General features: G+C 48.6%; 4 protein-coding genes and 1 long non-coding RNA gene across 8 annotated transcripts; 3 read left to right on the top strand and 2 right to left on the bottom strand.

Moving 5' to 3' along the window:
• The first annotated feature begins 14,774 nt into the window (after positions 1-14,774).
• Positions 14,775-15,563, top strand: Ccl21 (C-C motif chemokine ligand 21). Its single transcript, XM_059255729.1, has 4 exons — positions 14,775-14,906; positions 14,996-15,116; positions 15,210-15,392; positions 15,474-15,563. The coding sequence occupies exons 1-4, from the start codon at positions 14,840-14,842 to the stop codon at positions 15,505-15,507; spliced, it is 405 nt and encodes a 134-aa protein (XP_059111712.1). The 5' UTR covers positions 14,775-14,839; the 3' UTR covers positions 15,508-15,563.
• Positions 15,564-22,264: 6,701 nt separating this feature from the next.
• On the bottom strand, positions 22,265-55,365 carry LOC131903542 (uncharacterized). Of its 3 annotated transcripts, XR_009377532.1 has the most exons (6): positions 55,153-55,365; positions 49,645-49,761; positions 28,965-29,054; positions 27,331-27,444; positions 26,107-26,246; positions 22,265-22,495 (listed from the first exon to the last, which is right to left on the bottom strand). It is a non-coding gene; the product is annotated as an uncharacterized LOC131903542 (long non-coding RNA). The 3 variants fall into 3 exon arrangements; XR_009377533.1 differs by lacking the exon at positions 26,107-26,246; XR_009377534.1 differs by lacking the exon at positions 27,331-27,444.
• Positions 34,268-36,256, top strand: Ccl19 (C-C motif chemokine ligand 19). Its single transcript, XM_059254168.1, has 4 exons — positions 34,268-34,526; positions 35,492-35,624; positions 35,836-35,929; positions 36,021-36,256. Exons 1-4 carry the CDS (start codon positions 34,466-34,468, stop codon positions 36,039-36,041), a joined length of 309 nt encoding a protein of 102 aa, XP_059110151.1. The 5' UTR covers positions 34,268-34,465; the 3' UTR covers positions 36,042-36,256.
• Positions 54,835-59,341, top strand: Ccl27 (C-C motif chemokine ligand 27). Its single transcript, XM_059254167.1, is given in 7 exon segments — positions 54,835-54,946; positions 55,239-55,306; positions 55,517-55,576; positions 57,744-57,823; positions 58,842-58,974; positions 59,166-59,258; positions 59,260-59,341. Coding segments are annotated over 6 exon segments (474 nt in total). The 5' UTR covers positions 54,835-54,946; positions 55,239-55,259; the 3' UTR covers positions 59,321-59,341.
• Positions 59,342-68,344, bottom strand: Il11ra (interleukin 11 receptor subunit alpha). Of its 2 annotated transcripts, none has more exons than XM_059254161.1 (13): positions 68,246-68,344; positions 64,940-65,039; positions 64,625-64,685; positions 63,610-63,779; positions 63,368-63,482; positions 63,200-63,232; positions 62,952-63,118; positions 61,781-61,944; positions 61,428-61,569; positions 60,964-61,089; positions 60,754-60,850; positions 60,421-60,503; positions 59,342-59,751 (listed from the first exon to the last, which is right to left on the bottom strand). In XM_059254161.1, exons 2-13 carry the CDS (start codon positions 65,037-65,039, stop codon positions 59,711-59,713), a joined length of 1,299 nt encoding a protein of 432 aa, XP_059110144.1. In that variant the 5' UTR covers positions 68,246-68,344; the 3' UTR covers positions 59,342-59,710. The 2 variants fall into 2 exon arrangements, with proteins under 2 accessions (XP_059110144.1, XP_059110145.1); XM_059254162.1 differs by lacking the exon at positions 68,246-68,344 and adding an exon at positions 66,243-66,323.
• Between the last annotated feature and the right edge of the window lie 1,301 nt (positions 68,345-69,645).

Here is a 69,645-nt window from a genome sequence, read left to right as displayed (position 1 = left end):
GCCATACACACAGACAAAACATGCATACACATAAAATAATAGATCTCAAAAAAATTTAAAAAGAAATCTCTTCTAATCCTCTAAGAAAAAAAAGGGGAGGATGGCCAGATTTTAACCAGATAAAGCAAGATATCACAAATAATGTGTCTTTTTTCTGAATGGTACCAAAACAAACACAGTAATGCCAGGAGTTTTGATGATGGTTTGTGTTTAAACTCTAGACGCCATGCACAGCACACATGAGACAGTACTTACTGATGTCCTTGCACGGTCCAACCTTCTTATAGACTTTCATATGACATTTGGATGAAGCTCAGAACATTGCCTGTTAACCCTGCAGATGTATGTATATAACTAGATAAGGGACATCAAATGTAGTATAATAACCTAAAATAATAGGTGTTTGTTTAACCAGAGCTGGAAAGTGATCATTTGAAACATTCTTTTGAGACTTAATAAATAAAACAAACATCATCTTTAGCTCAGCAACTGAGATGGAGACACATTAATTTTAAAGACATCTTTATTTTTTTATCTTACCAGTAAGTTTTAATTAACATAATGTCAAAGATTTACCTAAATCATGTGAACCAAAAGGCATTTAAGGCTGATTTTTTTAACTTAAAAAAAGTTTTTATTTGTATATGTGTTTGCCTGCATATATGTATATGTACCATATGAGTGCCTGGTTCCCACAGAGGCTATAAGAAGATCCCCTGGAACTGGAGTCATAGACAGTTGTAAGCTGGGTGCTGGGGACTGAACCCAGGTCCTCTGGAAGAACAGCCAGTGCTCTTAACCACTGAGCTGTCTCTCCAGCCCCCATTTAGGGCTTATTTAATTGTCTTAATTTACATGAACACTCACCGATCTATAATACAATTAGTGCAATGCAAATATACAAATACAGGCATATATGTAGACATAACATACAAAATACGTGTATATACAGTCATTCATAAAATAGCTGACAGAAAGCCACAGACTTGATTGCTTTCACTTAGATGCATCATTTTGTCCATGTTTCTTTCTATTTTTCTTCTCCCTCTCCCTCTCCCTCTCCCTTTCCCTCTCCCTCTCCCTCTCCCTCCCCCCCCCCCCCTCTCTCTCTCTCCTCTCTCTGAGACAAGGTTTCACTGTGCAGCTCTGACTGTCTGTCCTGGAACTCACTGTGTAGATTAGGTTGGCCTCAAAATCAGAGTCTCCTGGCTCTGTCTCCCAAGTGCTGGGATTAAAAGCATTAAACTACCACACCCAGCGGTTAAATCTGCACCTCTAAATGTATTAAGACTTAGTAGAAATCTACTCAGAGATAACTGAGCTTAATCTAAACATCATTAAGAAAGCCTTGGATAAAAACTCAGTGGAAAACAAAGGTCAGGGAAGTGTTGTATATCTTTGAGTGGGAATTGTCCCCTGCTCTAAGAGCTAGTAAGCAGGCAACGCCCTCTCAAATGGAAATATCCTTTACTGTGAATTTTTAAATGGCTAACTAAAATGTCTGGTAGACACACTTTAGAGACTTGTCCTGATAAATGTAAATGCTTGATGTAACTCATTTTCTTTTTAAAAATTTATTATTTGCATTTGGCCTGCGTGTATGTCTGTGTGAGGGTGTTGTAGCCCCCTCTAACTGGAGTTACAGACAAGTGTGAGCTGTCATGTGGTGCTGGGAATTGAACCCAGGTCCTCTGGAAGAGCAGCCAGTGTTCTTAACCCCTGAGCCATCTCTCCAGCCCCATAACTCATTTTCTATCAGATTCATCTCTTCAAGGAGGAGGCCAAGAGACCTTCCATGCTTACCCTACTCAAGAACGCTTCCTTGAGTGTCCTGCAGCCTTCCTTCCTGTTTTATCAGGTTAGAGCCAGGAGGAAATCCTACAGAATATGACAGCCTAGAAGGTCAGGTGTGGCAAATCAAAGAGACTTTCTCCAAAACAGAATTTCTCCAGCCCAAGTATCAGCTGTGGGCCTGTACCTCACAGAGGCCCATGCATCAACACTCTTCTGTCCCCTTATTTCAGAATGGGGTTGATGCGCCCTAGAATCCAAGAACTGGTCATCCTCAGTGCAAGAGGAAAAACAGGAAAGAAAACTCTCAGATGAAAGAAAACACTAAGGTTAAGACAGGCCGTGTAGATAAACATGCTAACAGGATGTATAGGTTACCAAATCCTGATTCTGGTGCCAGAAACAATCCAGGAAGGGCCTCATCTGATGCCAGAAAGATTCCAGAAAGGTCCTAGAGGAACACCAGTTCTCTACCAGAAGCCTCAGGTTTACAACTTAGATTTCCTGCAACCTGGGGTGACCTCACAACAAAGGTATCTCTCAGCCTCCTGAAAGCAAGTCCCTACCATCGGGCAGACCCAACAGTCCACGTCTTCTCAGTGAATACCAGAAACAACAAAAGGCAACCCGAACGTTCTTTCAGTTGGTAGCTTTCTAGTCACAAGAAGTCACCCTCCAACGGGAAAGGCAGTTATGTCCCACCCTGTTCCTCAAAGACAAGATTAGGTAAGGTGGCGTGTGGTACTCTCAGTAATTGAAACTGTGCTGCTAGGTAAGACCACCCAGGGAGTGAGTGAAAATGGAGACATATTACAAGGACTGGGCCTCAGAACGCTCTTCCTCTAAGAAATTGAAGGGTTGGGGATTCAGTGCCACAGCGGAGTACTTGCCTAAGCTGCGAGAGGCCTTGTGTGCGGTCCCTAGAAGTGGGGTGGAACTACAAATCTGAGCACAGGGAAGAAACTCATAAGCAGAAGAGACTGAACCCTAGTGGCCCATGACATAACGAAGCCAGACTGCGGCACACTGGAAGTGAAAAGGCCAAGGGTTTTCAAGAACAGGGTGATGAGGTGTGTGAGAAGTGCCAATCTGCCACTTAAGATGCAGACATCCGCTTTAGCTGCCAAGTGATTATTTATGACCTTGAGAACAGCCTTGGGTGAGTGCAGCATGCAGACCAGATGGAATGGTTTGGGGCGGGGGGTGGGGTGGGGTGTGGAAGCCAGGTATGAAGGTTTATGCCTAAAGAGTCCAGTAAAAGTCCTGGGAAAGAAAGATGGTAAAGTTCAGGAGAACATCCGCTACACAGTGCGTTCCAGGACAGCCTGGTGTAATAGCAAGAGCCTTCCTGAAAAGAGGAGAGGGCAGAAAGTAAAGGGATGGGAAGAGAGAGAAAAAAGAGAGAGAACAGGACTTCCCTCCCATGAACTCCCTAGAACTCCCTTTGCCCCCATAAATAGAAAATAGAATTAATGGGAGTCCTTAGTGGATCAAAAGAAGAAAAGTTTCTCCATCAATCAATTAGTGTATGGACAAAGACTCTGGGGGTGAAGGGGAATCTAGGAAGGGGCCATAGCTTCACAGGAAGGCCCATGGAAGTGTCTATCGGGTGCAAAATTCGGTTAGCATAAGAGCCCAGATGCACACAAGAAGGAGTCCAAGTTGCTGCTCATGCATCTGAAGCAGGTGCTGGTGGACTAGAGGAACTGCAGGGGAGTCCACAGAGAGAGCAGAATGCCCAGTGCCTGAGCAGAGCACCCAAGTGCTCAGCAGAGGATCAGGGAGAAGAGACCCAGGAAGCAGGGAGAGGAGGCTGTCCCTCTCCAGATTCTCATTCACCCCTCGGGGTTATCCACCGTACTCTAATTAATTAAGGGAGAGACTTTTTGCTTTTGGATCCACAAAATATTCTCATTAATGCTTACTGGCCAGCAAAGGGCCCTCAGAATGTACTTATGCATCCTTCCAACGTGACACAGCGAAGCCAAGAACTGTAATGAAGGCGGGAAATTCAGGAAATGATGTGTTATTAGGGGTAAGAGGAGGCCCTTGGTCTTAAGGAAATCTAGCGTCAGTAACCAACCCGTCTAACCAGTAAGAAGTAGAGGCAAGGCTTACTTAATCCAGCAGAACATGATTGTTTGGCATCGTGTCCACAGCAGAAAGTCCAGACGGCAAAAACATGGACATGTCCCTACTCTGAATGATGGATAATCTGTACCTAAAGGAAGGAAGTCCAGACCCTCACTGGTCCAGAGGGCAGAGAGACACCAGACCAGGCCTGCTGAGCCAACATTCTCCCAGGTGTTCTCCTGGAGCATCCCAAAGATGGAAAGGAGGCCTTGTGACAGACACATCCTGTCTGCCTGGTGGGAGCCGGGCAGAGAGCCACAGAGCTGGGAGACTGGGGGAGGGGGGTTGTAGCGATGAAGAGAACTGACCAGAAGGGTCGTGGTGGCCTAAGGTGGGAAGGCGGGTTACTGTGCACACATCCTGGTTTAGGGTGGAGCAGGTCCTTCCGATGGCACCCCACAGGTCCTGTCTGTCATAATCCATCGTGGGCTCATGCTGCTGACCAGCCTCCCACAACAAAGGGATGGAGAGATGAACCACAGCAGAGACTTTCGGGATCCTGAGTTCTCGGCAGAGTAGAGAACTAGGAGCCAGAGCGAGGGCCTAGGGGTCAAGCAGGATGCTGATGGAGGATGAAGCCGCCCATCCCTTTCCACCAGCTGAGCACAATCCCTCCTGTCACCTTCCCTTAGGCTTAAAAGAAGGAAAATCTGAAGAAGGAGAAGGCACACATTCAAAAATTTACAACCTTAGATTTAGGGGTCGATGCTAGGAGCGTATCGGTGCCTGGTTAGAAACGTGAAGGCCACTCTAGCACACCCTGTCATGGCGAATGGCACTGACCTTCTAGAGCATTCCCTTTTGGCTCTCAAGAAGAGCATTTCAAAATAGCCTGGAAGACATGAGCCCCTTCCGAGCTGAAGAGTTATTGACAGTTGATGACTTCCAGGAGGGTGAGAATCAGTTTTATTAAAGGGTATGGCCTAAGCTCCAGTGGACAGCTCCGGAACCCTTAGTTTATGGGCAGCACAGATTGGACCCAGTGGGCTATACAAAATAAATTTAAGAGAGGACTGAAGTCGGAAGGGGGGGAAGGGGTACAGACCTTGGCTGAGTTTTGGAGGAGTTAGGGAACCATGAGAAGTGACCACAATCAAAATACATTGTATGTGTGAATTTCTCCAAGAATTAATTTCAAAAAGAATTTTTTCCAAGATAGGGTTTCTCTGTGTAGTTCTGGCTATCCTGGAACTCACTCTGTAAGTCAGGCTGGCCTTCAGTTCAGAGACCCACCTGCTTCTGCCTTCCAAGTGCTGGGATTAAAGGCGTGTGCCACCACCGCCCAGCTAAATTTAAAATATAAAAATTTAATACAAGGTGTGCTGGCTAGTTTTATTTCAACCAGACACACACTGAAGTCACCCAAGAGGAAGGAACCTCAATTGAGAAAAATGCCTCCATAAGATAGGGCTGTAGGTGAGCCTCTACGGTATTTTCTTAATTAGTGATTGATGGGGGAGGGCCCAGACCATTGTGGGTGGTGCCATCCCTGGGCTAATGGCCCTGGGTTCTGTAAGAAAGCAGGCTGAGTAAGCCATGAGGAGCAAGCTAGTAAGCAGCACCCTGCCATGGCCTCTGCATCAGCTCCTGTCTCCAGGTTCCAGCCCTGCTTAAGTTCCTGTCCTGACTTCCTCCAGGGATGGGCTATGATGTGGAAGTGTAAATCAAATAAACCCTTTTCCTCCTCAGCTTGCTGTTGGTCATGCTGTTTAATCACAACAACAGTAACCCTAACCAAGACATAAAGTCTCACAATGGAGTTCTAGATGGCCTTGAACTCACAGAGGTTTGACTGTTTCTGCCTCCTGAGTGCTGGGACCAAGGGCATGTACTACTATAGTCAGCAAAAAATACATTTAAAAAAATTATCTTGGGAGAGCTGTATCTTATTGGGAGAGAACATATCTTTATGGTAAAGTGCTTGCCTAGCAAGCAAGGCCCTGGTTTCAATTCCCAATATGGTTTTGAACAACAAGAAACAAAAATAAAGCAGAATTCTCCGGAAAAAAATTTGGGCAACTGAAAATAAGTAGACATAGGAGAAGTTCCTCTCTGCAGCATCAGCACTTCTGTTGAGCAGTGAGTCACAGTGAGTCACAGTGTGTGTGTGTGTGTGTGTGTGTGTGTGTGTGTGTGTGTGTGCTTGTGTGTCTGTGTGTGAGTGTGTGTGAGACAGTGTATGTGTGCTTGTGTATTTGTGTGTCTGTGTAAGAGTGTATGTGTGTGTGTGTCTGTGTGTGTGAGAGTGTCTGTGTGTAAAAGTGTATGTGTGCTTGTGTATCTCTGTGTGTGGAGAGTGTGTGTCTGTGTGTCTATATGTGTCTGTGTGTGAGAGTGTGTGTGTGAGAGAGAAAGAGTATGTGTGTTTGTGTGTCTGTGTGTGTGAGTGTGTGCATCTGTGTGTGAGAGAGAGTGTGTGTGTGTACATGTCTGTGTGTGGAACGGTGTATATGTATGTATGTATGTATGTATGTATGTAACTATGTATATGTCTGTCTGATACTGTGTATGGAAGGTGTGTGTGTCTGTGTGTGTGCTTTTGTGTCTATATGTGTCTGTGTATGAGTGTGTGTGTATGAGAGAGTGTGTGTGTGTGACAGTGTATGTGTGAGACTATGTATATGTCTGTCTGATACTGTGTATGGGAGGTACATGTGTCTGTGTGTGGGTGTGTGTGTGTGTATGTTTGTCTGACCTTGTGAGACTGTGTGTCTATGTGGATATGTGTGGATGTGTGTGGATGTGTGTGGATGTGTGTAGACATGCTTCCTTTCTGTGCCTCTTTCCTGCAAGCTACCCAGGATGACAAAGAGCACAGATGAATACAGATAAACAAGATGGAGATGCTGCTGCTGCTGCTGCTGCTGCTGCTGCTGCTGCTGCTGCTGCACCGTGGGTGCTGTGGTTGGGTCCCTGATTCTATGCCAACCCACCTGGGTCTGATCTCCAGCTGGACTCTGGAGCCAGGCCTGCCATGCAAAGAATAAAAATTCTTCCTTTGTCCACTGCAAAGAGAGAAAAGAAGGGAAGACAACTTTGAGCTGGGTGTGGACATGAGGCAGACTCCGGCGACACAGAACATATCTACACCTGATAGGACTGGGCTTGCAGAGGACTGCCTCTTCTCATACCCAGAGACTGAGGTCAGGGCACTGAACACATGGTTGCAAAGAGAGCATGCGGGGAAGAAAGAGGCCTGGGAAAGAATCAGGTAAAGATCTTGTTTCCAGGAGAGTGGGTGCTGCCAATTGCTGCCTTCCTTGTCTTCCCCCTCTCCACATATCTTCTCTCAGCCCCTACTCAGGCAAGGAGCGTTGGGGATTTCCAGCATTTAGCACTCCCAAGGTCAGGCCTGCTTCAGAGGCCACAGGGCCAGGGACCTGGGCAGGCAGCCTTACCCCTGGGAATCCAGACAGCGGGAAGGGAAGCCATTATTTGCAGTAAATAGTGTTGGCAGCTGCGGTGTGTCAGGGAGCATTGGGGGGGGGGGGGGGGAGGCGGGAGCGGTCCAAAAGATTGGCTGAAGCAGATACCCAAGGGAACAGATACCCAGTCACACAGGTTCATATGACAGTCAACCACACCACTCAAAAACTCAATCAGATCGTGCAAAATCTTGTCTACAAAATGTACCTACACAGACTCCTAAACACCTCAAGTCAGACATGCTGGAGCAGACACAGGCAAGACAAGGGCTACATGCATAACCATCTACCCCGTCTCACACAGATCCACAGACGCAAAGGCTGTCCAAATCCATCCTTTAAGCCCCTCCACCCAGTAAGCTTCTAAGTCTCCTCTAACTGGCCTCCTTCCTCTCTCTCCTGGGACCAGGTCTCACTCCTGGCTGACCTGGAACTCACTCTGTAGACCAGATCAACCTCCAATTCACGGAGATCCACCTGCCTCTGCCTCCAGAGTGCTGAGATTAAAGGTGTGCCACCATGCAGGCCCTTCTCCCCGCTTTAAATTTGGTTTTTCACTTCCACCCTGCTGCCTGTCCTTAAAAGGATAGCCTTGGATTCATGTGTATATCCTGCTCTCAACAACTTGACTGTTAGATCTTCAAGAATCACCAAAGGAGGGTCTAGCCCAGTGGCAGAGTGCTCGCCTCACATGTATAAGGTCCTAGGTTCAATCTCACTGGGGGGGGGGGGGATTTGGAACGACAACACCCCCCCACACACACACTTGAAAGTGGTAAACAGCTCATGGCGACAAAGCTAGGTGAAGCACTAGAAACTGTTCACATTGAAAAGATTCTCTTTTAAGAATTACCGAAGTCCGGACATGAGTTCACAACCCTTTTTAGAAGCCAATCTACCACTCATATACTTATCACTGCAACGATGCCTCCGTTTGCTCAGGGCTCCATGCCTTCAGACTGCTGACCGCCCAGACCCTGACAGAGCATGCACAAGGCAGACATGGCCAACCAGGCTGCCCTCTGGGAACCATCCAAGTCCCAGGTGCCCAGGAAGGAGCCCCTGACACAAAGCGTGATACCTTCTATCTGTGTCAAACTTTAATGTTAGATACAACCCCAGCCTTACAACCTTACTCCTAAACCCAGCTCCAACCTCGTTCCCAGGAAGAGACAAGTGTTCCAGAGAAAGGTGATGCTGGTGAATGTCAACAAGAAGTCTGTACGGCTTGGTGAGCCTGACGTAGAAGGCTGTCCCTTCTGGGACTGGATGGCTACCTGCCCTACTTGGATGGCTACAGAGAGACTTATAACCTCACACAGAGAGCCCAGAAAACAGCCAAGACCCCCCCATATCAGAGCAGAACTTCACATGGCGCATAACTGTATATCTCTCCCTAGACTGTCTCAGAGGTTGAGAACCAACCTCCAACACACAATGTAACTCCTTAGCCAACCTTAACATCAAACCTAAATTCAGCGACCTGCTCCATTCCCTCTCCAAAAGACAAATCCAAGATATAGCAGCCTTTATCAGTAAGAATCACAACCCAACTCCAAACCCCACGTTAACATTACCAGGATCCTTCCCTGTGTCGACCCTTGCCCTAAACTGTAACCACAATGTCAATACCTTTCTGACCATCCAGTTAATTCTAGCCCTGCGCCAAACAGTTACACACTGAATAATGTCCACCTCTAGTCCGGGCATACAACTTTCACATATTCAGGGACTCAATGGCTCCTGCTGGCACAGCTACCATCTTTTTTTGTTCACAGGGCATCTTATTCCTAGATGGCCCAGTGCTCTGCTGGGAACCCAGGAGCACCAAAGTGCCCATGCCTTTTGACCCAGGCTGAATATGCAAGCTCATGGGTCCTGGCCCACCCCAAAGCCTCTTCCAGGATTAGCCCAACCCTTGAGCTGAAATTCCCGCCATACCCTCCCCTTGGCTCTTGTCTGCCAAGCTTGGAGGGAGCATCTGCTGCCCTAGAGCCCCCAAGAAGACAAGAACATGCAGGCCCAGAGCTGAAGGGAATGTGGCTATTCCAATATGGGGATTTCCAGACTCTTGCAACATGTAAGACGCCTACCCCAGAATAGCACAAGGTACCTGTCCCAGACAGGTAGTGGACCTGCTGAAATGGAGGCTGAGGGAGACAGAAGTACACACAGATCTTCTCCACTCCCCAGGGGCTCAGTCTGGTGATCAGGTTGGTTCTGCTCTCATCGTGAGGTTTGGCATCAACCACTGCACCTGCCCCACTCTTTACCCCTAGATGCCAGTGTAGGCATCCTCTGCTCCTGGGCCTCCACGGGCTGTCACAGTAGCCAGGCTTCCCGAGGGGTCAAAGCCTTCAAGACTAGAACACTTGTGGACACTCGTATCTCAGGTGGACAGCATCAGTCTTTGTGACCTTTCCCTAACTGTTTATGTGTGGTCTGGCTTAAGGACCCAAAGAGGTTCTAGGATGTAAACTCCAGACCTCTGTGCCTATGTTGGGGTTCAAGTGGGACTGTGGGCTGGGATGGGCTAGGCCGTCAGCTAAGTGCAGAGGACTGTTTGAGCATGGGTCCTTGGAGTCCTGGGGAAAGGTAACTATGCCCTCCTCATCTTGGCCTCTCTGATGGCCTTTCCTCTCCAGGCTGCCTCAGCGCCACCCTCTCAGGCTCCGGGGTCCTGTCACCAGTCCAGACCAGGTAGGGCAGGAACTTATCATCCCCTTTGTTTTCCAGGCAGAAGTTTCCTCCTCTGGCTTTTGTCCAGCAAGGTTCCCATCCCCACAAACCTCTATTTTCCCTCAAGTCCCCTCATTTAGACTCTAAGCCCAGGATCAAGCAGGACGACCTCCACCCCGGAGTAGAACAACTCTTTCAGGCTGTTCGGCCTCTGCAGGCTCAAGCTCGATGGGAGATGTCCCTGGTCTATGATAGGAAAAGCTTAGGAACATGGGCAGCGATGGGACCTGAGGGGAAACATGTACCACAAATAAGAGCATAAATAAAGGCAAGGGCGTAACAGGATCTCCGGTGAGAGAGAAGGGCTGAGAGGTTTTAGGAGTGGGAGCCACACAGTCCCATTTCTAGTCTTCATCATCCCCTTCTGTGTTGTGCTAGGCTGGAAGGTAACTTCCCTCAGGAGAGGTGGGGAGCATCATTTTTCCCAGATCACCTTTGTTTCCTCCCACAAGCTCTTGGCCCATCTGCAGTGTGGGATGGGAGCAGAACTGTCCCAGCTGGCTCCTTCGGTCTCACCCATCATATGCTTGGAATTACCTGGACAACCTGGTAAAAATACAGCTTATTTGGCTCTGTTCTGAGATTCTATTTAAGGTGGTCTGGCATAGTGACTGATTCTTTATTTTTAACAAGCCCTCCAGGTGATTCTGAAGTGCATCCAGTTTGGGAAAGAGTCTAATACAAGATGACTGTCACATCTTGCTCTAGGTCCATGCTATCTTCCCTTTTAGAAAGCTCAGGAACAGACAATATATCAGGGCTCTCTAGGGGAACCAAACGGATAGAATGAATCCATATTTAAAAGGCTATTTATTAGATTGTCTTATACAGTCCTGTCTGGGTGGTCCAACAATGGCTGTCTTCAGACTGAAGAGGCTAAGAGCCTGGTGGCTGCTGTCCACACGGCTGGATGGATACCTCAGCATCCCAGTCTAGTGCTGGTGGCTCAGAGGGGTCTAAGAGAGTCCAGGTTGGAAGGCAGACGAGTCTGGATTCTGATACCAGCAAAGACACAGCAGCTGCAGCAACAGAGGAGATGAACTCACAAACAGGCTAGATGAACTTGCCACAATACTCACAGCAAGCAGGCAAAATGTCAAACTTTTCTGTCTTTCTAACCTTATTATAGCTGGATGGTCACTGGAAGGAGCCAATCACCTCTATGGTGTGTGTGTCTACCCACTCAGTTAATGCAGTTAGGAAAATCCTGGGGCCAGAGAAATGGCTGGAAGAGTAAAAACACTTGTCTGGTGGTGCATGCCTTTAATCCCAGCACTCGGGAGGCAGAGACAAGTGGATCTCTGTGAGTTCGAGGACAGCCTGGTCTACAAAGCGAGTTCCAGGACAGCCAGGGCTACACAGTGAAACCCTATCTCAAAAAACAAACAGAGAAAGAAAGAAAGAAAGAAAGAAAGAAAGAAAGAAAGAAAGAAAGAAAGAAAGAAAGAAAGGAAGAAAGGAAGGAAGAAAGGAAAGAGAGAAAGAAAGAAAGAAAAGCAAGCCTGATGGCCTGAATTCAGTTCTAGAACCCGTGAGAAAGAGGTAGGTGCAGCTGCATACATTTATAGATCTACAGTCACACACACATTCTGAGTTAATAAAAAAAAAGAAAGAAAAATCTTCATAGATACGCTCACAGGCCAACCTTAATCTAGATATCCAGTGACCTGGAGACTTATCTCTTAATTCCAGATTCAGTCAAATTGAAAACTAAGATCAACCTTCAGAGAGGCTAGAGAGAGCTCAGCATGAGGGCTCCCTGCTGCCCTAGAGGACCAGAACTCAGTTCCTGGCACCCACTCTAGGTGGCTACAACTGCCCATGACTCCAGCTCTGGAACATATGACACCCACTTCTGGCCACCTTCATACCTACATGCACACACACGTGCATATACATAAAAAAATAAATAAAATAAATCTAAAAACAAAATACAACCCTAGTGTGGTGGTGTATACTTTTAATCCTAGAATTCAGGAGGCAGACTTCAGGTGGATCTCTATGAGTTTGAGGCCACCCTGGGCTACAGAGTGAGTCCCAGACGAGGCTGAGCTACACAGTGAGATACTAGCTCAAAAAGAAGAGGAGGAGGAGGGGGCAAGAAAGTTAGTGGAGAGAGAGAGGGGGGAGGAGAGAGAGAGAGAGAGAGAGAGAGAGAGAGAGAGAGAGAGAGAGAGAGAGAGAGAGAGAACCACAGCTACTCACTATTTTGTCACCTCCAGAGAGGAGATAGGTGAAAATTAAAATTTTTCTGGTGCCAAGATCTAGCTAGGTAAAAGATCCAAGACATCTTACCTCCTAGTTCCCCCTGCCGCCATCTTCCAGAAATGCCACCTTCTCACTAGCAAGGACACTCCATGTCCTGCATAAGGTCTCGGCCTACTGAAAAACCTGGTTCAAGGGCTGTTATTCTCCCAGCTCTCCTAGCCAGTCCTTCTTCTCTGTAAACTATTCTACTCCAACAGTATCCCCGTCTCAAACCCTCCCATCTTCTCCTTTCCCAAAAGTAGCTCTCAAATATTACCCTATACAACAAAGGCAACATGCCTTGCAAATTACTTTAGAAAAGTCACAAATGGATGACACAGTCCTTAGCAAGGGACGTCAGCCAGGCGTGGCGGCACACTCCTTTAGATCAGAGGCGGGTAGATCCCTGAGCTTGAGGGCAGCAGATGGCGTCAACCTCTGAGAATAGTAAGTAAGAACTGATGTCCAAAGATCCCACAGCAGTGATCTGAGTCTCCAGTAGTCACCAAAAATTACAAAAGATTCAAAGAAACGGGAAAGTATAGCTCACTCACAGGGAAAAAACAAAAAACACTGAAAAAGAAACCACCACTGAGAAAGCCCAGACATCAGGCACACTAAAGAGAAGTTTACATTATTGTTACTTAACTGCCTTCAGATGGCTGAAGGAAACTGGACAGAAAAGTAAAGGAAATCTGGAAACCCGTACAAACTTGGGAATAAGAAGTTCAGAAAAACCGTTGAGAACAGCCGGAAATAGCACTTCACACCCTTCATCCACCTTAGTTTAGGAGGCAGAAGAGGAAGATCTGGGTTCAAGGCTGGTCTGGACTACAGAACAAGATCAAGGCCGACCTGAGCCCTGCAGTATAAGATGCCAACTTGAGGACCGGAGGCGTAAGGATGGAACTCAGCGGTCTGTCTTAGCTGCCAACTTTTTTAAAAGATGGAAGAAGTGAGGCAAACTCAATCCAAATCTGTACAAAAAAATGAAATGATACATATAAAGGCAGAGATCAATGAAATAAAGAATAGAAAGAAAAATAAAAGGCAGGTGTGGTGGCCCTTTAATCCCAGCACTCAGAAGGCAGAGGTAGGCAGATCTGCGAGTTCAAAACCAGCCTGGTCTACAAATTTAGTTCCAGGACAGCCAAGGATATATAGAATGTCCTGTCTCAAAAATAGATAGATAGATAGATAGATAGATAGATAGATAGATAGATAGATAGATAAAAAGATAAGAGCACTGGCTGCTCTTCCAGAGGACCAGCCTCAATTATCTAAACACAATGGTGGCACACAACCCTCTGTAACTCCAGTTCCAGGAGATCTGACATCCTCTTCTGGCCTCCATGGGCACTGCACACACATGTGCGCAGATATATGTAGGCAAAAACACCCATACGCATGAAATAAAATAATTTAAAAAAGTCTAAAAGACCAAGTCATAAAAGTCAGAAAAGAAAGTAAGGACATCACCATAATTTGACATAAATAAAAATCCCAGAAGGAAATTAAAAAGACAATTACATCTGTAACAGCATCAAATAGAATGCTTATAAATAAGCTTAATCAAGTAGGTATAAGACTTGCACTTTGAAAATTATGAAATATTGTTAATTAAAGCAGGCCTGAATAAATAAAAAGATGTCCCTCATCATGGATTGAAAGATTTAATATTACTAAGACCACAGTACCAACAAAGACAGTCCACAGATTCTGGCAATCTGTATCAGAATCCCAAGGGAGGAATGGGAAGGAGAAACCGCGTAATCATAATCACAAAAAGCGAAAGAAATAATCAAAACAAGAACAAAACAAAACATAAGGGAGGCGCCGGAGAGATGGCTCAGGACTTAAGAACAGGTACTGATCTTGCCAAAGACTTGGGTTCAATTCCCTGCACCCTCACCCACCACTTCCACTCACAGACACACATACATACACAATTTAAACGTATAAATAAAAACAGAACAGACAGAAAACAGAGGAAGCTTTCTCTGGGTTAGATCTGGTAATGCTTTTTTAAATGTGGTATTATGACACCAGCATCCCAGATCATAGGGAAGAGGGGGGAGCTGGATTCCACAGAACTTTTCAGTTTTGTGCACTACCAACAGGATACCGGTACAACGAGAAGACACATTCGCACATCGTGTATCTACATTAAGGCCTATTATCAGGGATACATAAGGAACTCTTAATTATTAACTGGACAGTTAGTTGCTGGAAGGAGAAGATATGTGTGGAGCCTGCAGGGCTGTGAGGAAGGACCAGGAAGAGATGAGGAGACAGGCAGTTAGGGGCCGCCCTATGCTAGAGCTCACACTGATGCCTGCCGCCAGATCCGACTGGCAGGAAAAGGAGGGGGAGCGAGGGAAACCCAAGTGTCTGTCAGACTGCATAAATAGGCAGCAAGCCAGTCACAGCCCACACACAGACCCCAACTTGCGGCTGTCCATCTCACTCACAGCTCTGGTCTCATCCTCAACTCAACCACAACCATGGCTCAGACGCTGGCTCTGAGCCTCCTGAGCCTGGTCCTGGCTCTCTGCGTCCCCTGGACCCAAGGTACTAAGGAGGGAGAGGCTTTGTGTGGGAGAAGGGAGCTAAAGAGACACCTTCTGAGCCTCCTCCGGTTCTGTGCCCCTACCTTGCAGGCAGTGATGGTGGAGGTCAGGATTGCTGCCTCAAGTACAGCCAGAGGAAGATTCCCTACAGTATTGTCCGAGGCTACAGAAAGCAAGAACCAAGCTTAGGCTGCCCCATCTCAGCAATCCTGTGAGTGCACCCAAGGGGTGGGCACAGGCTGGTGGTTGAGTAGGGAGGTATGCTGGGCCAGACTAAGAAAGCTTACTACCCTCCAACTCTCAGGTTCTCCCCCCGGAAGCGCCATCAGCCTGAGCTATGTGCAAACCCTGAACAAAACTGGGTTCAGAAGCTGATGCGACGTCTGGACCAGCCTCTCGCCCCGGGGCAGCAAAGTTCGGGCTGCAGGAAGAACAGAGGAACCCATAAGTCTGGAAAGAAAGGAAAGGGCTCCAAAGGCTGCAAGGGGTGAGGCTGCTGAATGCATGGGAAGGGGAGCAAAGAGAAGCCTCCCCACCTGTCCCTCACACCCCTCTTCTGCCCTCCCAGGACTGAACCGACACAGAACCCGAGAGGGCCATAGCCGGGTGACCATCCTGAACTCCAGGAGATTCTCCGTGGACTTCATCATGGCTTCATCATGGCTTCATGCCCCAACCAATGGGCAAGGGGGGGGGGTAGAAAACAGAAAGGACTCAGAAGCCCTGGAGCAGCCACCTCATGCTGACTTTGTCACACCCCCATCCTGCTTCAACCGTCCCATCTGCATGGCCATCCCTTTCTGTTATGGCTGAGCCTGCCTTCCCTGGGCCAGACACGGAGAGTCAGAAGAAGAGAGTCTCCCAGGGAACGAGGAAGGAGACAGCCGGCCTGTCCCCTCAAGGAGGTCACTCGGGTCCCAAGACTTAACCTTGCTCTCCCTGGCACCCTACCCTTTTCCTGGCAAATATGATTTATGCATAACTGAATAAAAAGCTGTTCCAGCCTCAACCCGAATACCTGTTCCTGGGTGCTTGTGTTCACAGGGAGTCAGTGAAGTCATATGTTCTGGGTCCCAGCAGAGAGCTCGGAACCGTGAACCCTAGACTCCTACCTACCCCAATAGTTTCTTTGTCTCCAAGGTGCCCAGACCCTTGATAGGTAAAGGGAGGCTAATAGCCAGAGTGGGCCAAGGTCTCTGAGGAAACTGTCAGTGGGAAGATCCAGAGCATGAGTGGGAACACACACACACACACACACACACACACACACACACACACACACACATTCCATGGCTCTGCAGGCCTTTGAAGCCTCCCTCCCCTGATTCTGTTCAGCACACTTACTCCAGGAGTGAAAAGCCTGTTTCTTGGAATCCCACAACCCTGATCCCCTTCAAAGACCCGGAGGGCTCCCTTTTGACTGCTTAAGGCAGCTCCCATTTCAGCCTCTTCTTTTGTTTCATGGAGCTGGTGAGATTTCTTCCCATCCCAATCCGGGTCCCTTGCATCCCTTAGCTTGCTTCCAACTAGGAAAGTCCCTCCCTTCTTCTCCTCTCTCTCCTGTGGCTAGGACCTAGAGTCCTCAGGCTTCTCCAACCTCTTTTACTGTTGTTCTGTGTGTGTGTGTGTGTGTGTGTGTGTGTGTGTGTGTGTGTGTGCGTGCACATGTGTTGTGCATTTGCATTTTCGAGAGAACATGAAGAAGCCAGAGCAGAACATCAAGCATCTTCCTCTCTAGTGCTCAATCTGATTTTTTAAAGACATTCTCTCATTTGAACCTGGAGTTCACATTTTGACAAGCTGCTGGGACCCATCTGTCTTCACCTTGTAATCCCAGGCTTTTAAATGGGTGCTTGGAGTTTTGAACTCAGGTCCTTTAGATTTCACAGCAAGCGCTCTTACCCGGTGAGTCATTTCCTCAACTGTCTCCTCTAGTTTCTTGAAGTCAAGGAACAAGCCTCCTGGGACAGGTCTGGGGAAGCCCAGGATTCATACATAAATCCATCTTCCCTTCAAGAAGACTACAGCTAGGTTTCCCTCTCCCTCAGAGCACAGACCCTCTAATCCCCAGGCAAGGGCAAAGAAAACCACTGATGAGGTGTGAGAAAGCAGGGAACAGCTCCTGGAGGAAGGAGGAGAAAGGCAGAGACCCGGGCAGCGAGTGACAGCTGCAGCAACACCCTTTCCACAGAGCCTGAGTTGGCCACAACACTTACAAAATTGTCCAAGTGTCTGCATCTGCCCCTCGCTCCTCTTGGAGTTGGTGAAGACAAGGCATTCTACTAATCTTTGTGCAATCAGGGGTGATCTTAGCCTACAAACTCAGATGTGCACAGCATGGACATCTCATTGGAGAATGTCTATTAATATCATTCTTACTCCAAGCCCCTACACCGAAATGCTAACAAAAAACTTGACATCAGATTCTCGCTCACAGGGAATCCCATCTCTCAAAGGCTGTGTAGAGTTCCTAGAACACTGAGCCCCGGTGAGGCCTCTTGCCTGCACCCACCAACCCCCACAACCACACCATCTTGGGACACTGCCAAGGAAAACTGACTCTTGTGATCCCCTCAGGTTATACCTCTTCAGATCTATGCCAAATTTGAAACATGGAAATTCTGACAGTGGAGCCTCTGAACTTTGACCTGAATGCCTCACCACAACCCTGAAGCCATCTGCCTGTCACTTCCCTAGCTTCCAGGAATTGAAGCTCAGTGTCCACAGTGGCTGGACCTACAGGACAGTCTCCTCCACCGTCTAAAGAAGCCTGTCCAAGCCCTCCCAAGCTCTCCAGAGTTTAACCTTCCAGGTTTACATTAGAGTCAGATTTTTACAAGAGGCAAAAGGGACTTTAACATCTAGAAGCTTCTAATCTCAGGCTCCTCAAACTCATATCTGCTATAAAATGAGAGGAAAATCAGGCAGAAGCCAAGCCTAGGCAGGCCTGTTGGTACAGGACTGTAATCCCAGCTACTTGAGAGGCTGAAACAGGGTCATCACATTCTAACAGCCTACCTGGCTATAAAACAATTTCAAGGTTAGCCTAGGAAACACTGTCTCAACTTTTTTTAAAGAAATTCTTTTAAGTAAAAACTGTGGCTGGGAATATAGCTGAGTGGTAGGATGCTTGTTTAGAATGTGAGAGACCCTGTGTTCGATATCCATTACCAAAGAAAGAAGGAAAGAGAAGAGAAATGCAAAGATAAGATTTCACAGTTCACTAAATAATTTGGCATACCTATGTGACTGGTGTTTGCCTCGAGCCCTGCTCTCAATAAACATGCAATCAATTGTTTTTTCATCAGAGAATGAGGGGCCACTTTCCTTGTCTATTCTGTTCTTTAAAGTGTTGTCCTGTTCTTCCTTATTCCCATATAATATTTTTTAAATCATGTAAACATTTTTTTTCCTACAAGAAAGTACCAGAATCTTGCTCTGAACAATACCATTCCCCACAACTTTTAACTCTTAAGATATTTCTTCTGGGAGTCTGCTCCACATGTCCAAATCCTTGAAACTATTTCTTGATTCACGCTGAGTGTTGTCTTACTATAAAAAGTGGAGATTTAGCTCTCTTACCAATCCTCCTGTCCCTCCACCTTCTGCATGGAATTACCATGATCCCTGTATTTACATCATGATCTATTTATACTATTATGATTATGCAAATATTCATCCACTGAAGAACAAGGAGTGACGTGTACACACTTCTTCCTTCTCCTTTATCACTCAATTTTCCCTTTGTCTTTATTTCTTTTTATTGGAGACTGAACCCAGGACCTCGTGCATCTAGGTAAGTGCTCTATTGCAACCCTGTACCAGCCCCAGCTCTAGCCTTTTGGTTTTCTTTTATTCAAGATTTATTTTTTCAATCATGTATATGCGTTGGTGCACATGCATACAGAACCCAAGAAGTCCAAAAGAGGGCATCTGATCCCCTGAAGTTACAGGCCATTGTAAGCTTCTTCTAGCTCTCTTTGGCCTCTATGGATCACGTGCACATGCAGGGCATAACTCACACAGATGCACACAGAGACACACAGACACAGGGACACACAGACATAGGGACACACAGACACAGATACATACATTAAAAAATAAATCTTCTTTTAAAAGTACCATTTTTTAAAAAAACAAAACAAACAAACAAACAAACAAACTCCTGGTTGGAAAAGTAAACACTTCAGCAAAGACGAGCACAAACCATAAAAGGAAACTATAAATCTGAAGGTTTCTCATATCATCTTCCTGCACACATCAACAGTATTTAGTTCACTGAATACTGTGCCAACGGGCAGCAGAAAACAATTCATAGATTCTACAGTAAACATAAATGGAAAAACAGCCATTAAATTTTCTCCAAAATTTACAGAGCTGTGCTCTAAACATGAGACCACTGTAATCTCTGGGATCTTGTGCTTTCTTTTAGCTCTGAAGTACCAAAGTACCTTATTTGATGGCTTATTTATTTGGTGTGGGGGGAGTGGGGGGTGCGCACACGTGTGCACATGCACTTGGATGTGCATGCCACAGCATATCTGCAAAGGACGGAGGACACTTTGCAAGAATGTTCTTTCTTTCTGCCACATAGGTTGCACCTGTCAAACCCAAGTCATCAAGCCTGACAGCAGGAACCTTTATGTAATGATCCATCCTGCAGGCCCGTTTGTTGTTATTTTTAGACAGGGTTTTCCTATGCAGCCCAGGTCGGGCTTGAACTCACCATGAATCCCCAGTGGGCCTTGAGTTCAGTACCATCCACTGACACAGTGTTCTGAGTGAGAGTTTCAGGTATGAGTCATCATACTTAAGAAAACATCTAACACTTTTTGTACATTTTTTTATCTGTGTGTGTGTGTGTGTGTGTGTGTGTGTGTGTGCAGGTGCATGAGCCTTGGCACACACACTAAGACCAGAACAGGATGTCAAGTGTCCTTTTTTTTTTTTTTTTTTTTTTTTTTTTAAATCAGTCTCCACCTATTCCTTTGAGGTAAGGTTTCCCCTGAACCTGGGGCTCGTGTTTTCTTGGCCAGGATAGAAGCCAGCCCCAGCAATTTCCTGTCACCCTCTCTATTAGAGCTGGGGTTACAGGCATGCATGAGCTACCCAGCTTATCACATGGGCACTAAGATCTGAACTCCAGTCCTCAAGATTGAGTAGAGAGCACTCTCAACTGCTGAGTCATTGCTTTTTTAGCTGAGTCGTTACTACCTTCTAACAATAAATTATGCTCAGAGCCATTCAGGAAGTTACTAATATCAGATATTTATATTATTTCATCACTCTCTCTTCCATGAAAGGAACGCCCGTGCGCGCGCGTGCGTGCACGCGCACACACACACACACACACACACACTCACACACACTTATGGAGTTGCTACAGAATCCGACGATTCTTGCATTCCTTGGTCCGCTCCTTCCTTGTGAACCCTTTAACCTCCGGTCTTCACAAGGTCGATTATATACCTGAAAGGTATATCGGTGTGAGGGTGTCAGATACCCTGGAACTGGAGTTACAGACAGTTGTGAGCTGCCATGTGGGTTCTGGGAATTGAACCCGGGTCCTCTGGTAGAGCAGCCAGCGCCCTTAACGGCTGAGCCATCTCTCCAGCCCCAGAAGCCAGGTTTCTTAACCACCCTCAGTCGTGATACCTAGCTAGCCACAATTCCATACTTCTATAGTATATATGTTTTATTTGTTTATTTTGTGAGTGTGGCGTGTGCCTTCAGAAGCCAGAAGAAGGGGCGGGATCTCACGAAGCTGGAGTTACAGGTGGTTGTAGTCCCGCCCTTCACCATCATGGGGATTCGGAAAACCCAGCTCCGGTGTTTTGCTGGAGCAGCAAGAGCTTTTGATCGCTAAGCGTCCCTCCAGGGTACGAGATTGTTCGTTAAACATTTCACTGTCTTCAAGATTACTGTTTCTCCCTTGGTGGCAAACTAGAACACCCCAGAACAACTCTGTTGATACTGTCAATTTTTGCTTTAGATACATTGATTGTGATAATAGCGTAGTAACAGATTTCGACCCAGTATTAAGAGACTAAGTGGACACATCTCTGTGTAGGGCGGTCTGTTTCTGTTCTGGACATTGTCTGCTGAGGGTTAGGGGAGGGACACATCGCTGGCTCAGCCACCAGGGGACAGCATCATCGCTGCGGTCTGCTAACGTCAAAACAGCCCTGGATTGCACGCTTCACCCCTGCTTCGTCCAAATTTAAAACTATTTTTCAAATGTTTTTATTATTTGATGGTTATCGTGTTAAACCAGAGGCTTATTATTTATCTGTGTCCATTTAAGAATAGGACAAATTTCTTTCCCGTTCGTCGGGTTCAAGCCTTTCATTGGGCACAGAGGCGACATTTGGTCTCTCAAGAAACCTCTGGGGAATAAAGAAACCTTTTGCTTAGAGCGGGCTCTGCTGCTAAGTAATTTAGGAACTTAAGACGAGAAGGAAAGCGCTGGGGGTGATGTGAATTTCCTTCAGCCTCTAAGTCAAACATCAGTTATTTCGTGTCTTCAACGTTTGGTGCCACAGATTCGGGTACACTGGGGTGTTTGGGTGGGGATCCTGGAGGTGAACATCTTCTATTCAGAACTTGGGGGACAGGAGTCCACGCTGCCCTGGATCGCAGGAATGCAGTTCCCATCCCCTGTCCCACCCTCACCCTATCCCCGGAGTTCGTTGCCCCTTGGCGAGGAGCTAGGAGGGACGAAAGATACTCTGCTAACGCCTGCGCATCCTCAGAGCTAAACGCCAGGACCGAGTCTTGCTTTCCAGGCTCGGGGCGCCCCCTGCAGGCCTGGGAGTAGAGACACTCCGGGCACATCAGCAGACACATCTGGCCTGCACCACACGCTCACGTTAATTGTACACGACAGTGACACAACTCCAGGACACACACTCATTCAAACATCCAGCCTGGGTCTTCTCCCATTCACCCCCTTGCCTCCCTACTTCCACAAAAAACTTGATTGACTTCCCAGGCTCGAGGTTGAGGTGGAGAGTCCCTTATCCCAATGGCAAAGGTCCCTATATCCAGTCCTCCTCCCTCTGGTACAAGGATTTGGTCAGAATAAGGTGCCTGAAGACGACGCAGGTTCCTTGGTGGAGTTTGAAGCCCAGCTGAGCTAAGCCCACCTGAGGTGTCCTAATCTGGGACAACTTTCCCAGGCCTCAGGCTGAACTAGGAGCCTCACAAAGCAACTTGGCTTAGTAGAGACTGAACTGAGCCAGGCAGAAGCAGGGCAGGCTCCGTGCAGACAGTCAGAAACAATTTCACACCTTCCTGTGTGATCTGCAGGCCTCTATACCCACCCCCACCCCCGCTCTCAACGAAATCCAAACCAATGGCTGGGTGTGGATGACTGAACGCCGCTAATATTTATTAGAAGGGGATCAGTAGACCAGCTTGCACAGGATCATCTGGTTAGTTCAACAATGCTGTCTTCACACTGGAAAGACTGAGAGCCAGGCAACTGCTCAGTCGACGGGGTCCGATGCATCTGCAGTCCCGGTCTGGCCTGAAGGATTCCTGGAGAGCTGCTGGTCTTCGGGCCATCCAGGACTGAAGAAGCTGAGTTCTCTGGGGGCAACAAAATACGGCGGGGAGCAGCAACGAGATGGATGAACTTTGCGCATGCTTAGGCAAGGTGAATACAGCAAAGCTTTTTCCAGGGACTCCCTCTGATCCGCCCACCAACAGAAGCAGCTGCCCTGCAGACATTTGGCCTTCTCAGTTCAAGAACTCTAACCAAGACAATCCCTCACGGGTATGTAGAGACTCTTGTCTCAAAGTTGATTCCACATCCAGTCAAGATTAACCATCACAATGCCTATGTCCTTTCCCTCTCTGTCATAATAGTAGGCACTTTCCTAACACTCCCATTTTCCCCTCCTTCCCTGATTCCTCTTCACCACTCCAATTGTGTGCATGCATTTGCACATGTCATTTGAATGTGTGTGCACTTGTACATGTGTGCATGGAAGCCAGAAGCCAATATTGACTATTTTCTTCAGTCACTCTCTACCATATATTACTTTGTAACTGTGTGCATGCACACATGCATGAGTGTAAGTACCCAAGGAAGCTAGAAGATGTCAGCTACCCTAGATCTGGAGTTGCAGGAGGCTGTGAGCCACCCAATATGAGTGCAGGGAACTGAATCCCAGGTCTCTAAAACAGCAGCAAACGTTCATACCCACTAAGCCACCTCTCCAGCCCTTCGCCTTATTTTTTGAAACATGGTCTCCCACTAACCCTGAAATTCACTGACTGGGCTAGACTGGCTGGCCAGAAAGTTCAAAGGCAGACCTGCCTCTGCCTTTCCAATGCGGGACTACAGACGTGCACCACTGTACCTGGCTTTCGTGTGGGTGCTGGGATCCAAACACAGGTCTTCAGGCTCACACAGCAAGCGCTTTACCAACTGAACCATCTCTCAGCTTTTCCCACCCCTGTTTTTTAATGTTGGCAAGCCTCAGGACTTGGAACTTGGGACCTCTTCTACCTACACTCCCTCTCTGGTGATCACATTGTCTTAAGGCCTTAAATACCACCCATATGCTTCTAAATGCGTGTCTTCAGCTAACATCTTCCCCCTGAACTCCAGGCTCATGCCAACTACCTACTTAACATTTCCATTTATGTATCCAATGTGCATCTTCAACTTAACGAGTCAGACCAAGCTCCCGGTCTCCCACGAACCCTCTTCTCTGCAGTCATCCACAGCTTGACAACTATGCCATCCATCTTCTCCAAGCTTGTGCTATTCTTGCCTCCGCTTTCTCCCATATCCTCTGCTGAGTGCCAGCCCACTGGTTCTACACTCCTTCCAGAATCTGAGCACTTCGTACCAACTCCAAACACCGTCTTCTGTCCCTTGGATTATTGCAGTAGCCTTCGGCCCCAAGTCCCTGCTTCCACCCCACCACTGTGGTCTAGTCTGCGTTTAACAGCTACAGGGAATCTTTGAAACAATAAGCCAGGCCATGTCAGGCTCTGATCACTCCTCTGATGTCCCCTTGAGTCACCCAGTGAAGTAGAAACCTACCATGCTGACAGGCGTGCACTGTCGTCCCTTACTGCCTGCCTCCTGCTGCACCGTGCTTAGGGCCTCTAGGCTGTTCCTCATACTCTTGCTTCATGGCTGTTGAATCTGTTGTCTTCTCTACCAAGAATGTTTTCCCCAGATCTCTGCATGGCTCTTTCTTTCTCTCTTCATGTCAGCTCTCTGCTTTTATTCATTAAAGGTTCCTCTGATTGTCTGATTTTTTTTTTTTTTTTTTTTTGGTTTTTCAAGACAGGGTTTCTCTGTGTAGCTTTGCACCTTTTCCTGGAACTCACTTGGTAGCCCAGGCTGGCCTCGAACTCACAGAGATCCGCCTGCCTCTGCCTCCCGAGTGCTGGGATTAAAGGCGTGCGCCACCAACGCCTGGCTGATTGTCTGATTTAAAGTAACACGGGCCCATGTATTCCCTACAGCTTTTGCCTTTCTTCTTTCTTTCCTTTTTTTTTTTTTGTTTTTTTTTGTTTTTGTTTTTGTTTTTTGTTTTTGTTTTTGTTTTTGTTTTTCGAGACAGGGTTTCTCTGTGTAGCTTTGCGCCTCTCCTGGAACTCACTTGGTAGGCCAGGCTGGCCTTGAACTCACAGAGATCCACCTGGCTCTGCCTCCCAAGTGCTGGGATTAAAGGCGTGCGCCACCACCGCCCGGCTCCTTTTTTTTTTAAACAGAGTCTCATCATGTAGCCCTGGCTGCCCTGGAACTAGATCCACCTGCCTCTTACTGGGATTAAAATACTGGGAGTAAAGGCATGTGCCACCATGCCTAGCCTCTTGCCTTCTTTTTTATGATTTTTATTTTTATTTGTATGTCTGCATATGTGTATGTGGCTAGGGAAGCCAGAAGAGGGTGTCGGATCCCCTGGAGCTGGAGTTATAGGCAGTTGTGAGCCCCCTGATGTGGGTGTTGGAGCCTGAACTCGGGTCCTCCGGAAGAGCATCAAGTGCTCCTAACGCTGAGCCATCTCTCCAGCCCCCGCTCTCGCTGTCTCTACTTTTCCTCTCGGCCGTGGTTGTCACCTGACTATAGATTTTTGTTGTCTCCTTATCGTTTGTCTCCTTCATTGGAATAAAAACTCTGCGGCACCAGGAACATTTCTGCTTTGTTTGGGGCTGGGGACAGCCTGGCACAGAGGAGGACTCAACACAGACCCACTGAGTGAATGTGGTACAGATGCTCTGTAGACTGTTATTCCATTATTGCACGTTTTTCCTGTTGACTCTTGGGACCATTCCTGACAGGCACTCAAGGCAAATGGTAATGAAACAACTGAAACTCCACACCAGCTTTGCACCATACTGTTCTGCGGCTTAGGACCTTAGCAGGAGGCAAATGCATACTCAAAAAGGCTTAGTAAGAAGGGATTTATGATTGGACCATTTACAGGGGTGAGGGCAGGCAGCCACTGCACATACATTAGCATAGCTTCAAACTTTGGGCCTTCTCCGCTAGACAAAGTGAACACTAGATGGTACTGCCTGAAATTCTGCCCATGGAAAGGATTTCACTTCTTTGTCATCTTGCAGGCCACCCCTAGACCTGTGAGCAGCTATTTGCCTCATGCCAGTAAATCTTAGAGATCCATCTGAAAATCAAGAGCATTCATTTCTCTCCATGCATCAACTCTAGAGAATGTCTCCATGAAGCTGTGTAATCAGAGAAAGAAGCAAAAACTAACAAGCTCAGCCCCCTTCCCATGCTTTCCCTTGACTTCTGAAACATCTAAGGTCTGTTCTCTTACATGCAGTGCCCATTCAATAGTGCATGTGGTGTGCACATCCAGCTAGGTGCTGTGCTGTAATAGACAACACCCTTCAGCTACATTGTCACTGGGAAACTACAGTCTGAGTTTCATGCCAGGGCCCTGGGGCAAAGAACTCTTCTGTTCAGCTTGATTTTATTTGTTTGATTGGTTTTTGGTTTTTGTTAAGTAAGTGTGTGTGTGTGTGTGTGTGTGTGTGTGTGTGTGTGTGTGTGTGTTGTGTGCAGGTGCCTTCAGAGGCCACAAGAGGGCATCAGTTCCCCTGGAGCTTAGGTTACAGGTGGTTGTGAGCCTCCCATTATGGGTACAGGGAACCAAACCGCAGGTCCTTTGTGACAGCAGCATGCGCTCTTAACCAATGAGCCATCTCACCAGATCCAGTTTCTGGGTGCTTTTGAGATAAGTCTCATTCTGCAGCCTGGCTGGTCTGGAATTCACTATGTAGTCCAGGCTGGCCTCACATTCATGAGTGATTCTTTTTATGGTTAATCTTCATATCAACTTGACTGCATCTACAATCAACAAAAATCCAAGCTTCTGGGCACTCGTGTGAAGGACTTTCTTGATCAGATTATTCGAAGCAGGAAGACCCACCCCAAGTCTACACAGCACCTTCTGGTGGCAGCCCAGACAGAACATGGAAGAAGGAAACTTTGCAGTTTTGCCTGCTTGCCCTCACTCTTGATGGCAAGGTCATCTGTTCTGTTGCTGCGCCATTCCTTCCCCAGCATTAGAACCTACTTCTTCAGGGTTTCAATATAAATTAAAGATCGGCAGCTCTTCAGGAAGTGGGGAAGGGGGGCAGGGCAAGGAAGGGGGAGGGGGAAAGGAGGGGAGATTAAGGAACACATAAAATAAAGATTTGGGGCTGGAGAGATGGCTCAGTGATTAAGAGCACTGTCTGTTTTTCTAGAGGTCCAGGGTTCAATCTCCATCACCCACACAATGTCTCACAACCATCTGTAACTTTAGTTCCTGGGTATCTGACGCCCTCGGGCACCAGGCATACACATAGTGCACAGATGTACATGCAGGAAGAAAAAAATACACATAAAATAAACAGCTTAAAAAAATAAAAAATAGCCGGGCGGTGGTGGCGCAGGCCTTTAATCCCAGCACTCGGGAGGCAGAGCCAGGCGGATCTCTGTGAGTTCAAGGCCAGCCTGGACTACCAAGTGAGTTCCAGGAAAGGCGAAAAGCTACACAGAGAAACCCTGTCTCGAAAAACCCAAAATAAATAAATAAATAAATAAATAAATAAATAAATAAATAAATAAAATAAAAATTCCTGCTGGGTTAGTGACTCAATACTATGCCTGTAATCCCAGCACTAGGAGACTGAGACAAGAGCATTGTCATGAGTTCAAAGCCAGCCTGAGCTACAGAGAGAGAATGCATCAAAGAAAGAAAGGAAGAAAGAAAGAAAGAAAGAAAAAAAGAAAGAAAGAAAGAAAGAAAGAAAGAAAGAGCTCTTAACCTGGTCCTTTTTATTTTTTAATCATCATTTTGCCAGCACAGTCAGAAAGAAGCCGCCCACCTAAAGATATATGCCGCTACCACTTGCTACCATCATTTGTAGTCACAACAATTGAGTACCTCAGGGACTGTATCTCCTGATGTCTTATCTTCTAACACTGTGTTGGGTACCTAGTTAGACATTAGCAGGCTTGGCGGACATTAGGACTGGACCCTTCCTTCATAGGCGACAGTCTGCAAAACCAAGGAGGACTTTAAGTATCAGTCAAAAGAATTAGACCTAAATCACGTCTCTGGTCCTGTGAGGAGATATGACATCCTGAACTGACTAAAAGATCATCAATGGAAAAATTATCTAAGCCAGGCTCTAGAAACCCTAAATCTTATAAGAAAGGGGCTATGTGGAAAGAGGCTTTCTGATAAAGAACAAGCAGGTCTTTCAGTCACACAGATAGGACAAAGTCCTTTAGGAAAGCTAGCTTGCTATAGAGACTTTAGAAAACAGTGTAAGACCTGCCCAGAATGTAGATAGGAGCAACAGTTTCTTTGGCCACTGTCGGCTTTCCCCATTGAGTGTGTACTCAGCTTTACCCAGAAATAACCTCTGCCTATCCACCATACTCTGTGTCTCCTGGGACTTCCTTCAAGAGGGAGTGCAAAGACTAGGAGAAGAGGAGGCTCAAACTGAGATCCTGACAAGTCCCATCCTGTGTTCTCGTGGTGATATTCTAAGTGCTTGTGACACTCTTGCATCCTCCTGATTTCATGGGTCCTCTTTCTCTATGCAAAGAGATTATCCATGTACTTCATATATACAAGCAACCCAATCCCAGGATTCCATTCTGGGGATCTACTTCCTGGGGTCTCTTCTGGTAAAGTTTACAGTATCCTTGGAGATTCTGACAGAAAATAAGTGGCTCACTGTAAGGACATAGGAAGATCAAATACTTCCTACTCTCTACTTACTACTCAGTACTTAAGTGACCTCTGATTACTACAGATGGAGACTCTTCCTACCCCGGGCAGTTGGTGGCAGTACTGGGTCAGTCTTGCAGCTGTGAACTGATAAAGGATCATGGGAATGCACATGTAGATCACTGGTCAGAAGCACAAGCCACAACCTGTGCTTGTCACCGGCACCTGAATCTAGACGTAATCTCCTGGGACTAAGCCCTACGGCTGTTGGAACGATGCCATCTTCAGTTGAGCAGTGTCAGAACTGAAGGGAAGTAGAGGGCAGATGATGCTATCGGTGGCAGCAGGAGGCCACAGCTCAACGCAGCCACTTGTGGCCTGAAGAGTTCCCTTACCCACAGGGACCTCCACTCAGGCAAAGCCAATGTTTGAATGTACTTCGAGGAATTTCAGGATGGCTGAGTGGTGCAAAATCAGAGCTTATTAAGAATTTTGGACAAAGGACTGAAATGGACAAAGCAGGGATTCTTTGCATGTGGTGAAGGCTTTCTCACCTAGGGTTAACATAATTCAGGGGACTACAGACCCTGTCCATCAATCAATAGCCACCAAAGCATCTGGATCCTTTGTCTCAAGAACTAAAAGATGGATTTCACAAAAAACAAATGGTGAGTTGTTTCTAGAAAGGGCAGAGCCTAACCGGAAGGAAACTGGCAGAGCTCCCACGCAGCAGGAGGATCCTGAGGAAGGGTCAACACCAAGGGTCTTTGTCTAAGGGTTAACAAGACTTTACTGACTAGAGGCATAGAGAGGGGAGTTGGTTGGTCCAGCTGGTCTACCTGGACTGGTGGTTGATGACCATGCACCTCTGCATCCTTGTGGCTGGACTGGAGTTTTGGAGACAGCTTCAAAGTCAATGAAGTCTCTGACTGTGAATAGAATCCAGGCAGTTATATCCATTAGGTTGCTATGTAAAAGGAAAAGAAGGTTAACAAGAAACCAGTAGCCCTAAACATTTCTGTCATTTATGGCCCTTGGCCAAAACAGAACTTCCGACAGAACTAAGGACATTTCTGGCTTCTGGCCAAGACAGAACTGGTTGTGGAGAAATGAAGAAGAAGTACTCATTTCTCAGGTCCGCCTCCCCCCCCCCTGCCCAGCTGCCTGACAAGCTCTTTGCTCCTATTATCATCAGAGTTATATAGAGAAGAACAGAACACACCCAAAGGGATATTGGCTTTTGAAAGTCACTCTTAGGTGTCCTCCAGTGTGTGCCTGCCTCTGCCTCCCAAGTGCTGGGATTAAAGGGGAGCACCACCACCGCTCAGCTCTTTAGTTACATTCTTTAAAAGATGTAATTTACAACAATGTTCAAATATTAAGCAAAGCTTAAAATTTAAGCAAAATAAAATAAGCAAAAGTGTGTGTGCAGATTTATTTTCTTAAAGAACTGTCTTGTGTAAATGCAAATGTGAGGTAGTTCTATAAGGTGTACCATTTAGATGTTTAGACGGGGGTTGGAGAAGGGTACTAATATTAGAAGTCAGGGTTACAAACATTCCAACCGTGTGTAAGCAGAGTTCGTTTGTTGTTTTTGACCCCCTCTTTTAAGACATCATTAGGAAAATACACTATGTCTGAGGCAATCTTTGCTTTATGAGTTGTGCCTTTTCTAAACTTTATCTAAAGTTTCTTGACTCAGACAGCAGAACAGGCAATCTAGATTCTGGGGTAAAGGGCTCCTTTTCCTGCTTTCATCCTTTAGTTTTCTCTAGCTTTCCATCCTGCCTCACCTTTGGCTTGATTCGTTTGCTAAAACAGCTCACAGAACTTGGAGAAACACATACACTGTTTGTGATAAAGGATATTACAAAGAGGTCCAGGTCATTGTTCTATTGTTGTGAAGGGACATCATGACCAAGGCAACTCTTATAAAAGAAGACATTTAATTGGGGGCTTGCTTACAGTTCCAGAGGTTTAATCCATAATCATCATGGTGGGGAGCATGGAGGCATCGAGGCAGGTGCTGGAGCAGTTGCTGAGAGCCTACTGCTCTCATGGGCAGAGAGAGAGAAACTGTGACACCAGGCCTGGCTTGGGCTTTTGAAACCTCAAAGCCCAACCCCAGTGACACACTTTCTCCAACAAGGCCAACTCCTAGTCCTTCTCAAGTAGTGCCACTCCCTGATGATTAAGTGTCTTAGATAGGGTTTTCATTGCTGTGAAGAGACACCATGACAATGGTAGTTCTTATAAATCAAAACATTTAATTGGGGTGGCTTGCTTGCAGTTTCAGAGGCTCAGTCCATTATAATCATGGCAGGGAGCATGGCAGCATGCAGGCAGACGTGGTGCTGGAGATGTATCTAAGAGTCCTACATCTTGCAGGCAACAGGAAGTCGACTGAGACACTGGGTGGTATCTTGAGTGTAGGAAACTTCAAAGCCCGCCCTCATGGTGACACACTTCCTCCAACAAGGCCATACTTACTCTAACAAAGCCACACCTCCTAATCATGCCACTCACTATGAGATTATAGAGGCCAATTACATTCAAACTGCCACACTAAGCATTCAAATATATGAGCCTATGGGTGCTGGGGGATATCTTTCTGTATGATGTGAATATGTGTTGTTTCCATTGGTTAATAAATGGACTGCTTTGACCTATGGGAAGGCAGCTTAGAGGCAGGCGGGAAATCCAGGACAGAGATAGTAAAAGGAGAGGCATAGGCAGAGAGGAGATGCCAGCTGTTGCCAGGAGTAGCAAGGTGTGAAAGTACTGGTAAGCCATGACCACGTGGCAACTTATAGATGAATAGAAATGGGTTAAGTTATAGGAGCTAGCTAGTGAGAAGCCTGAGCCTTTAGGCCATACAATTCGTAAGTAATGTAAGTCTCTGTGTGTTTACTTGTCCGAGCAGCTGTGGGACAGGTGGGACACAGGAAAACTTCTGACTACTTATGGGCGTCGTTCTAACTCAAACAACCACAAAAGGCTATAGGAAAGCCATGAAAGAGATGTTCACAGGTGTGTGAGAGGAGCGCAGAGCTTCTGCACCCTTTCCAGGAGCCCCCACTTCCTCGGCTACTCAGAAACCTCTCTAACTTAGTCCTTTTGAAGTTTCATTATGTAGCCATAGTTGATGATATTAATGGCTATAGATTTATCAACCTAACCTGCCTCTTGTCTCTCAGGTGAATGAGGCTGAAATTTCCAACCCCTTTACTTCATCGCATCAATGTATATAAGACTCTCATTACTACACAGAGTTCAAGCATTTTAGTAGCTATTTGCCAGGGCAGGGGTGGGGAGACCAGAAAGAATAATTTTTAAAACTATTTTGTCATTATTTACTTGTGTGTATGTCTGATGAGGTCAGAGGGGTCAGATCTGGAGCTGGAGTTACAGGTCGTTGTGATGTGGGTGCTGGGAATCAAATCCAGATCCTCTTCAAGAACAATACATGCTCTTAACCACTGAGCCATCTCTCCAGTCCTAAGTTTCTACTTCAAAAGATAGTTTGCAAAGATGAACGTGGTTGTGTGCACCAAGTTCAAGGCCAGGCGGGTCTACATAGATTTCCAGGATAAAGGACCACATAGAGACTCTCTCTCTCTCTCTCTCTCTCTCTCTCTCTCTCTCTCTCTCTCTCACACACACACACACACACACACACACACACACACACACACACACTAATAATAACAATAATAGCAAAAAGGATTTTAATAAAACATCCATTTGAGAGGTGGAGTGGGGGATTAAAGAGCTTTGGGAGAATAATGTGGCACCATTGGGTCTGACTGTGGTGGGGTTCATTACCATCCAGAAGTCTGAAGGGGAGGAAAAAAAGGAGGGTCTGTGACTAGACATGGGCAGAGTGACCTTGCCTACAATCCTAACACTCCAGAGGCTACAACTGGAGAATTGCTGTAAGTCTGAGAACACTTTGAACTACATAAGAACACTAGTCTAGAGGCCGGGCGGTGGTGGGCGGTGGTGGGCGGTGGTGGGAGGTGGTGGGCGGTGGTGGGCAGTGGTGGGAGGTGGTGGCACACATGCCTTTAATCCCAGCATGCGGGAGGCCAGCCCCACTTCAGTACAAAGGCATCGGGAAACGAACACCCCAGTGTTCCTTTCCTGTCCACCTCGCTCCTGCTGCTGCCTCTCTGGCTAAACAGAAGGGGTAGGGCGGGGGGGGGGGGGGGGGGGGGATCCTGGATAATGCAGTCTGCAGAGGTCAGCCTTCCAGGGAACACAGCAGGACAAGAAGAGCAGAGAACAAACAAAGATGGGAAGGTGGGAAGACAGAGCAGCCACCGCTGTGGAACGGACAGACAGACGCCGGGGTGGAAAGAGGGCATGAGAATAAAGGCTAGCGAGTGCTCACAGTGTGCCAGCCTCTGGGCTAAAATGCCTTTACTGAGTAAAATCAGGAAAGCCCATTTAACCCTAAAAAGCAAATGTACTGCTGTCCCTCTTCTGTAGGTAAGGACCCTGGACACAGAGAGGACTAATTGCCTGGCCACACAGCCGGTGGGGCTGCTGGCTGACTACCACCTCTGCACACTGTGTGCTCCGGCCTGTGTGCTGGGCCCAGCAGACAGTTGGCACAGACAAGGTTGGGGGTGTGGTACTATTGGTGTGATTGTTTTCTGTATGTGTAAAACAAGGATTACAATCCGGGGTAATAAGCACGTGCCTTAGTACGCCGGGGAGAGTTACACACGGTACTGCCGGCAGAGTGAGTGAACCAGAGCCCAGAGGACAGTCAGAAATGCTATTGTTATTATTACTAATGAATGAAAACAAAGATAAATGTGAGAAATCTAGAGCCAGCTTAGGTGGTAAGGGCACCTGTTATCAAGCCGAATGACCTGCGTTTGATCCCTGGCATCTCCACAGTGGCAGGAGAGAATCAACTTCCTCAGAGTTATCCTCTGACCTCCACTCATGTGCTGGGACATACGGCCCTCCCTAGCACACAAAAAAGAAGTGTAATTTTAAAACAGTTTTAAGTCAGAGATGTAAGAAAACATTCCTCCCCGTCCCCGGTTAAAAAAAGAGGATCCAAGGGCTGGAGAGATGGCTAAGCCAGTAAGGTGTTTGCTGTGTGAGCCTGAGGCCCTGGGCTTGGATCCCCAGAACCCACCTGAAAAGCTGGGCACGGTGGCACACACCTGTACTCTCTGTGCTTGGGGAAGCAGAGACAAAAGGGATGCCTTGAGCTCGCTGACCAGCTGGAATTGCCAAGCCAGTGAGTTCTGGGTTCAGTGAGAGACCCCGTCTCCAAATCTAAGGTGTAGAGTCATGGAAGAAGACGCCAGATATCAACCTCTGGCCTCCACATGGGCATGCACACAAACATATCTGTTTCTATACAACACCCACCTACAGAGGACCCAGAACTTGGGTGCGGAGGGTTGGATGGGTATGCCATGTTAGCTGTTCTTTTAAGGTCCTCGCTTCTAATCTTTCTCACAAGGATGGGGAAATCATTAATTCCTCCCCCATCTGTCAATTCCTTGAAATTTAGGGATTTGTCTCAGAAGGGGCTGGCCAGCCCCTCTCCTTAGAAATCCCCTCTTAGTTCCCAGGACTGAGGGAAGGGAAAGATGGAGGGGCTGTTCTAACCCAGGCTCCCTCCAGCTGTTCCTCTGACCTAGGCACTGGATTTGAGAAACGGGCGATGCCTGTAGATGCAGGTGGTTGAGTCCCAGGGGCCCGAGAGGTAGGACAAGGGTCCTGGGCCCTGTCCTTAGGAACCTTCCCTTCCAGCCCTGCTTGTCAACTCCGCTCCTAACTCTCCCCCACCCTCACCAGCACTTCTGAGGCCCAGGCCTATGGCTGACGGTGCCAACGGTACTAACAAGAGACAGCACACACCCTCTCCCTGGAAATGACAGGACACAGCGTTTTCTATTTTTTTATTTTTTTGGCCAGACTGTGGAAGTTCTCAGAGCTAAAGCCAAAGAAAGCAGAGGGGAAGCCACTGAGTGAGGGGAAGGAGGAAGCCAAGGTCATGTTTTGCCAAAAGAAAAAAAAAAAAAAAGGGTAGAGGGGGGTAAACGGGAAGACCCAAATGGGCCATGGCGGGGAATTTTTGGACAGAAAGTGAAAGCTTGGGGCATAAATTGGAGCCGGTGGCAGCCTCACACAGGCTCACACGGGCTCACACAGGCTCACATCCTCTTGCCTCTGGACCCCATCACACCACTCTAGGACACCCATCACTCCCTGCACACCCCGCAGAGCCTGAGCCTCTCATAGATTCCTGCACACACCCAAGAACTCTCAGGCTTACACATTCTCTGTGGCCTGCCTCAGATCGCCCGCCATGGCACCCGGTGCAGCCCCACTACTGGCCTTCAGCCTGCTGGTTCTCGGGACCTTCCCAGGTAAGGCTGAGGAGATAACGAGGTGGGGGTGACAATGGCTTGTGGGTAATGTCCGGATCTCAGACTGTCTGGTCGTGACAGACCCTGCAAATTCAGAGCCATAGGCTCCCTGTGGCTTCTGTGTGTGCCTGTCAGTACGGATGTGCCCCTAACCCTGGATTCCAATGTGGCTCAACTCTTGGCATCTCCTGGGGCCCTATAGCTGCCCCCTCTCCCTGCAGGTGTCATGTCCTGATACCTCAGTTTCCAAGCAGCAGAAGGAAGGAACAGTATTTCTTGCTTCAGGGACCTAAGGATGTGACTGAGTTGGAGCGTTTGTCTCGTGTCTGAAACCCTGGACTCAGTGCCACCACTGGGGTTGTGGGTCAGCGCTTTGTTGTGTATCTGCTTCAGTTTGAGGGGATGAGAAACAATTGAGCAGGTCAGCTTAACAGCTTGTCCCCTTTCTGTTATTCCTGCTTAGGGGCCTCGTGTGTTGGCTTGGTTCGGTTTTTGAGATAGGGTCTCTCGATGTTACCCAGTCTGGCTTCACAGTCCTGGGCTTGGGTGATCCTTTTATCTCAGTTTCCCCAGGAGCTGGGACTCTGGGTGCAGCAGCCATCTGCTGGCTATGTAGTAATTCATAAGACTGAAGAAGTCCTTGGCCAAGGCACACCTCCTGTCCCTGCACTGTGACACCATCCACTCTCTATTTGCGGAAACATGGTGAAAATTGAGAAAATCTGGGAGAGGGTGTGTGACCAGGGCAGCAAGAAGGCATTTGTGGGACATACGGAAATGGTTATTTATTAAATGGCTTAGAAGCCTACGATGTGCTCAGCAGCCAATCGGGCCATGGTGGCACACAGTGGCTGCATCCCAGGTCCAGCTCTCTCTCACACAGAGATGCTGTTGAAGTCACTTAGGGCTGTGGCTCTTCTTCCTCATGGACTCCATGTCTTCTCCCCTTCTTTCTCCTGTCTCAGCCCCAGCTCTTGGGGGTGCTAACGATGCGGAAGATTGCTGCCTGTCTGTGACCCAGCGCCCCATCCCTGGGAACATCGTGAAAGCCTTCCGCTACCTTCTTCTCAAGGATGGCTGCAGGGTGCCTGCTGTTGTGTGAGTTGTGGGGAGACTGTCTAGCCCCATGTCCATGTCAGTCCTTGGCGACACCACCGCTGCCTTATCCCTGAACTCATGGCCCAGTCCACCTTTCAATAAAGCCCGGAAACAGGTCCCCACACACAATATCCAAGCCTCTGCTCCTCATTCTAGGGCCTTCTAGGAAACCAGGTTCCAGATCTTCATTTCTCTCTGACCCTGACTGCAGGTTCACCACACTAAGGGGCTACCAGCTCTGCGCACCCCCAGACCAGCCTTGGGTGGAACGCCTCATCCGAAGACTGAAGAAGTCCGCTGCCAAGGCAAGCCTGACCCTCCTCAGCCCCTCCTCCATCCTCCAAACCCCTGTCCAAGATTCCAGCCCATGACCCTGCTTCTCCTTCCTCCCCTTAGAGCAAGCACAACAGCGGTTAACCATGACAGCACCAAAGGAGCCCTGTGTCTTGAGAAAAGGGATATGAATCACCCTGGCCCTAGGAACCAAGGACCAGAAGAGAAGACCAGGCCTCCTGATGCTCTGCTCCAGACCTAACCCAGCCAGGGCTGTGCCTAGAGAATCAATGTGAATGTGGGTGTGAACAAGAGTTTGTGTGCCGAGAGTACAGTCTCTCCGAGGCTAGACTGCAGTGCTTCCAATAAAGCTGTTTGGTACCCATGGATCTGTCTGTTCACTCTCTCCCCAGGAGAATAGGAATAGGATGGGAGGAGGTGGAATGGCAGGCTATATTTTGCACCCTGAGTTCTAAGCAATCTGTTCACCGGCCTCCACCTAACACCCCGACGCTCCCAGAACCAGCCCCACAATTAAGAACCTAGCTCATGTTTCCCAGCCCGTCATACTGCATTCAGCTACACAAAACTTGCATCAGCTCTCGGAACAAAGTCCCCAAGAAGCCTCAGATCTTTCAGGCTTGGGCATCCAGGGGTTTGATCATCCAGGTGTCTCAGGGATGAGGAGCAAGGAGCTTCGATGGGGATGAGAGGGTGTGTCTCTGCTGTCTGGACTGCTCAGCCACCGAGATGCTCCCTCTTCTCCCTCCTCTGCCCTACTGGCTTCCTTCTGGGTCTGGATGTTTCCTCCTCCAGGAAATCATCCCTGACTCAGACTGGGTTAGCTTTGCTTCCTCCCAAATCTCCATGGCTCTGCACCTTGTTCTCCCCTACACAACACCCACCTACACACACACACACACACACACACACACACACACACTACACACACACACACACACACACACACACACACACACAGTGAGAGAGAAAGAAAGAGAGAGAGAGAGAGAGAGAGAGAGAGAGAGAACTCATTACAGCAGTAACCTGTGTTGCTACTTCGTCCTTCTCCCTGGACAAAGGTCATATCTGTGTTGGTTTCCAACAGATAGGGAGTCAATAACATTTGCTTAGAGAATGAACAAATATGAGAGGATGGGATCAGCAACCGTGGAGGAGAGCCCCATCTTCTATTCCATCCATTCTAAATCTGACCTCCAGACCAGATGTCCTGAGCAGAGTCCTGTCCCATCATAGCAATCCTGGAGCCAGATATCAAAGACACTGACTGGGAGCCAGGGATTGGGGAAGGAAGACAGGCCCACGGGGTGGAAGAAAGAGCAGCCAGGGACACTTGCAAGATCCAGCATGGAAGAGCCTGGTGGCCATCACCTCTGTGCACACAGGCAACACTGGGTCTTAGGGAAAGAGTCTTGTCTGCAGGACAAAGGCCCTGTGGCTCTTGGAACAGTCCACAGCAATGCTCTGTGCCTGGGAGGCTTCCTATGGAAGCTTCTAGAGGGTGACCTCCTCCAAGGGCCTGTCCAGTGGGAGTGGCAAGTCTGAGTTGCTAGGGTCAGACAGATTCTCTTTGCTTTGCCTGGGAAGAGAAGCCATTATTATATCAGATATACATCAGCCAGTAACCAAGTCAGGCCTGGCTGGACAGGCCTTTAAAGCGAAGTTGTAGTGAGGGGATCGTGCTCCCCCACCCCTCTCCAGCTCTCAGGCATCCCTGTCTTTGCTGTCCAGACAGGTGTTGAATCATCCAGGTGTCTGAGAGATCAAGTGTCAGTGAGAGAGGTGGCAGGAGAGAGAGGTGAAGGGGAGGGGCAGACAGTCTAGAGCCACTGGAGGTGTGGCAGCCTCTTCCTCATCTTCCACAGACAGGTGTTCAAAACCTCAAGCATCTCAGGTCTCAGAGTCACAAAGGGCAGTTTCCAGAACAGTTGCTATGGCTAGAAAATTGTTTCTACTGCCTGAGGTAAATTACCCACTCATTCATGCATCCAGCCTGCAGCTGCCATCCATCCGTCCACCACCCCCATACCCATTTCCCGTGCACCAATCCATTAATCTGTAGAGTCACCCAGCCATGGAGCACTCTGCCTCCCACAGACAAAAAATAAACACAGATGGGGCGGGAGATGTTGCCTCAGATCTTGTTCAGGTCCCGAGAAGTCAGCTTGCCTTGAAAGCAGAGATAAATCCTCGCTCTGGTGCCTCTGGCCTCAGAGGAATATGAAGAACAGAAGAAGCAAGTATGGAAGACCTGCCCACGGTGCTACCAGAACAGAAGCCCTTGGACATTATCTCCGTGGCAGTGACGGGCGGGGGGGGGGGGGGGGTGCAGGGGGGGGGTGTTGAAGAGCAAATCCTGATCCCAGTGTCTGGGCCTGTCTCCACCTTATCACTGAGTGACACTGGGTAAGTTCCCTCCACATTCTCCAGCCCAGGACTCCAGTGCCCGGTGTCCAGTAGCAGGGAAGGGCCTGGCCAGGACTCCAGTGCCGGTGTCCAGTAGCAGGGAAGGGCCTGACCAGGACTCCAGTGCCAGTGTCCAGTAGCAGGGAAGGGCCTGACCAGGACTCCAGTGCCCTGTGACCAGTAGCAGGGAAGGGCCTGACCAGGACTCCAGTGCCGGTGTCCAGTAGCAGGGAAGAGCCTGATTGTTGAGTCCTTCGAAAGACTTGACTTCTGGATCTTCAGAGCTCACACTAAACCTTCAACTTGGTACAGGCTTCCCCAACAGCCGGCATACCTAGAAATGTTCCCACTTCTTAGGAGCCCAGGGCTATCTTCTGGAGGCTAAGGGGGGAAAACCTAGGGGCTAGCAGCATGCCTTGTATCAGGTAGTCTCCTGCTTGACTAGGAAAGCCTGGGAAATTCAGAATTTAGGGCGTGAACACCCCGTAAGAGACAGGTATATAACCTTCCCCACTCCTCCAGACACTACCTGCCATCTTAGCTTCCTCTGCCTCCCACACCCAAGCCGTAACGACCCCAACCCCACCCCCGCCTTAGCACTGGGTCTTATTCTCTTATCTCTCTAGAAATTGGGGGCTTGCCTCGTCCTGCCCAAACATTCTCAGCACCGTGGCTCCATTTGTCTCCAGTCTGTCTAGAACTCACTAGTGAGGACTGCCTGTCTGCCTGCCTGTCTCTGACAATGACATGTCTCTGACATGAAGCGTGGACTCCTAGCTCCCTAAGCAGGATATGGAGGCTTGCTATACAACTCTGCATAGACACCTTCCTCCCTGGGGCACACAGAACCTACCACAGGCTCAAGGCCTAAAGCGGATTGATATCTTCTGCCATAAAGGCTCATGGTCCCCGGAGGCCCAGGGTCCCTGAAGCTACTCTCTCCCTAAAGTACCTAACATCCTTGCTCAGGGAGCTCCCAGCCTTTTTGGATAAAGTTTCCTGCCATTAACGTCTGCTGAGAATTCCCCAGGGAAGAGATTGAGCCTTGTCCATCTCCATTGCCAACACTGCTTTGCATGGCGAACACAGAATAAGCCCCAACACATACTTGATTAACAAGAAAACTAAATCAAGCATAGTCTTTACACACACACACACACACACACACACACACACACATATCCAGTTCCCAAGGCAGTCGGAGCTGCATCTGTTGTGGGATTGAGTGTTTGGCCAGAACCACCTCCATACGGTTTTGATAATCTCGTGTTCAACTTCTCGGCAAGCCCCCACCCCATCTCACCCCCTTCTTCTACCCTCCGGGAAATTCAGAATCAGCAGAAAGTCTTGGAAATAGTCTTACAAAGAAGCAAGATTTCTAACTGGGGAGTTTCCTCCAAGAACAGGCATTTCTCTACACACCAAACTTCCTAGATGCCCTCTCCCCCAGACTTTGTCCACATGGATGAACATTCACCCCTGGAGCTTTCTGGGTGCTAGGCACTGGTGTAGGGAATGAGACCAATCTCATGCTGCAGGTTAAAAAAAAAAAAAAAGAGGACTAGAAAGGAGGTAACTTGCCCAAGCTAGACAGCTAGAAAAGGGCGGAGCTAGGGTTCCAGCAGGGCAGTTTGGTTCCAGAAGGCTGCTACGCGTACCATCTTTCTGAACTGGCCCACCCCCTAGATGAAAATGGAGAACAGTATGATGGGGCCAGATCCAAAGGTTTAACCACTTACGTCCACATGGTGGCCATGAACCAGTCTCCAAGCCCAGGCCTTTGTCTGCATTATATATGATTGTCTCCTCAAATAGCCTATGAGGTAGGTATCATCACTGCTGTCGTATATATGAGGAAATTGTGGTACAGAGAAGTAAATGACCACTCAAGTCCACAAAAGCAGTAAGTACCAAAGCTGGGACTGGAGCCCAAGTCTGCCTGAGGGCCAGAGCGCTATGCAGTCTAGATGGGGCTTGCTAGGAAGGATCAAGTGGGAAAAACAAACAAAAGTGAAGCTGGAAGACCCAGGCAGTACTTGAACTCAGAAATAGAAATGGCCCCTGGGGAGCAGCCATCCTCTTGACACTCTCCAGCAGAAGGGCAGTGAGATTCTCCAGGGCTTCAAAGAAGAAATCTGCTCAGGCATCAGCTTTCCTGACGTCTAACGTCAGCACAATGGAATGCGGGACTAGGCTGCAGTACCCGCCCACCCGCCCACCCGCCCCGCCGGCTCCATATTCCCAAGGAATAAGAGGAGTGAGAGACCCGGGCCTGGGGATGCTAAAGGAGAGGAAAATGGAAGGGCAGGGTTTGTATGTGGGGTTTCTAGAAAGGGCCAGGGCCAGCCCTCTGATGGGCCAGGGGACTGAGGGTCTCTGCGCTAACCTGCCAAGGCCCAGTCTGAACAACAAAGTATTCTGTGACAGCAGAGAAGTGACAGTCTCGGAAAGACACATTTGAAAGGACGACTTCTATTTCCTGAAGGGTTTTAAGCAGGCAGGCAGAGGACAGGATGCAGGAGGAGCCTCTGAGGACCAGAGAGATCTTTGTGTTTCTGTGCCTAGAACTTCGGGCTCTTTCCTTTGGCTCCGTGAGAAGAAAACATGAGCCATCCTGGTCTCCAACCTGGTAGAGATGGGAAGCCTTTTTTGTTGTTGTTGTTTTTTGGGCTTTTTTTTTTTTTTTTTTTTTTTTTTTTTGGTTTTTTGTTGTTGTTGTTGTTGTTTTGTTTTGTTGAGACAGGGTTTATCTGTGTGGCTTTGAAGCCTGTCCTGGATCTCACTCTGTAGCCCAGGCTGGCCTCGAACTCCCAGAGATTCACCTGCCTCTGCTTTCCGAGTGCTGGGATTAAAGGTGTGGGCCACCACCACCTGGCGAGGTGAGAAACCTTTAATACCAGCTGCAGGGACATTGGAGTTCTAGGTCAGTTGGATCCCCCAGAGCTTTGGATCTCAGACTCTCCATCCCTGAAGTCTGAGCCTATTTCCATCAACACCTCAGGCACTGCAATCGCATGCCCATCAGACAATTACTTCAAGGATCCTCCCCAAAACAAAGCCAGCCTTTCTTCTCAGGATTTGAGAACACCCAACCTTAACAAGAGGTCCCAGGACCTATTGTATCCCCATCAGTGACAGGGCCACCATTAACGTCAAGTTCTCGCCATCATCACCAGGCCACCACTGCCCTCAGAAATCTTATCACCGTCAGAAACACACGAGCCTGACACGGAAGGACAGAAACGCTGTTCAGTTCCAGGGCCACCACTTTCTCTATAGCCTGCGTACACGACACCTCCCAGTGTGGCAGCGTTGAGCGTCAGAGTATGACTCTTCATGTTAAGTAGGGCCTCCAGTAGTCTCAAACTGTCATCACACAGGGTCCTACCGAACCTCTTTTCATTTAAAGTACTGCTTTGCCACTGGCAGCAGCCCAAAATATTTACCCATACCAAACACTGTCCTGGTTGCTAATAACCCAATAATGGGCTAAATGAATACGGTCTCGGGCTTCATGGAGTGCCTCCTGCTTATAAATTAATGCATCACTAGGAGTCGTACTTGCAAGCCACTGACGCCCACTGGCAGATTTAAACAGAAGTGGGGGTGGGGAGGCCCTGGGAAGATGCAGAAGATCACAAGATGGGGGATCCAGGAAGACCACTCTCCAGTCATGCGCTACAGTTAGGACAAATCAAGGCAGCTCTCTGGGACGGTGTGGTGCCTTGACCTTCCTCTAGTCATATTTCTAAACAAAGATAAAGAGTCTCCAAGGTCAACCGCATGCCCACTCAGATCCCATGTTTCTCTTTCTTAATCAACATTTCCAGGACTAAAAAACAGGGAATTCTCTGCCCCCTGGAAGCAGCTTCTTCTGTCCTTCTTAGAATGGACCATGTCACTGGTGTACAACACTAGTCCAGAGGGTGGCCAAGAAGCAGCTACGCGTGAGGAGTATGGAGCTTGCACTGGAGTATGGGGCTGGAATGTTTGCCCTCGGGATCATGAGACCCTTAAACAGAGTAAGATAGGAATTCAAGTAGGAAGAGAAAAGGAACAAATCGAGAGTGAGAACTGGCCCTTCCCTTCTCACTCTCAATGGCTTGGGTATGGTTTCCTATGAAACTCATGTAGAAATTTAATTCTCATTGACTGATGAGAAGACAGAGACAATAAAACAGTGAGGCCTAAATCCACAGGAGTCTGCTTAAGGAGTACTGGGGAATTTATGAGGGTATAAATTGAGGAAATACACTCACGAATACAGAACCGAGTAAACAGCTGAAGTCGTCCTCTGTTCTGAGGGAGCGAAGCCACCTGGCAGTCTGCTCACACCAGGAAGCAGGAACCAGGGAGAAGGGGCCTGGTGACCCCTCTCCCTGTCCTTTAAAGAGGTCACATACAAGGGCAAGAAGCGCCACTACAGAGGCCCTTGTGAGGTGATTCAGGGTTGAATAAGGTCAGCAAGGTTAAGCCCAATGATTGAACTGTAGTGGCTTTGTAAGAAATAGCGATTGTTATGTGACACCTTGGTGTCACCACAGGACTCTCACAGTAAGAAAGCCATCACCAGCCATGGACCTTCAACCTCAGACTAGAACTATAAACCAAAACAAACCTCCTTTCTTCATAACTTAACCAGTGTGTGGTTGTGTGTTGTCAGCAACAGCAGGTGAGCTGAAACTCATTTCATCATGGAACTTCCAAGATCCAAGGATTGCAAACTCAAATTTGGCCTTCAAGTTGTTGTGAAAGCAAATTTTTTCAAGATAGGAAGACAATTACTTTTCATTCATCACTCTGTTAGTTTGGTGTGATGTTTTTAAATAGATGGACCAGGGGAATAGTTCAGTGGTAGCACATATACTTAACTTATCCCAGAGATAGATAGATAACAGAGATAAATAGATAGACAGATGATAGGTAGGTAGGTAGATAGATGGATAGATGGATGGATGGGTGGGTGGGTGGACGGACAGACGGATGGACAGATCCTCCACTTGTGAGATGAACAGCCTACTGGCTGTCACATCTCTGTAATAATAGCTTCGGTTGCCCCTGTAAGATGGACATTATCTCTATCACCACTCCCACCACCTCCAGAATAGATTCTCTGATAACCCTGCTCCTTTTCGTCAGGTCTAGCTGTCTATTCTCGGCCCTTGAAACGTTTTTCTGATTAGCAAAGCCCATGCTGTGTGTCTGCATCTCAACTGCAAAGGGAGCTGAGTGCGTTGCTCTTGGATTCTACAGTACTTGCAAGCTGCAGCAGTAACCAATGCGAACAGAGCAGGCGAGTCCGCAGACATCAAAAAGGTGAAGTCTGTGGGCAGTGAGAAAGGAAAATGTCCTAACCATCTGCCCAACATTGGTACACGTCTTACTTCCCTGTCCCTAGAGTTAAAAGCTTAATGTAGTACACCTTCACTTGCACAACCAAAAACTGCATTCCCAAAGACACACAACTCAGAACCTTAGTAACTAACATGTCTGTCCTGGTCAGCTCAGGTTATCATTAAAACATACACACACACACACATACACACTCCATAGACATGGCAGCTTAAACAATAGAAATTTATTTTCTCACAATGTTAGAGACTGAAAATCCAATATCACAGTACCAATATGGTTTCTGATGAGGGCTCTTTTCCTAACCACTTCGGAACCTTCTCATTCCTCTCTCTCTCTCTCTCTCTCTCTCTCTCTCTCTCTCTCTCTCTCTCTCTCTCTCTCTCTCTCTGTGTGTGTGTGTGTGTGTGTGTGTGTGTGTGTGTGAAAGAGAGAGAGAGAGAGAGAGAGAGAGAGAGAGAGAGAGAGAGAGAGAGAGAATTTTCTTATAGGCTCACACTCCCATTGGATTGGTGTTCCCATCTTTATGACTTCATTTAACTCTGTTTTTTTGTCTGTCTGTCTGTCTGTTTGTTTGTTTGTCTTGGAGACAGAGTCTCATTTGCCTAGGCTCACCCCAAACTCACTATATGGTTGAAGATGGCCTTGAACTCCTAATCCTCCTGTCTCCACCTCTTGAATGGAGATGATTAAGGTCCTGTCTCTAGATATGGTTGCCCTGAGAATAAGTCTCCATCATATGAATTCAGGGTGGGCATGATTCAGTCTACAACAATATCCAACTCTAAGATCTTAGGTGACATTCATTCTTCCTCCAGCTTTCTTGTGATCACCTCTGATTGGCAGGATAGATTGAGTTACGCTGCGCTACCAGGCGACACTCAAATCTAAGCACTTTAACACAACAAAACTCTATTCCTACACAAACATTGAGCCACTCTGGGCTCAGGCAAGCACTTAGCACAGCTGTGCTCCATGTGGTAGTGTCACATTCCAAGCTGCTTTGATCTTTCTGCACGCCCCCTTCATCTCAACACATGTTCCCATGATCAGTTGAGAAGGGTGGCAAGGGAGGACACTTTCTTAAATGTTTTTGATCACAAGTGACACATGCCACTTTTGCTCACATTTTTTTTTTCTAGCAGAAGTGAGTCACATGACCGTGCTTAACATCAAGAGAACAACTCCCAAGGAAAGCACTGAATTAGAGTCTTGGTGGGAGTAACAATGCCACCATAAAAAGCCACATTCAAGAATGGAGCAAAGGATGATGGGAAAAAAGGGGAATCAAGCAAGTACAAGCTCAGGGGAGAAGAAAAAACTGAGTTAAAAAGCTACAGTCAGGTGGGATGTGTGGCGCACGCTTCTAATCCCAGCACTCAGGAGGAAGAGTGCTGATATCAGGCAGATAGATATCTGTGAGTTCAAGGACAGCCTGATCTACACAGTGAGTTCCAGATCAGCCAGAACTACATAGTGAGACCCTGTCGTTTAAAAGAAGAAAAGCTATCTATAGTTATGAGTTCTGAAACCATCCTAGAGCTTAGTGGGTGTTTGTTACTTTCTTCTAATATTAATCTTTTATTGCACGGCAGTTGGCCGCAGGTACTTCACACGCTGCTGAGTTCAAGGGCGAAGACACTGCCACCAGTTCCACTGTTACCACTAGAATAGAATGCCCAGGGGACACTCTTGAGGAGTTTTTTAAGCTAATGCCAAAAACAAAAGCCAGTCACGAAAGAGAAGTGCCTGCTGTGGCTGGGGCCTAACAGACAAGGAAGGGAGGGGATATGAAATGAGTTGGGACTAGGAGGCCAGAGTCACGTGACCCGTGACTTTGCAGGTTACCACAGGAAGGAATGAAGATCTGATATTAAGTGCTGTGAAAGATTGCAGCCAGGGAGCAGCATGACCGTGTTTAAAGTTTTAAGAGATCCCCTTGGTGGCCTGGACAATGGAGGATAGAAAAGAGGGAGGAAGGCAGAGTCGCAGCCTGGAAGGAGTTGGCACTGGTCTAACCCAGGAGGGAGCAATTGGAAAAGACGTACATATGAGATGGAGCCACAGACTAGCGCAGAGCTTCTATTTATGAAGGATAAAGGAAACTGAAAACCCAGGATAGCAGAAGTCTTCAGGCCTGAGCGACCGGCAGGATGGCGGTGACATTCTCAGAGACTGGTGACTGGGGGAGGAGGACAAGCTGGGAGGGAAGTGTTGAGAATCTAGATGTTGGTTTTGGAATTAGACATCTGTCAGAATGCCAAGAAGAAAACCCAAACAGGCAGTTGGCTCCACAGCCTGGAAGCCAGACGTGGATCTATGTTTCCCGGCTCCGCCATCTGTGTCTTCCTCTGCAGTGGGCTAAAGTCATGGGTCTCTTACTCTAATTTGTCTCCGGAGTCTGTGCAGCTTCTTCGGTCCCCTGAACTAAGCCCATCCCTGACTCCAGCCTCTCCCCCTTTCAGGGCGGTTGCAGTACTGAACCCACTGCTCCCTTAAAAGCCTAATAGTCCTGGCACTTGCTTTCCAGCCCAGCCTCAGGACCGCGCACTGGAGTTGGGTTAGCCATCCTCTGGCTCCACCCCCAGGAATCTGACCAAAAATAGCTCTCTCAGCCCCCAGCTCCCGCGGTCTTTCTCACCACCGAGGCTCCGGCTCCTTACTTACCTTGGGAGAAGCACAATCCCTTTGTCTCTCCTCTGAGTCTGTATGTGCTCAACCTCTCCAGTCCACCTTCCCAGTGCGCCACTCACTGTCAAAGCTCCCGCCATCACTCACCTCCCCTGCCTCTCTCTAGTCCAGAACTCCGCATCTCTAGCTGAACGATTCACTTCTGCTTTGTTCCAGGGGCCCAGTTTCCTGAATTTCTCCCAAGCAAGCTCAGTCCAAACCCAAGTACCCCGGGGCTCAGAGTGGCTTAGATAACAAGTTCTGATGGAGGAAGGTATTAAAAAACTAACTCCAGCCATGACATTACTCAAGTTCCAGAGGGTAGGAGGGAGACAGGGAAGGGGAGTTGAGCTGTTGCTCAAGACTTCCCTCTCCTCGTGTCCCAGCTCTCCTGGAACTCTAGCAATGTTCCACCCACTCGGGGCCTACAGGGCCAAGCTCTGCCCCTGGGTCTGAGCCACGACCCTCTGGATATGATCAGATTTGGGGAAGCATGGGAAGGAAAATGGACCCCTCCCCAGGGTCAGGGAATTTCAGAAGCTGAGTCATTTGGTCTCCTGCTCATTTCCAATCCTTTCTGGAATATTACATCCTCATATTTTCGGCCAGAGCCATGGTTCCCCAGGCTAGGAAGTTGTCCTATTCACCAGACTCCCTCTGCAGGCCTCAAAGTTGAGATCTCAAGCCAGCCCTATGTCCTCCTTTTCCTGGGCATGTAACGTCCCCTGCAGGCCCTAGGAGCTGAGCCCCACAGAGAGATAAATTGAAAAAGCATCCTCAGATTCTTATGTCAAGAGACACAAGCCGGGCACAGAAAAACCAACATCACTTGTTCTCATTCAGTTAGGAAAACTGTAGGTCAATCTTGAAGAAGTACAGAATGGGCACAGATCATCTATAAGACCAGCACTTAGAAGTTGAGGCAAGGAACTGGAGGGATGGCTCAGCCTGACTCTATTATGTTACTTTGAGTCACAGTAAATTAAAAATAGAAAAGAGCAGCTCAGTGAGGTGGTGCACATCTGTAATCTCCATACTCAGGAGAGTGAGGCAGGAAGCTTCTAACTCAAGAGTGTTGACACCTCCAAAGGACCCTACATATGTTCCATACACATATGTAGGTACATATTCACAATGTGACTACATATTGTAGAAATATTCACAATATATACATACTAATATGTACATGCTATATAATATACATACTATACACATATATATATTACAGACATAATGTACATAATATATACATGTTGTGTATATACATATAGATATACATATATACACAGTATATATTTACAATACATGCATGCTATATATTTATATGTTTATATATAATGTATACATATTTACACACATAGTATGTAGTCACAATATATACATGCTCTATATGTATGTGTGTATGTATATATACATATATACACAGTATATATTCACCATATATATATACTATATACACACATATATACACACAGTATACATTAACAATATATACATACTATACATGTATATGTGTGTATATATATACATATATATATATTCACATCAAGAGAATGCCAGAAAAGTATTAAGTGTATAGTCACAATACAGACGTAAACAGACATGTACACAACTGCACACACAATCATACAAAGACAATTCTTTTTTCCTAAGAGGAATATTTGGAGAAATACTTTGACAAGCCACTTGGAGAGCACATACTGACTTAATAAAAGGACATGATCTAATGGAGCCTATCAGCTGGGAAGTTTTGCTCAGTTCTACATTTATTGTCTTGCTCCTTACTAGAACACCTTTAGGTTAGGAACAGTGCAGAAAAGAATTGAAATAGGGGCTAGAGAGATGACTCAGCAGTTAAGAGCACTCCCTGTTCTTCCAGAGGACCTGAGTTCAATCCCCAGCACCCACATGGCAGCTCACAACCATCTATAACTGTAGTCCCATAGGATTCAATGCCCTCTTCTGATGTGCCTATGTACATGCAGACAAAACACCCCTATGCATAAATTACATAAATAAGGGAATCTTTTAAAAAGGAAATAGAGAGGCTGAAGAGATGGCTTGGGAGATAAAAAGCACTTCTCCTCATACAAAGGAACCTGGTTTGTGTCCCAGCATCTACATGGTGGCTCATAGCCATCTGTAACTCCAGTTCTGGAGGTTCTGATGCCCTTTTCTGGCCTCCATGGGCTCTGTATGCATGTGGTGTACATATATATATATATATATACATGAAGCAAAACACTCATACACATAAAATAAGTCCTTCCTAAAGAAGAATTGGGGTAGAGGATTTTTTGTCTGGTTATTGTTGTTTGTCTTCATTGTTTGTTTGGCCTTTGAGACAGGATCTCACGTGGACCAACCTGACCTGAAACTCACTGTGTAGTGGAGGATGGACTTGAACTCCTGGTCCTCCTGCTTCTCCAGATCCCAAGCATGGGACTACAAGCTACCATGCCCAGTTTTTGTGGTGGAAGAGATCAAAACCAGGGCTTCATGCATGCTAGGCAAGCACTGGGATAGTAATATTTCAAAAGACGAACTTGAGTCAAGAGCATGGTGATGTGCAGTTCCAAGCCCTCAGGAAACAGAGACAGGAGGACTGAAAAAAAGTTAAGTTTGTCACGTCACAGAACTAGATCTGTTAGAGGAGTGTCTTCAGGACTGGAGAGATGGCTGTGGTTAAGAGCACGTACTGCTCTTGCAGAAGATCTGAGTTCAGTCTCAGCACCAAGGTCAGGTGACTCACAATCTCCTGTAACTACAGCTCCAGGGGTTCTGATATACTCTCTGGGTTCCACAGGCACACACACACACACACACACAGAGAGAAAGAGAGAGAGAGAGAGAGAGAGAGAGAGAGAGAGAGAGAGAGAGACATAGACAGAGACAGAGACAGACAGAGACAGAGAGAGACAGAGAGAGAGAGAGAATTTTTAAAAATAAATAAATCTTAGGCCTGGGGTGGGGGAAGGTGGGGGTAGGGTGGGAGATGACCTTTAGCCCTGATGGGATCCAGGTGAAACAGGCATGCACAGGAAATAATTTAGTAACCTAAGACTTCATTTGGGTTATGTAACACCCCTCCCCCTTGTAATAATGTGCTTGGTAGCTTAGCTCCTTTACATGCATGTACTATACATGTACACCCCTCTCCAATGTACCTAGCTACTCCAGAATACCCTCAGAGCTTCACCTGTACACCTCCCTCTCTGAACAATAGAGTAGATTTCTCAGGTCCTGGTAACAATCAAATTTAGACGTTTCTATTCATTCAACTGTATCCCCAGTGTACCTGGTTTGAAGATAGAAAGGCTGATCCAGTCTGAATTAGTTTGAGTAGCATGTGAAATAAGCCAAAATGTTGTCTTCAAGTAAACTCAGGGAGAATACCCTATTTACTCTCTTCCTCCTAAGTAAAATATGCATATGATTAAAGTCAGGGCATTATGGAAACGGTCATGCACAGTAGGAAAATGATTACATGACATAAACTACCAGTAACAAAAGAAAAGCACCCTCACTGTGCCCCTTGTGACCAAACTCCTCTTTTTTGTTTTTGCTTTTGTTTTTTCAAGACAGAGTTTCTCTGTGTAGTTTTGGAGCCTGTCCTGGATCTTGCTCTGTAGATAAGACTGGCCTTGAACTCACAGAGATCCGCCTAGCTCTGCCTCCTGAGTGCTGGGATTAAAGGCGTGCTCCACTGCTGCCCGGCCCAAACTCCTCTTTAACCCCAGAAAAAGAAGTCCCAAATAAGAATTGGGGCCCTTAGGCTGGGGAGATGGCTCAGTGGTTAAGAGCACTGGGTTCAATTCCCAGCACCCACATGGCAGTTTATAAAACTGTAACTCCACTTACAGGGGGTCCAACACCCTCATACAGACATACATGCAGGCAAGAACACCAATGCACACGAAATAAAAATAAATAAATAAATAAAAGCATTGGGGCCCTTGAGGACCTTCACTCAAGTGGCTGGCTGCTCTTTTATGATGTACTCTGATCTTTTCTACTGTTTTGTCTGAATAATTTCCTTGCTGCTTGTCAAACGTGGGCGAGCTCCTATTTTCAACTCTTTGGATAAGAAGTCAAGGATGTGGAAAGACCCTGACCACCAGTCATACAAGGATTCGAGTGGTCTCGCCTCCACATCTTACCTCCATCCCTTTCTTCACTCTTTCTGTGTGGGGGTCTTATTCTTACCGTAGGAGAGTGTCGTTTTCTGCTCTTTAGTAGCAGCAAACATGGCCGCTAGACACCTCAGGTCTAAGGGGTTATTTTAGACCTAGTTTTATTATCTTTTTACTTGTGTACACAGGGGGTTATGACACATGTGTTTGGATGTCCTCGGAGGTCAGAAGTGATGGATCCCCTGGAGCTGGAGCTGCAAGCAGTTGTGAGCCATCAGGCATAGATACTGGGAACCAAACTCAGGTCCCTGGCAGTCTCTCTAGCTCTCCGATTTTTTAAAAAATTCTCTTTATTCTTGAGAATTCCATACAGGCGTACAACAAAATATGATCATATCTACTCTCACTTCCTTCCTCCAGCTCCTCCATAGCCCTCCAACACACCTGCCTCCCAACTTTTTTTTTTTTTTTGATAACCCACCAGGTCCAGTTAGTGCTGTTAATGTGGGTGTGGGTGTGGGGGGCCATCCAGGAGAGCACGGGAAACCTGCCAGTGGTCACATCCTTCAAAAACAGAGACTCGCCGGGCGGTGGTGGCGCACGCCTTTAATCCCAGCACTCGGGAGGCAGAGCCAGGTGGATCTCTGTGAGTTCAAGGCCAGCCTGGGCTACCAAGTGAGTTCCAGGAAAGGCGCAAAAGCTACACAGAGAAACCCTGTCTCGAAAAGCAAAAAAAACAAAAAACAAAAAAAAAAAAAAACAAAAAAAAAAACAAAAACAGAAACTCCCCCTCCCCTGGCAGCTACCAACCACCAACAGCTCCTCAGAAGGGGGCGATGGGGGCTGGGGATCATCTACCTCATCTGGGACAGAATTTTGGCTAGCGAATCTTTTGAAGGTCTTACGCGGGTAACCACTGCTTCTGCGCGTTCATGAGTGGGCTAGCCACGTCATTCACGGTCAGAAAACTGCGCTGCACAGTCTTCCTCCCCATCCTCCAGCTCTGACGCTCTTTCCACTTCTCTTCTAATATGGTCCCCAAGCCATAGCTGGGGAGAGAGGGTTGATACAGATGGCTGTTTAGATCTGAACACTCAGCCTCTTTAGCCTCAGTGCTTTGTCAGGTCTAAGTTTTCATAGAGACCGAACTGAAACACTGGCCCTCCTGCATCCAAACTTCAAATATCATGCAAAGCTCTGGTTAGTCGTGCTTGTGTTAAATGCTCAGGTCTTTATCACAATGTTCAGGGATTGGCATACTGCAATCACAGCACTGTGGTCGATAGCTCCCACCACCACTACCATATAAAACGGCAAACTCCTATAATCCTAGCACAGGAGAGACTGAGGCATAAAGATTGCCATGAGTTCAAAGCCTGTCTGGAACACATAGCAAAACCTTGTCTCAAAAATAATAAGTCAGAACCAGATGTAGTGTTGCAGACCTTTAATTCCAGCGCTTGGGAGGTAAAGGCAGGCAAATGCCTGTGAGTTCAAAGCCAGCCTGGTCTACATAAGGAGTTCCAGGACAGCCAGAGCTACACAGTGAGAACCCTGTCAATAATAATAATAATAATAATAATAATAATAAATATGATAATGAAAAGCAAGAGAAAAAGAAGTGGCCTGTATGAACAAAACAGCCCTCAAGCAATCTATTTCACGAGCTGTCATGAGACAATTTGAAGTATTTAACATGGCAACTGTCATTTAAGAATCAACAAATGTTAATGTCATAACTGATCAGTGGACATGGAGATGAAGGTATTTTAAAAGGTGAAAAGAATAATGGAAGAGGAAAGAATGGGTCAAGATTGGTGAATATATAGACATGAGTAGACAGACAGAGGGAAGAAAGACCAGAAAAATGCAGACCACAGTTAAATCCATCACACTATATATCCCAAGGCTGAGAAAATAGAAAAGAGCCTAGCATCCCACAACAGTCTTCCTCAGAGCCTTTCCCCTCTAATCTTTCTTAAGTCTTGTAGGAGAGTTCTCCAAGTGCTCTTGGACACTCACTCGTTTCTAACTTGTTCTCAAGAATAGCCACAGGATATGCTAGGAATGAAATATCTTGAGACAAGCAGACCAGAACAGCCACCTTCAGAAACGGGAAATATTTCAACACTATAGCACGGCAAGTCACATCACCTCAGATGTGGCTTCCTTTCTAGAATCCCCCAGCGGCTGCATAAGTGCAGTACAGGACAAGACACCATGTGTCCTGGGCAAATACAGCCTTGGGGGCCTGACTCACAATGAACCCAGGCTTCCATTGTCCCTTTCTACCTATTTGTGAGTCCTCATGTAATTTTTATGCACTTTTCTCAGTGAACTCAGACAGGTTGGTAACCAATGCCTCCTGGGCCTGTTTTCCAGGTCTCTTTCACCCCTACTTCCCTTGCTTCTCTGTAAGCCCACCAACCTCTCTCTCCAAAACTCCCTGAGTCGCCAAGATAGGGAGGGCATGGTAGAAACGGGGCTATTTTCATCTCTTGATTCCCGGCGGCTACAGAATATAGAAAATTGGTCGAAAGAAGAGAGGGGCAGGAACGGCCAGGTCAGGGGGGTAAAATCTTGGCAACCAGAAATGCAAAATCAGATTGGACCTGATTTTAAAGAATTTTCTTTTGGCATTGCTCACCCCCAGGAGGAGTGGAGTTAGATGATGGCTATGTGGGTCTGAGCAGACCTTGGGGAATCTGAGAGGTGTATTTCTCTAGACTTGCCCTGCTCCTGTGAGTGTGCTCCCAGAAAGTGAGAGACTGTCTCGTCGTCCCTACTCCTCCAACCCCCACATAGCTCAGAACTACAGGGAAGAGGTGGGGTGTCTTGGGTTCTTTTCTCTTGCTGCCATTAAATACTCTGACAGTCGGGCGGTGGTGGCACAGGCCTTTAATCCCAGCACTCGAGAGGCAGAGCCAGGTGGATCTGAGTTCGAGGCCAGCCTGGTCTACAGAGCGAGATCCAGGACAGGCACCAAAACTACACAGAGAAACCCTGTCTCTAAATAAATTAATTAAATAAAATAAAATACTCTGACAAAAGTAACTTAAGGGAGAAAGGGTTTATTTTAGCTCACAGTTCAAGGTTACAGTCTGTCCATCATGGCAGGAGAGTGAAGTTAAGGGGTGCTCTTTACTCTAACCCTGTGCCAAATCCTGACTCCCACCCTTGAGAATGACAGTTCAAATACCTCACGAGATCAGTACTGCAAACTTTCCCTAAGGATAACAATGCACACACACACACACACACACACACACCTTTTTAAATTGTTTTAAAGAGTTATTTTATTTTTTAATTTGATTTTATGTGCATTGGTTGGGATTTATTTTATTTTTAATTATGAGGGAGCATATGCAGAGGAGGGCTGGTGTCCTTGGAGGTCAGAGGTATCAGCTCCCCCTGGAGCTGGAGTTACAGGTGGTTGTGAGCCACCCAATGTGGGTGCTGGAATCCAAACTCCAGCCCTCTGCAAGATGTTATGCCGTATTTCCCACCATACGCCTTGTTCAAACTCCTGATTGCTGGCGCTGTCAGAACAGAAACCAAGGAGCATGAAACTAATGCACCTACTAAGAAGTTTAAAAGGGACCCCTCCCCCAAAAGCTTCCACAACCAGGAAGACAGCGCGGAATCCACGCAATGAGAAAGTATTGTTACCAACTCCTACTGCATTCAGTTCCAACAGTTAACACCACAAAGCATCAGGCTCCACAGACCTAAGGGGAAGGTCTTCAACAAGTTTCACTCTAGATGCCCGTTACAAGAAGAGTTCCCAAGACGCTCATCAACAAGCTAAAAATCTAATATAAATAAGATGGGCACACCATTTCCTAGACATTCAATAGCATTTGACTAAATGACTGAAAAAATAAAAATCACTGTCTCAGCTCGAGAGGAGGAGCGATGACCCTCTGACCATTAGACGATTTGACTAAGAAATACTTCCCTACCCTAGCTAGTCTAGGCTGTGTTCTCTCTGGGGGTCTATTCCTTCCGTCCTGAGGTAATTCAAGAACTGGGCAAGCAAGAAAAGCAATTGACAGGGTCAAAGTCAGGAAAGTGGGGGTGCGGGACGGGGAGGTGGGGGAGAGACCCTGTGGGGAGAGCCCCAAAGCACTTTTTACTGCGGCCTCGGGCCAAGGCCACAGTCTACCAACGTGTGGAACTCTAAAATCTGACTCCGTCCCTAGGAAAGAGGGTCCTGCGTATCCAGTATCTTAATAAACTCCTGACTACGCCCCTCCAGTGACAAAACACAGGGCCACCACTCAGCGCAACACTTTGAACCCGCCTCCTCCGACGAAGAACTGGCTCCTCCCCTTCCGGGTGATACGCAAGCCCCACCCCTCGAGTGCGAAGGTATCCCTGTGATGTAATTGTTAACGGTCCGTTTCCGGGGCGGAGCCAGGGAGGGCGGGGAGTTTAGGCTGTGCCGACCCCTGAGCCCCCCTTCAGGTGACTCCAGCCCCTGAAAAATCTTCATCCAGGGCCCTAAATGACCCAGCCCCACTGCTGCCAGACCGCTCTCCTGGACGACTCCACGCCCGGGTCCCTAGATAACCGTCCTTCTAACGCCTTAACTTCCAGTGACTACCATATCATCATCCCATCCTGTCCCGATGTGGCAATTGGCTTGCGGGGGGCCACCTGCCTCAGAGTACCTGAGGACGATTCAGACTCGTCCTAGGAAGGATGGAGAAGGGGACTTGCGGCTGGGAATAAGTGTTCGTATCATGCTGCTCCCCAGGAACCGTTCGGAGCCCGGGACATGTCGCGATTGAGGAGATACGAGGTGGCGCTGGAAGCGGAGGAGGAGTGAGTGGAGGCGGGTGGTGCGGGGGAGGGATATTAGGCCGGGGGTGGGGGAAGGTGCGCGTCCTGGGGCGGGCGGAGCGGGCCCTCGTGGGGCGTGGGCTGCTGATGTCCAGCCCCCGGGGGCGGGGCTTGCTGGCGGGCGAGGTTCCAGGGGTGGGGTCTGTGGGTCAGCCCCGCCCCTCCCGGTCCGGCTCTGCCTTCTCTTTGCAGGATCTACTGGGGCTGCTTCTACTTTTTTCCTTGGCTGCGAATGTGGCGCAGGGAGCGGAGGTGAGGGGGCTGCGATTTCGCGGGGGCATGAACGAGGTTCAGTGTCGGAGGACGGATGTGGGGGAGTTCAGGAGCCCCTGCCCCGCCTCATGTCATTGTCGGGTCGCCCTACAGCTCGGCGCACCCCCGGGAGCAGAAGCTGGAGCCTCTGCGGGGCCTAATGAGCTGTTTGTCGAGCGGCCTGAGGCCTGCTCCCCAGCGCTCAGGTCGTGGTCTCCTCTGTCGCACCCCCACCGCCGCTGCACAGACAGCCGGTGCATTAAAGATTTAAAGTCACGCCCACTGCCTTCCTGACTTTACCGCCGCAGCCGCCACTGGTGCTGGGAATCCCACTCCACACCTGCTGTTTTCTTACTCGCAGGGCGTCCCTCCCTGGTAGGATGCCCTTGCATGCCAAGGCCTCCGTTGCTCCTAAGGGCCCCCAATTATCGTCAGGCTTCCAATTACTATCAGTGACTGGCTCCCTGCCACCCCACCACACCCTCCCCAAAAGCACCTACACAGTAGGCCACATATTTCTGCCACTTATCAATGTTCCCACAACTCCAGCTGTTACTGCCTTCCTCTAGCCGGAACTTTGCCAAGTGCCTGAAGAATCTTCTCTTCCTGGGAGTGGATCTAAAACATTTTAGCCAAAGTTACAGAGTCAGCTGTCAGCGAGAGGAAGGACCTGTTCCTAGAAGCTGTCTCTAGCAGTCTACCTCAGGGGAGTGACAAGGGTTAAGGGTCCAAGGCCTTTCCTACAGCTAAAACCCCTAACCGACTCCTCCAGTCCGAGCCCAGTTTTTTTGGGTTTTTTTGTTTGTTTGTTTGTTTTTTTAAATTACGAGTGTGTGTGTGTCCACCACAGTGCATGTGCATGCAGACAGAGGTCAAAGGACAGCTTGTGAGAGTCTGTTCTCTTTTTCTACCATATGGGTTCCAGGGGTCTAACTCAGGTCCTCAGGCTTGGCACCATGGCCATCTTGCCAGCCCCTGATCCCAGATTTAAAGATACTTGGCATCCCCAGAAGAGTCCTGCCGCCCCTTTTTATCCAACCCAAATCACTCTGGAACCAACTCTTACAGTGGCCAGAGTCAGGCTGCTCCCTTCGCCTCCTCACCTGATGATTAAGTGATGGAGACAGCCTGGATTCTGGATGAGCCCAAAGCTCACTTTTGGCCTGGCACTGCCCCTGTCGTAGCAGATTGTGCTGGGAAAGAAGACTTGGCCTTCCTATCTTTGGAGAAGCCAAAAAAGGAGAGATGGGTACACAGCCAGGAAAATGTTTCTGCCTTCCAAAGATCTCTGGATTGACAAGTCAGGGGAGCTCACAAATGGCAGGCAACTAGTTAACAAAACATATAAGGCAAGATGATACAACTTGGGGGATTTCCTCAGAATTTATCTATCTATCTCTCTGTCTCTCTCCTCCCTGTCAGTCTGTCTCTGTCTCTCTTTGATGCTACACCCAAGCCTTGGGACAAATGTCTAGACAGGGAGTAAGAGAGACACACTGAAGCCTCAGGTACCAAAAATTCCAGATGAGTGACCCCTGGGTTGTGGTTACTTTCAAATACTAAAAGTGTGCAAACTTTTAGCCATTCCTTCGGTGTCTACATCAGATGCTTTGTCTAGCCCTGGGTCCACATCCTCCCAGTCAGAAGACTGCTGAGACCATGTCCAGAAGGGTCTTTGGGTCTCACCCTTGTCAGGAGGGAGCAAGGTTTAGAGTCTCACCTAGCTATAGCAGAGCAAGCTGCTCAGAGCCAGTGGCAGCCCTATCCCAAGAGCTTATCTACAGAGAATGACTGGCCTCTTAGCAGAAAATACAACATATAGATAAGAGATGGGTTCTTAGGGTTGTGGCTCAGTTTATATTTCAAATCCAGAACAGGACTTGAAAATTGACATTCCCGGATTAGGAGTCCGAGCCATTAACCCAATAAGCATGCCCCACCCCCAGCATTCCACAGCTTTACAGAAAGAGTTGACTCAAAATGAGCAGGAATTTTGCATGGAAGAGAAAGAAGGGAAAAGTAGATGGGGTGCTCAGAGTTTGGGAAAATGGGGATTTCTGAACCTGGGTTGGGAGAGGTATATTCCTTTGAGCCCAGAGTGTAAAGAGGATGGAATTTGAATCAAAAGAGACCTAACTTAGCTCTTGAGTCTGATGTCTCCAACAAGCCAGAGACTATGTCTGGAAACCCCCAGGCTCCCACTGACAAGCTGGCATCCATGGAACAAGACTAAGGAGAAGCAAGAAGGTGAGATTTGGGAGAGGGCCTTTGTCGTCTTCTGGGATGTTGGTTTGTTTGTTGAGACAGGGTCTCACTATGTAGCCCAGCTGGCCTGGAACTCACTATGTACACCAGGCTAGCCCCCTTTCACCTGTTTTAACATCAGCAATCGGGCATCAAAGAGCTTGTGGTTCTCCTCCTTATCCACCGCACTTCCCCCCTTAGCCAAGAAGAGTCTGTTTTAGGGACCCAGTCCCATCAATTTCTCCTGATAACATAGGCAGGCCAGGGCAGGGAGTAGGGAGAAAATGAAGACAGGTTAGTGCTAGCTTCTGTTCCTCCCCCATAAACTCTTCCATCAGAATATGTCTGTAGTATATGATAGTACAGAGGGATGATTGTGGAAATGCAAATGTATGGCAGTGGGACTTTGGGGTATAACTGGAGCTGTATGGTTTTGTCTATGATTATATAGTCATGGGTGTGACTTTATGGGGTTACGTGACCAACGTATGACTTATGAATGTGTGCCTATGGGATGAGTATAAATGCCTGTCAGTAGATGCCCAGTGAATCGTGGCTGTCCTTAGCCACTGTAACGTCAGCCCCTACACCATTCACTACCTCTCTTCAGAGTTCTCTGTCCAGGGCTTGGGAGCCCATGGGAAATGGCAGTCTTGGAAGGGATGGGGTCAGTGACAGCAGGCCAAGAGTTAGAACTGAGTATCACAAGATAAGCAAGGTATTGCCACCTGTCTCTGACTCACCGAGTGCCCCAGGCAAAACGCAACTAGATAAAAGGTAGGGTGGGGAGGAGAAGGGAAGAAGTATCTAGGCTGAGCGGCATGGAGGGGCTCTCACCCACCAGCAGCCTCCTGTTGATAGTGTTGCTTCTGAGCCTGGACCCTGGAGCAGGTAAGTGCTTGGAGGGTACAGAACGATGAGTGGATGGACTAGAAGGGACGGGGCCCAGAAAGTTCCAGCTATCTAATAGAGCAGCCGTGGGTCTAGACCTTTCTGAAGACATGACCTTATTGTTCTATAGCCTTGCCACTGCCCTCCAGCACTACCTGCTGTACCCAGCTCTACAGACAACCACTCCCGAACAAGCTACTGAGGAAGATCATCCATGTGGAACAGCAGGAGGCTGATGGAGACTGTCACCTTCAGGCTATTGTGTGAGCTCTGCCCCCAACCTTGGTACCTCTAACTGCCTCAGTCAGAACACCTCATGCTGATCCCAATCCCAGCCCCAATGCTAATTCTGATGCCTACTCAAGTTTTTGTCTGGCTCTTGCCCCCAACCCCTGAACCCTACCTAAGCTCATCTCCTAAATCCGGGCATAGCTTTGGATTTTTCCCTTCCCAGGCTTCACCTGGCTCGGCGCAGTGTTTGTGTTCATCCTCAGAACCATAGCCTGGCTCGGTGGTTTGAGCGCCATGGAAAAAGGGTCCAGAGGACTGCCCAACTTAAATCTGGAACTACAAATGAAAATGTACTCGAGCCCCCAACAACAAAACTAATAAAACAACATTAGACAGTAATCTCCAAAAACTTCTTCGGTCTCTTTATTTCAACTCTTCACAGTCCCCACAAGGGCCAAGGCCAAGGTCTGCACACACTCTCCAAGCATCTATATACACACATACAGAGAATGTATGTCCCTTATCTCACATACACACAGTCACAGATGGACACAGACACGCACATCTACACACATTCCTCAAGTGGACTTCCACCTCAAGGATGACATCAGAGGTTCAGACAGCATTGAGCTGGCAGGACGTTTGGAATATCGGGTCTCAAAGAAAAGGGCTTCCAACTTCTGAGACCTCCATCCACGGGGATCCACTGCCCTGCCTCTCTCTGCCTGCCCATTTAAGCACCCCAGCCTGACAGGGTTACAGGTGGGATCAGCTGAAGTTCTCCTGGGTCCTCTGCGGGTTTGGGATGCCTAGAAGAGCAGGGAGCAAGTCATGCAACAGCAGGACTGAGTCCAGACATCCTTTGAGAATAAAAGGGGAGCATTCCTAAACCAAACACTCTGAGGAAGAACGGGGGGCCACTTTTGAGGGAGCCCTAACACCCTAAAGATAAGAAAGTAGACATAGCTCTGGGCCTAGGGGGTGGGGAGCAAGATGCTCAGTGGGTAAAGCATGTGCCAAGCAAGCCTGATGCCTTGAGATCAATCCCTGGCACCCACGTGAAGGTGGAAAGGATTCCACAAGGTCCTCTGACCTCCAAACATGTGCCATGGCACATATGTGCCTGCACACACATATCATACACACATAACACAGTAATACTACAATTTAATTTTTTCAAATCAGGGAGAGGAGCAAGCATTTATCCAAGACATTTAAAGGGGGGGGGGGGCAAGATCCAGTTCCAGTTCCAACACCTTGAAAATGAAGGGAGCTACCTAGGATTCCCAGTACTCCAAGAAGGAAGAGACCCATTTCTGAGACCAGGTACTCAAGAATGAAAGGTCTACCCCTTCCCCTAGTCTAGATATAAAAACGAGAAGCCCCAACTCCCGTGATCCCGGTACATGAAATCACTAGGGCATCAGGTTCTTAAGCCAGACACTCAAGGGGGGCCTACATTACTAAGTGCTACTTACCTGGAAGCTTGTCCACTGGAATCATTGGTTCCAAGAACCCAGGTTTTTGAGGTCCATCTTTGCCACTCCGTCTCAGCCTCAGCCTGAAGATAAAAGGGCAGCTGTTACCCCAGTCCCCCATCTCCTCCAAGAGGATATATATTAGCAAGGGGTGAGGGGTTAGTGAAAAGCAGGAGGGAGAGCACAGTCAGCTGGGGAGAAGGCGTTCCGAAACCAGGCAGGTTCAGCAAGCAGTGAACAGGAGGAGGTCCTGCGGGTGGGAATGGATGTGGTCTCTGGGCATCAAAGCAGCTGTTGGGGGTTACAGCTAAGGAACCAGTGGCACTCACTTACCAGAGCCCCAGAGCCAGGGCTCCAACAGCAAGACCAAGGAAAGAGAAGATTCCCAAAGATGCTAACACAGCCACTTGCTCCAAGGGGTCCTTGTGATCTGAGGGAGAAGGTCGTGAGTCACTGGGAGAGCAATGTTCCGCCATGCTTGGTGATATCGTCTCTCTAGGACTTCCATCTTCCACACACCTTCACCAATCGGCCCAAACTTACCAAGTGGCCTTGGGTCTGACTGCAAGGAAGGTCTTGGAGGGGTGGGGCCGTCCTCTTGAGCGACTACTGCCTCTTGCTGCTGTTTGTGTACCTGGCTCCCATCAGGCATCTCATTCTGTAGGGGACCTGAAGGAAGATGAAACCTGAGAAGTGTACAGAGAAGCTTCTGCCTTCCTAAGGCAGGGGCAGAACTAGAACCTAGGTTCGAGATGGGGGCTTAAGAGGCAGTTTCAAAGGGTGTGGCCAGTTTCCGGGATCTGCCTTGTAGACTTGCAGACATATAGTCTCTAAGTGCAGAAGTAGACTCGGGCTAAGGGTAGAGTAGGGCTGCAGGCCATCAGGGCTATAGTGTAGGACAGTAATAGCAGTGTCGAAAGACCGTAACAAGGGTGTGGGTAAAACTGTCTAGTTGACAGTTGCTTTGGGGTAAGGGCTCTGCCCTTTTCTTTGTCCTTGTCTCTCACCAGTGCTAGGAGTACCCCAGGCCTCTGGGCTCCAGGCACTCCAGGTCCCAGCATCCAGGAAGTCCCTGGCACTGACTCGTACCGCATGGGGCAGCCCAGCCACGGCATCTGTTATCACCTCCTCCAAGCCGATGGGCTCAACCTGGAGGTAAAAATGGTTTCTCAGGGTGTGGTCTAAGTTGTAAGTAGAGAACCTGCCCAGCCCCAGCCAGAAAAGACACCTGGGAACACTATATAGGGGGAAATTGGGTCTTCTGAGACAGTCAACGCCTAGAAGCTATGCAGAACATTCAAGATCTCAAAACCAGAGACAGAACCCGAAGGTCAAGATTGAGACACACTGCAGACCTCACCGTGGACCAGGCTGGATGCTGCGCTGGACGGTATTGTAACCGGAACTTGAGCAGGAAGTGGGGTTGGCGGCGCCAGGAGGCAGGGTATGTCCAGCTGGCGTGCAGGCGTCTCGGGTAACCAGGTACTGATTCCACCCGCAGTCCCTGGGGTGGGTCAGGGCGCACTAAGCACAGCCAGACACAAAGTCCAGGGTAAGTGACAGGTACTCCTCCCTTCCTCCCCACTCCCCACAGTGTGTGCAGCGTGTGCAGTGTAGGCAGTGTGTGAAGTGTGGGCAGTGTGGGCAGTATGCACAGTGTGAGCAGTGTGGCAGTGTGGGCAGTGTGGCAGTGTGGGCAGTGTGTGCAATGTGCGCAGTGTGGCAATGTGGGCAGTGTGTGCAGTGTGTGCAGTGTGGGCAGTGTGGCAGTGTGGGCAGTGTGTGCAATGTGCGCAGTGTGGCAGTGTGGGCAGTGTGGGCAGTGTGTACGTAAAGTTGTTTTAGTCAGACACCTCCCAGCGGGAGGGGAAATGTCAAATTCCATCACTCAGCCTCAGGATCTGTCTGTCATCCTTGTTATAAAATAAGCAGCAATCCAATAGCAGGATTTTGATAAGTTTGAGTGATATGAAATTTATCATCCACAGAAGATTCACTGACCCAAATTCCAACCTAAGTGTTACTGCCTTCTCCCCCCCACACTCAGATCAAGAAGGAAAAGGGACCAGCCAGCCTTTCTCCTGGACAGGGAGAGCATGAGACTGGGCTGCCTTCAGCATGGGGCCTAGAAGCAGGAGTCAGTTAGGCAGCCAAGGACTTGTGGGTAGTGGCAGCAGCCTCTTGACAGTGGTTCTCAACCTTCCTAATGCTGTGATCCTTTAATACAGTTCCTCATGTTGTGAAGAACCCCCTTGTCCCCATCAAATTATTTTCATTACTACTTCATACCCATAATTTTGCTACTGCTATGAGTCATAATGTAAATCTCTGATACTCAGGATATCTGATATGTGGCCCCTACAGGTTGAGAACTGCTGCTCTAGAGTGTGTACAGAACCCATCTCTTGACTACTTGGTCTTTATGTATGAAAAGGGGAGGACTAGTTGGAAGTTGGAGCAAGGGGGGTGTGGGTCTGTCTGGAGTCTCTGTGATGGGAATCTGGAAGGAGGCCAGGGGTTGGGGTACTCACAGATGCTCTGTAACCTCACATCCAGAAGGCACGTGCTGGCACCCAGTGGGTTCACCTCAGTCACGTTGATCCGGTACTCACTCCAGAACTCTGCCCCATGGACCACACATCGGAAAGCCTCTAGAGGGTCCTGTGGGCATGGCCAAGGCCCTGTGGATGAACTTTCCCTAGGAGGGAGGATATGGTCTTGGGTTTTGCAAATAAGTCACAAGTTAGTATCCCCAGTGTCTCTCTCTCTCATGTCTTACCTCTGACTCTCAGCTCCTGGCAGGGTCTTCTTCCTGACAGAAAGGGTGTCCTCTGAGGTCAGGAGGAAAAGAGGGCCCCCTGCCTTCTCTGGAAATTTGTCAGAACTTCCCTCCCTGCCTGCCACACCCATGTCACGCCAGCATCCCCAGTTGCACAGGCACACATACCTATAGGAAGTAAGATAGCGGGTGGGCAGGCCGCTGACCTGGCCAGGACTCCACGTACAGGAGAAGTTTTCATAGTCTACTGCTTGGCAGGAGACCTCGGGACGAGCTGGGGGAACTGGAGACAGAGGGTACAGCTGAAGACTGAGGCATCCCTAGCTCCTCCCTATCCCAGAGGGCTTGCTCGGGGCCCCAGGTTCCCTTGGGAATGCGGTGGCTCCTCACGGCCACCTTCCCTCACTCACAGCCCAGCTTCAGGGTCACCGTGCCCCCAGATACACCATCCGGGGTCTGGCAGATGTAAGTGCCGTCGTCAGTGCTGTCCACGCGGGCCAAGACCAGTCTGTGTCCCAGTCCAGAGTCGGGTCCCTGAAGCAGCCTCGACTCCCCATCCCGAAACCAGGACACTGGGGTCCTGACGGCGAGACGAAGTGATGGAAGGGAGAGACTAAGTCAGGCCATGCAACTGTTCTCCGGGAGCTTCTGAGCACGCTTGCAATAAACCACAGTCCCATGCCTGGCGTGGTGGTGCGTGCCTATCACCTCAGGCCGCTGGAGGAGGGGGCTCATGAGTTTAAGGCCAGTCTGGGCTACATAGCAAGCTCCAGACCACTCCCAGGTATCAAAATAAATAGACAAAGTAGTAAAATAAAAACGAAAAGGAAGAGACTGAACCCCAGTTCCCTTCCCTGTAGAAAGGCCCTTGTGGTCTAGCTCTTGCCTTCTTTTCCTTCATCACCTCACCCTTCCTTCCCCACAGGCCACATTCTTTTCTCTCTGCTCCTCCTGACTAAGGCCATTCCCACCTCAGGGCATTTTCGCAAGCTGTTCCCTCTGTCAGGAGTGCGTCTACTCTAACCTGTACGTGTGTGGCTGCTGCTTTTTGACCCAGCAAGATTCTTGAGTGCTTACTGTCTTCCCTACTAGGATGGAAGTTCTTGAGGACGTGCATCTTGCTGTTACCTCAGAGCCAACAACAGACCAGGCACTTAGCAGGTACGCAAACATACTGGCTAGTTAACTAACTGATGATTTTTTGATACTGGGTATCAAGCCCAAGGCCTTATACATGCCAGTCAAGCCCTCTAAGCGACATCCCCAACACTGGCTGAATTTTCTACTGAATAAGAACAGCCGGAGGGTTAGGACAGAGAGGCAAGGATCGTGGCCAGAAGAAGCAAGAACAGGAGGGAACATGAGGTCTGGACAGGGTCAAGAAAGAACCATGAGTATGAGATTAGCAAGTAGGTGAACACTTACCCAGCATTCACTCCAGGACAACAGAGCATCACGGACCTGCCAGGCTGCCCATACTGGACCCCTGTGAAGGGCATTCCTGAAGTGAAGCCCTTCTTTTGTACCCCCCTCCCATTCATGAGACTGGTAGGGTGAGGGGCAAGCTGCTAAGCCCTGGGTGTGGGGGAGGGGGTCGCTGGGTCAAAGCATGATGGGGATGGGGACAAGATAAAGAAGGGACCCAGGCTGTCAGAAATGGTGGGGGGATTAGGCCACAGGAATGGGCCAGAGTGAGAACAGCAAGTCTCCTAAGGGGGTCCCAGAGTGGCATTTTCTTACCTGGAGGACCCCAGGCCTGGGGGCAGGGGGAGGAGGAAGACACCAGGGCTGCAGCCACAGCCACCAGGACCCTGCTCAGCCCTGAGCAGCTGCTGCTCATCTGTGGGGGGAAAGGAGGCTTAAGAGTTGCCCGTGGATGAGCTAGGACCTGGCTCATCCTCTCCAAAGCTGGGCTTCCTTAAGGAAAACTGAAGCATCAGGAGAAATGGAGCTATTGGAAATGACTGAGGACTCTAACCTGAAGTCCCCTTTCCACCATATACCCAGTGCAATATATATTTGTCCTTGTGTGTGTGTGTGTGTGTGCTCCCGTGTGTGCACACACACACACACACACACACACACACACACACACACAGTTCATCTCAGTCCTGGGCTAAGGGCCCAGAACAAAAGCCAGAGGCAACAGACTATGCCAACATTCCCCCACACACACACATACACACACATACACATCACCTTTGGCACCCACCCCTGGCACCAAGGACTGGCACTGGCTCAGCCACTCCCGTTAACCCATACAATCCAGCTGCTGGAAATTCTGGCATTCGCCACCAACCTGACCAAGGCTAATTACTGCCTCTGGCCAACATACAGCAAATAATGAGATGAGACCTCATCACCCTAAGATAGGGAGCTGGCATGATGGGTCCAAATGCGCCTTATAATCACAACATGAGGCCTAGCCTGCTCTGGTGGCCAAGCCTCTCGCCTGGGCCTGGCTTCTTACTCTAGTACTTGGGCCACTCAGATGGGCCTGGCTTGAAATCTTGTTGGTCTCAAGCCTGTGAGGCTGGATAGAGCTAGGGTGCAGGCTGGAGCTGCAGAATTAAGCGGATCCAGATGCCCTGGCTGCTGCCAGAGGCTGAGAGCAGGCGAGGAGCCAGCAGATGGAGATGGAGACAGGGTGGCGGAGAAGGGAGGGGAGCTGGGAGCCTGCAGGAGCAGGCGCCTGGTGTGGGGGCCACAGCAGCAAGTGGGGGGGGGGGGTGTTCAGGACCAGAGGCAACGGCAGTGGGGGCCAGTGTGCAAGAGGTCTGAATTGGGAGCAGCAGGAACTCAAAATCTGAGAAATGTGCGTGCAGGGAAGGAGCGGGGTGCTGAGAGAAAAGACTCTGGGTTGGAGACCCAGCAGCACAAGGTAGCAAGGAAGGAGCAGAGGGCAAGGCCTTAGTCAGAGTGCCAGAAGACCCCTCCAGAGTAAAACAGAATGAGGCCTTCACATATCTGTGTCACCCTGAATGTCTTGTTGGCCCACCCCCAAGGTCCCCAGCCCCATTCACCCTGTTCAGCCTCGCCCTACCTCGATAATCACAGTGGCTGAGTGTCCATGGCCTCCAAGACTTCCTCCTACAGGCTACAGCACTGTCTCCACTCAGTCCTGGGACCCCAGAACCACCCCCTCCTTCCCATTCTCTGCCCCGCCCCCTCTGGGCCTTGAGCTTAGCCACCCCTAGCCAGGCCCCCTCCTCCCACCCCTTCTTCCCTCCTCTCTCCTTCCCTCCCACCCCAGGGCCTGGGAAGGGAAGAGGCCGCCCCCCTCAAGCTGGAAAAGGAAGCCAGAGACACAGCCAGGACCAGCAAGAGGGAGAGAAGGTTTGCTTCTGCCTCCATCCCTGTCGCCAGAAGAGCCACCAAAACCATATCTACTCAGGGACTCGCTGGATACAGTTAACTAAAACAAGGATATTCACTTGAACACATGTGGGCACAATAAAAAAAATTCACACATACACACACACACACACACTCATTCCTATTCTTTCCATTCTCCAACAAATGTTCCCTACGCGCACAGCTGGCTGTGTTTCCGGGGGAAAACAGGCCTCACACTGGAGAATATAAGGAAAGGCCAGGGTCCAGTTCCCCCCTTCCCTGGAAGTTCCAGCCATTTCTATTCTCCCCTCCACCCGTTGGGCCTCAGCACCAGGAAATGCCTTTGATCCCTTGGTGCCAGATATACTGGAGTCACGGCTACCCTCAGACTCATATTCGTAGATACAGTCACTCACAGTCGTCACCCTGATACACTCAGACCCAGACACATTTACACATCTCAGTCTACTAGTGGTCCCACTGACACAAAGGCATACACATTATGTGTGAGGGGGTGCAGGGAGTTCGCAGTGCTCCCTTAAAAGCGACTCCTAGCCATAAGGAGCTCACAGGAGCTCTTAGTGACAGATCAGCATTGGGTCAAGGTTACAAGCCCTTGTGTGGCCAGAAACAAGAGTAAACAGGGAAATCAAGCATAGGGAAACTGAGAGACAGCTTGCCGTCAGAACTAGAAAAGCAGAGACACAGAGACACCTGGGAGAAAAATCTGTGAGAGAGATAAAAATCTCTCCAGGAAGATAATCATGGGGACAGCGGAAGAAATGTGAAGAAACGCAGTCAGGCATGAAAACAGAAACACCACTAGACCAGGGACCTAGGAATGGAGCGCAATTGGCCGAGCTTGCCTAACATGCACAAAACCCGAGGTTTGATGCCCAGCACTTATAAAAACAGATGTGCCGCACCTGTAATCCCAGCAATCCAGAGGCTTAGGATACGCGTGGCCTGTCTCAAATAAGAGCAGTGGACCAGCGATGGGACTTACTCTTTCAACACTGGAGACGGAACCCAGGCCCTGGCTCACACTGGACAGGCACTCTCTGACTGAGCTGCATCCTCAGCCCCCCACAAATCTTGAGCAGAGGAAGAAGGACAGCCATGTGCAATGGGGGTGGATCTGTCTATGCTGCAGGCTGGGTAGAAGTCAGTCTCCCCCAACAACTGAAGTTCCCCCGAATATAAGAACACAGCTTCACTCGCACACCGCCTAGGCTAGGGTATAGCACACACCACGGTCACAAGGCTCGCTCTTGCTCTTCTATCTCTGAAGTCACACATTATCACACAAAAACCCGGCCACCCACTCTCACACTGGCAGACAAAATCTAAGACCCCCACGGAGCTTCCCAAGACACACTCCCTGGTGTGGTCCCTGCCCCTCTTACAAACACACACACACACAACAGTTGCCCACTGACAGCCGCATTCCCACAGTCGCTGTGCCGCAGCAAGCAGACCCAGCTACAATCACACTCTCAAACGCAGTCACGTTCGCTGACAGATACGCCAGATGACACCAGTTCCAGAGCCTCACACTCTGACATCGTCACACCCAGACGCTGCCTCGAACTCACACAGACACACTCCTAGTCCATCAGTCACTCCCTGCCTTTCAGATCACACACCACCCGGCCCCGCCCCCTCTTGGCAGGACTTGGGAGTCAACACCCGGGTCCCAGCAGGCCTCACCTTCCGCGGCTGCCGCCGCCAGCGCCCTCCACCCTCGCCCTCTGCCCCGGCCTCTACTCCCTCCTTCCCTGGACTCCCGCAGTCGGGGCGGCTCCTCCAGGCGCCAATAGAACGAGAGAGGTGAACAGGGGGGGCTCTCGGCCCATTGGAGCCTCCAACTGCCAATCACTTCCACCTCCTCCGGACACTTCCTGTCCCGTCTGGAACTTAGGAGGAGGGTGCCCAGAGTAGGATTCCTAGGACACAACCTGAGGCTACATTCCTCATACCTCTCCTGAAGGCCTGTCCTCCCGGGGACAGCTGGCTTCAAAGTGCTCAGGCTCGTCCCTTCCCAGCTGTCCACACAGCCTCAGGTTCCCTACTGAACCACTGGGCGGCTGACTGCATTCGGTGAAGGTGCCCCTGACTCCAGATAAGATAGGAAAACGGGAGGGTTGGTGTAGTTCTCAAACTTCGAAGTGCTGAACTTTTAAAACAGAAAGGCCCCATCCCATGCCGGTTAAATCACAATCCCTGGCCATTGCATCTAGACCCCAGTACTGTTTCTAAAACCCCTCAGGCGATTCCAAATACAGGCAAGGTTAGGTGTGTGTGTGTGTGTGTGTGTGTGTGTGTGTGTGTGTGTGTGTGTTTATATATGCCCTAAAACTAGCCACCTACTCAGGGAACCTCAAGGGAGATGCCTACTTCGTCTGAATTTCTAGACCCCGGCAATATTCCCAAACCCAGGCACCCCCCTCATCCCTCCAAGGTCTCGGGAGGAATGGCCCTAGGTAGGAAGGCAGGAAGAGGAAGCTTGGGTTCTTCTAGGTCAGGCCCAGTCACTTGCCCAGGTTTAGTGTGACTTCTCAACCCTAAGACTCAGTTCCCATGGAAAAGAATGGAGGAAAGGCATTCTGGCCATCCCCACGTCCCTCACATCTCTCAACTTTGCCTTAGAATCTGGAGAAGACCACATGACTTCTGGTCTCATAAATCGAATGGCCTGTTGTTCACTATCACAAGGAAAAACAGATCCAGGAGGGAGAGGGTAGACTCAAGATCACTTCGTCCCTGGGGCTACCCCTAGCTGTCTTCTCCATGCTGAGCCCTGTACAATGACCACAGCATAGGCACGGGACTGAGGCTGCATATACCCTCGGAGAAGCTGGAGGAAGCCAAGAACACCAAGCCACATGCACACTCCCAACCCACCCTTTTAGCCCCTGTGGTCTGGAGCAGAGTCTAGCTGTGGCCACTCACAAAACCAGGCTTCTGGCCAGCAGCCCAGCTCTGGACTGACCTTTGGGACTAGGATTCTCCTCACCCTCTCCCCACCAAGCTTTGAGGCCCAGGCTTGGTGAACTGACAATAATAAACCCAGTGATATAAAAGGCACTGGCCTTCCCAAAGACTCTGCC

The sequence above is a fragment of the Peromyscus eremicus genome, chromosome 2, assembly GCF_949786415.1.
Source record: "Peromyscus eremicus chromosome 2, PerEre_H2_v1, whole genome shotgun sequence".
NCBI lineage: Eukaryota > Metazoa > Chordata > Mammalia > Rodentia > Cricetidae > Peromyscus > Peromyscus eremicus.
This window is presented reverse-complemented; position numbering and strand designations above follow the sequence as displayed.

Excerpts from the sequence above, each read along its gene's own strand:
- Il11ra (XM_059254161.1), bottom strand. The coding sequence starts at position 65,039 with ATGAGCAGCAGCTGCTCAGGGCTGAGCAGGGTCCTGGTGGCTGTGGCT. Across the intron at positions 63,119-63,199 it reads CCAGGAGCTGAGAGTCAGAG|GGAAAGTTCATCCACAGGGC; the intron begins GTAAGACATGAG and ends CCTCCCTCCTAG. Across the intron at positions 60,504-60,753 it reads GCCCTGGCTCTGGGGCTCTG|GCTGAGGCTGAGACGGAGTG; the intron begins GTAAGTGAGTGC and ends TTTTATCTTCAG.
- Ccl19 (XM_059254168.1), top strand. The coding sequence starts at position 34,466 with ATGGCACCCGGTGCAGCCCCACTACTGGCCTTCAGCCTGCTGGTTCTC. Across the intron at positions 35,625-35,835 it reads TGCAGGGTGCCTGCTGTTGT|GTTCACCACACTAAGGGGCT; the intron begins GTGAGTTGTGGG and ends CCCTGACTGCAG. Across the intron at positions 35,930-36,020 it reads TGAAGAAGTCCGCTGCCAAG|AGCAAGCACAACAGCGGTTA; the intron begins GCAAGCCTGACC and ends TCCTCCCCTTAG.
- Ccl21 (XM_059255729.1), top strand. The coding sequence starts at position 14,840 with ATGGCTCAGACGCTGGCTCTGAGCCTCCTGAGCCTGGTCCTGGCTCTC. Across the intron at positions 14,907-14,995 it reads CTGCGTCCCCTGGACCCAAG|GCAGTGATGGTGGAGGTCAG; the intron begins GTACTAAGGAGG and ends CCTACCTTGCAG. Across the intron at positions 15,117-15,209 it reads TGCCCCATCTCAGCAATCCT|GTTCTCCCCCCGGAAGCGCC; the intron begins GTGAGTGCACCC and ends TCCAACTCTCAG.